The 65638-nt window shown below is 36.7% G+C and overlaps 4 protein-coding genes and 1 non-coding gene across 5 annotated transcripts in view; 4 read left to right on the top strand and 1 right to left on the bottom strand.

Annotated features, from left to right (window-relative positions):
* The window catches only part of LOC149087609 (nose resistant to fluoxetine protein 6-like), a 14048-nt gene extending 8389 nt beyond the window's left edge, over nt 1-5659 (top strand). Inside the window, exons 7-13 of the mRNA XM_089231537.1 lie at nt 1-92; nt 213-296; nt 397-562; nt 692-771; nt 3543-3976; nt 4723-4865; nt 5175-5659. The exon at nt 1-92 is cut by the window's left edge and continues 2 nt beyond it. Coding sequence (XP_089087663.1) covers nt 1-92; nt 213-296; nt 397-562; nt 692-771; nt 3543-3976; nt 4723-4865; nt 5175-5411 — 1236 coding nt within the window. The 3' untranslated portion in view covers nt 5412-5659. The remainder of the gene's footprint in view (nt 93-212; nt 297-396; nt 563-691; nt 772-3542; nt 3977-4722; nt 4866-5174) is intronic.
* Nucleotides 5660-12094: 6435 nt separating this feature from the next.
* LOC149087607 (nose resistant to fluoxetine protein 6-like) lies at nt 12095-34806 on the top strand. Its single transcript, XM_089231535.1, has 13 exons — nt 12095-12570; nt 17100-17314; nt 19690-19807; nt 19920-20022; nt 20138-20238; nt 23394-23564; nt 25593-25686; nt 27295-27378; nt 27467-27632; nt 29335-29414; nt 30539-30972; nt 33163-33305; nt 34257-34806. Exons 1-13 carry the CDS (start codon nt 12099-12101, stop codon nt 34491-34493), a joined length of 2418 nt encoding a protein of 805 aa, XP_089087661.1. The 5' UTR covers nt 12095-12098; the 3' UTR covers nt 34494-34806.
* Nucleotides 32458-32560, top strand: LOC149087608 (U6 spliceosomal RNA). Its single transcript, XR_016192616.1, has one exon. It is a non-coding gene; the product is annotated as a U6 spliceosomal RNA (small nuclear RNA).
* Nucleotides 34807-36996: 2190 nt separating the features above from the next.
* LOC149087606 (uncharacterized) lies at nt 36997-37839 on the bottom strand. The gene has a single exon (XM_089231922.1). The coding sequence runs from the start codon at nt 37837-37839 to the stop codon at nt 36997-36999; it is 843 nt and encodes a 280-aa protein (XP_089088048.1).
* Nucleotides 37840-45003: 7164 nt separating this feature from the next.
* Nucleotides 45004-62796, top strand: LOC149087605 (nose resistant to fluoxetine protein 6-like). Its single transcript, XM_089231534.1, has 13 exons — nt 45004-45415; nt 48492-48706; nt 49544-49661; nt 50089-50185; nt 51561-51661; nt 52588-52758; nt 54494-54587; nt 55079-55162; nt 56105-56270; nt 56982-57061; nt 59023-59459; nt 60330-60472; nt 62550-62796. The coding sequence occupies exons 1-13, from the start codon at nt 45109-45111 to the stop codon at nt 62760-62762; spliced, it is 2226 nt and encodes a 741-aa protein (XP_089087660.1). The 5' UTR covers nt 45004-45108; the 3' UTR covers nt 62763-62796.
* Nucleotides 62797-65638: the final 2842 nt, after the last annotated feature.

Here is a 65638-nt window from a genome sequence, read left to right as displayed (position 1 = left end):
AGTTCAATAATTTTTCGTGACATTGGTACTTCTTTCGCCATTCAACCAGTCCTCAATGGTTATCCCGGAGTCGACACATTCTTTTTCATTGCGTAAGCTGAATTTCGATATTAAGTTGAGAAATATTGAGAAAGAAAAATTATTCACAATTGAAAAACTAATATTTCCTGGAAAAGGAAATGCATATTTAATAAAATTACGTTGATTTACAGAGGAACTCTTCTCATGTACTCTTGGCTGAAAAGTAAACAAGAGAAGATTCCGATTTTCTTGTACATATTTAGAAGATATTGGAGGTAAGTAACCTGGTTCACGCATTTTCCGTCTGATTTTTTTTCTTATGCATCATTAATGACACGTTTTAAAAAATTCCAAATTTCATTTTGTTATAATTAGGCTGGCACCACCGATTATGTTCATCATAGTGTTCCAGTTATTGGTTTATAGATTCGGTTCTGGTCCGGTATGGGAAATGAACTTCGAATTGATGGTAACCAACTGTAGAAAGAGATGGTGGTCGAACATGCTGTTTTTTAATAATTTCTACGGATACGACGAAGCGGTAACATATATTTTCATTCATAAAATTGTTCTTTATCCACAATTATTTAGGACAATTTCCCCTGGTTTTTCAAAAATTTGCATCGGTATGTACCACATGACATAGAAATCGTTTGCTTTTTCTTTCCAGTGTTTAGGATGGGCATGGTACGTGGCCGCAGACATGCAACTTTACCTTATGTCCTTGTTAGTCTTGCTAACAATAAAGAAGTGAGTATTTCCTCTTCATTCTGATGTCTTTATGTATAGGGCGATAAAAAATTCTGTTACATTTGAAAGTTCAATAATCTAAGGTATAATGTGCGTAGTGCGTAGTGGGATAAAAATTGAAAAAAACATGCTGTAAAAGACATGGCGGTTGCATTGAAACTAAAAAACTTAATTACGAAAACGATCAACATATGGTGCTGGAAAGATTTTCAATCTACTTTTTATTAATACAATAATTAATCTTTGCTAACAGATGCACATTATAATACTAATTCTCACTTTTGGAACCAGATAAAGAGTGATATGTTGGCCATTTTTATAATTATTTTTGAGGTTTCAATAAAACCAGATGATGGTTGGAAACCTTCGTATTGTGAATCTATGCTAATTTTACCGGAAATTCAGATTCTAAGCTTCAAATTCATTTTCAAATGCATGAGAAAATCTAATAGAGCGAAAATTCAATAGAAAAGTAGCAATTTTAACGGAATTAAACGGATTTTCAATTTTTAGTTTTGTTAAAAAAAAAGAGAAAATATCGTAAAGGTATTAATAGTGAATACAATATATATGGTTCACTTCTGCTCAATATTAGTCGAAATGTAACGCGTGTCTTAATGTCCATGACTTAGATTCAAACCCACAGGTGCACAAGACCAGTGTCCTTCGACCGCGGGTCCGCAGCCCCGGTGCCACCGATCCATGAGAATTTTCTGCTGATCCGCAAAAATTTCCGCTCAATCTATCTGACACTACTTAATCCCAGATTTAAAAAATAAGATGATATTTCTAACCTACTATTTACTATATTATAAATTTGTTACTATATCTGTTTTTGCAGTCATACGGTCTGCAAATTGTTCCTCATATTTCTTTATTTTTTTACCGATCCGCAAATTATTTTCCATACTTATTTTTCAACAGTCCATAAATTGTTCCTCTCTTTTATTTGTCTTTTGCTTGTCAACTATTTTTGCATATTTATTTAGCGCCGGTCCGCAATGCATGTCTCTTATTCATTTATCTTTTGACGGCCCTTAAATTATTTTTTCATATTTAATTTTATTCATTTATTTTTAGTAGTTCTGCTAATTAATTTTCCTAATAATATATTTTTTCTGGGGTCCGCAAATTATTTCTTTCATTTTCGCTGGCCTGGGAAACTGTTTAATTATTTTCACTGGTCTGCAAGTGTAAAAAAGGTGGAAGAAAACTACACTAGACAACGGATGTTTGATTACAATATGTCAGACATCTTCAACCCGTTACTCGCGAGCACGACGGTGTTCCCGGAAGCATCCAGAGTGTTCGATACTCGTGTCCAATTTCGTGCTCGCGAGTACTATAATTGAACGTGTTGTAGAAATTGTATTCGAGGATTGAAATCACTCTGATTTCATGCATCCGTATGTAAACTGTAAGGGAGATCTTCTTTTGATAATGGGTGCAGGCAGTGCTCGCGATTAGAAAAACGTCGAAGACCTCTGCACTATGTCATCCTAACTGTTGCGTTGAGAAGCTGCGGAAATGTGAAAGAATGATTTCTTTAAGGAGAACTCGAATATTTAATCGCTTTCCTGACAACGGCGAGTTAATTTACCCTCGTCAGTTCAGAAACGTAGTATACAACTTTCCGTTCTTCAACAACCACACAATCAGAGTTTTCAAAACAATTCAGCTTAAATCACCTCTTCTTCCTTATTGGCAAGAATTGACGAACTCGTAAGAGACAATAAATAAAATAGGGACGCGACAGAAAAAGCATTATGCATTACAAATCGAATTCATTCAACTCGTTTCTTCCTTCCGTACGTGTAAGCAAAAATGTCTACTTGGTAGAGGATTCGACAGGACCTAAACCATATAACGTTGGAATTCAAAAATATAGAAATTAAAAGAGTAATGCTTCTGAAATAACTCTTTTCTCCCCATAACGTCCGGGAAAAAAAAAACCTCATCTATTTATCACTAAAACATGTAGTTTTACATACAGGGTGGTCATAAAATAACTTACGTACAAAGCTTACTCGCCGATATACGAGCCCCAAGTGACTGCAAAAATCCACAAATGTCAATAAAATTCGAGATATAGGTGTTTCAGAGTATGCACTCGAGAATGAGAAGAGAAACAAAAACATTCCTTTCGTGGTTACAGTTACAGCAATAAAATTTCGAAAAAAATTCAAATGACAACACACTTTTTATACCGTTGGAACGGTACCTGTAGTACCATAAACGCCAAAGCAGGACGCGGACAAAGAAATATCTCACAAAGATGTAGGTGCACTAACCCTTCCATGAGGGACTTTGGCATTAATATGATTTCCGTTGGTTCGTTTCCACATTATCTCTTTGTCTGCGTCTAGCGCCGGTGTTTAACAACCTGCTGGTGCCGTTCTAACGCCATTCATGTTTTTTTACTAAGCCGGTCACGTTGCAATGCATAAGTTACGTGGGTGTTGCTGTTTGAAGTTTTCGAAATTCTGTTGTTGTAACCGTAACCGCGAGAGCTAGGTATTGTTCTTCTCTTTCCCAGCGCATATACACCTACATCTCAAATTTCATTCGCATTTGTTGAGTTTTGCGGCCGCTGGAGGGGATTGTACATCGGCAAAGTTATTTCATGACCACCATTTACATTCGTCATTTTCACACATTTCGGTGAAATGGTTCCCCTCTTTCGATCAGCCTTGATCTGTGTCGATGTATCACGAAGTAGAATATATGTAGATTGAATCACTTATGATTTTCTTATTTATATTTCCCAATAGGCACCCGAAATTTTCCTTGAGCACTCTAGCCGTGATGTCAATTGCAAGCATCGCTGCGATCATTATCAATCAGTTCATTTATGGAGCTCCTGTGCTAAACTTCGCGAATGCACCCACCGTCAGCGAAATGTACATGTTCTTCAAATATAACTACATTCGTCCACATATGCATGCCATAGTATACTTCACAGGATTAGCTGTAGGATACGCCTTGCATCACAAGTCAAGATTCAACATCTCAAGAATGATTAACCTAATCGGATGGTCGGCAAGTTTCACAGCGGGAACGTCAGTGGTATACATGTCATATATGTGGTACAATGTTGCTTACGACCCTCCCACCATTGTATCAGCTTTATTTATAATTTCCTCCAGAGTCTTTTGGTCACTAGCGTTGAGCTGGGTCACCTTATCCTGCTGCACCGGCAATGGAGGTAATTCTCGTAAATTTACTTGAAATTATGCAGTATTCTCCTATAATATTTAAATATTTTTAACGTATCCGTATGCAAAATAAATAGCATACTTTAAATTTACGCGTCATTCAAATACTTTCTTCGTAATTGAAAATACAGTTAAAGTTCGTTATAAAGAGTACGGCTCACAACCAGAATCTCGCTGCAACGAATAATCAGCAATAACAGGTCCTCAAGGGGCTCATTAACGATCACGTGCATAATGGCTAGGAGATGGACCCACGAAAATACAAGGTGCCCCATAAATTCGAAAACAGTTTAAAAATTTAAATACAATTCATTGCCGATTCAATACGGTAGTCTTTTTTATATTATTCACCCAGTGGCTGGTGCGCTAACCCCTCGATGCGGGACTCCCTGCGATAGCAATCTTTTTCTGTGGTCATGTCGTCGTTTCTGTTGTAACCCTGTGTCAGGAAAGCTTCTGACAAGAATGAACCGGGTATCGAACTCGCGACACCTCTAAACATCCTTTGGCGAGTATCTTATCGACCTGGCTACCGCGCCCTCTTGTCTCGAACCGCAGAAAACCAACTTAACGGGCTACCACTGTGGCGCCGGTGGGATTCGAACCCGGGTTCTCACGATGCGAGTCCGTCACGATGACCACTCGGCCGCCACAACGGCATTGCATAGTAACAGGTGATTATACATAATAACCTGATTTTTACATTTTCCCCCCTAACTTATAAATTTGTTTCCAGGATTCATAACCAGGCTTTTGAGCTGGTCGGCATTCTCACCGTTGGCGAAGCTGACTTACTTGACCTACCTGGTGCATCCGATAATCCAGTCAGCATATTACGCCAGTTCAAGAACTCCGTTGCAAAGCGATCATCGAACAATCGTGAGTATTTGAGAGAAGATGAATATTAAGATAAAAAATACATTCGAAACTGAAGTTATCGGTTATTTGTCATATTTCAGTTTATCTTTGGACAAATCGTAAAATAAATAAAGAAACAAATAAAACTAATTTACTTTCTCAAGAAATATGCATATAGTTCCTCTGATAACTTTAAATTAATTGCAATTATCAGAGAATCTTCGTAAATTGCATAATTTAATCTCAAATATTTTGTGAATTGATATCGTGTTATTTATTTTTCTTTTTAATGGATAAAAATAAATAATTACCAATTCAATTCAATTATAGGTTTTCCTGTACTTTTCGTTCATCATGGCTTCGTTCATGGCTGCCTATTTTCTGAGCATGATGTCCGAAGCGCCATTCATGCAACTGGAGAAAATCATGTTTGCTGGAAGAATCGCACCGTCAAAGACCTCAATAGAGCCAGTAAATCATTCGCAAGTCGATTGTGAGAGAAATGATTTGTCCATCGATGATAAGAATTTCAACAACTTTTCCCCGAATCATAAAATAGTCGAATGAACAAACAGATTCCAAACCATGCAACATCATTCTCATTGAACAATCATAACGGTTTTTTTTTTTTTTCTCATACGATTGAGGTGAAATCATTCGTTTTCGACTGTTAGTTCCATATTACGACAAATTTCAGAAAAGAACCCGATCATCAGAATGCTGCTAAGTTTGGGACTTATTTAAATCACTCTGTATAAAGGTCACCATGTATAGTTCTGTATATTGCGAATAAAAGAAACGTATTCATTCATTTGAAAAATCTCTGTCACGTGATGAGAGTAAAATTAAAATACAGTGGAGCCTCCACGTTTACGGACACCTCCCGTTAAAAGAAATTTTTCTGATCCCCGGTGTCAGGGCCGTAACTAGGCAGGTGCAACTAGTGCACCCACATAGGGCCCACATGGAAAGGGGCCCCCAGAAAGGGGCTTAAATTCAAATTATTGCACAGGACGCAGGAATGGCTAGCTACGGCCCTGCCGGTGCCGTTTAATAGGGCTTTAATGTATTAAAATCCTCGATAGCGGGCAATAAAATCAGGCAAACTCTATTTGTTTCCTCAAACTCCAATTTATTAGTTTTTGTTCATAAATCGACAATTTATCACATTTAATGATAATTATGTATAACCCCAAACTCGTATTGGTAAATACGACAATCCGTCAATAATTACTTGATTAACTGAACATAACTATATGATCCAGGATGATGAATTCGAATTGGATGATCCGTTTTGTTTGGACATGTTGATACGTGCGAAGGAAGCCAACGTTACAAGACTGAAAATGTTGTGTTATGAATGTTTTTATCTTCTTCATACTTATTTTGATTTAATGCAATTTTTATTGCAAAATACATGTAGTGCACGTATCATAAAATAACTAATTAGCTTATTGAAGGAAAGACAGTTTACAATTTTTCCGTATTTATCAAACTTTCCATTTGAAAATTATGCATAATCGCATGTGAGAATGATAAATATAGTGAAATTTACTCAAACTTTATTTATTGAGACAATTAGTAATTATGCATATAAATTATGTTGCACTGGTGTTCACTTTTATATACACACAGTAACATATATATATTTTAATATCAAAATTTATTTTCCAAATGAAACCGAAGCCAAACGTCGCGACACGTCGTGTGAATGTGAAAGTCGTATTAACTGAGGTACCCATGGTACATCATAACTCCCCGTTAGCGAACATTCTCCGTTATCGGACAAAATTTTTGGTCCCATGGATGTCCGTTATCGAGAGGTTCTACTGTACGTGTCTGCATATTATTCACTGCGTATTATTCACACTATACAGGGAGTCCTGTAAGTCCTAATTCAGCCTTCATCTCATCAAACGTACGTCGTAGAGGTAATTTGTGTACCAGTTATGTTATTTGTATCTTGATAATACTTTAAATTTAATATAGAAACATTGCTAAGGCTGAAATGAACGTGCTTAAAACTGCGACAAGAAACGCTATGGCAGTGTAATTCTGATGGATTTACCCGCATTTAATGCTGTTTTTTTCCCAGCTTTCCTCCTTTTTCAAATTCGAATATCCCAATGAATATTGCACTTACAAACGTGGAATTATTTTAGTAGGCAAAAGGGGAGGCAGGGCAAAGATTTTCTGATTAGGTTTTTCGGCACATAGGTACGGTACAACAAATTATATTTTATTTCAATAATTATACGAATTCGTATAATTATTAAAATAAAAACTCGTACAACCCCTTGCAACATCAATGACATATCTGAGTACTAAACGCTGTTTGGATACTTTTTCTAATTGGAAGTATGCCTCTAGAACCAACGGTTCGCCAGTAAAATGCTACATGCCTTGTGACCTATGCACCCTGTATATTCTCAAAGTGAGAACAAATTTCTGAGACCATCGGGCTTTACAAGGAAAAGAAGTATAGTGTTGATCAGATGACTCTAAAGCATCGTTTCCCAAATTGTTTTGTTCCATCGCCCCCTCCTTCAGGAATTCTTTTCTCTCACCCCCCCCCCAACTCAAGTGAACCAATAGGATCCTACATTACACCCGTAGCTTCTATCGCCCCCCCCCCCTCCGGACCATTCCACCACCCACCATATCACGCGCATATCATTCATTTGCCAGTGTGCGTTTTCCACAACGTGGCCTCAAGAAATTATTGCTAGATTTGTAGGGGAAGAAAATATACCTGGGAAAGAGAGTTAATTTCTTTCTAGTTGCAATTAGCGAAGAATCTCAGAGACCCTTATTTGTTCAGGAATCAGAATTTCGCTAACAACGAGAGCTACTGTACAGGAAAAAAGACAACGATTTTTGAGGTCAGGCTGATAGGCAATAACAATCGATAAATTTTCAATGCTCCAAATGTATTTCGGAAAAGTGTAGAAAGCGTGATGTGCGAATACAACTGCAATTATAATGTTCAAAATGTAAATATTTTTTTTTTATCAGTTGCCCAACGAAGGAATTTTGTGCAGGTTTTATTCTCTTCAAACCTGAGCCAAAACTTAAAATTAAAAATGTTTTCTTCAAATTTTTTTTTTTGTGTTTATTGTGTTTCAAAATAACTTTAAGAATAAAAAAAGAGAAATAAAACCCATTTGATTAACTTAATTGACTAATTAATTAGTTGCCCATATATATGTATGCATACCTCAAGTCTTAACTTCAAAAAGTAATAAATAATAACCATTATAACCACTTAAAAAAGAGGTACCCATATGTGTGACTCTTGAGCGAAGAGGTTAAAAGAGGTTATTTAAATAAAATTAATAAAATTAATTAATTAATAAATATGGAAGAAGTTATTTAGAAAACTCGAGTTTTAACAATCTGTTGCTCACCTACACTCATATCTGCATTTAAATGTGGGAAAAAAAACCTTACAAGAATCTAAATTTTGTAGTGAAAATCAATTTCCGGTTATTTTGACTGGTATTGGTCCTTCTAGGTAGAACGAAATGTCAGGGCTTCGAGTGTTGTTAAACTTCTCTGAGGAGCCGTGGGTAAGCGTTGATTAGGGTAAGAGGCGCCAAAAAGTTTGAGATTCCCGTGGGTTAAACCATTGGTTCTCAACCTGCGGTCATATGGGCCTATGGGTGCAATCCTGCAATATAGTGTACGATAAGTGTGTCACGGCTGAAAATAAAATTGCTGGGTAGTGAAGGCAATTGGTTAAAGTTAGATAGGTGGCAAAGAAGGCTGTGAAAAAGAAGAGAAAAGAATCGAAGAAATAAAGCTTTAAAGTGAATTATTGTGAGGAAAATGGACGATTTCAGAGAATTGCAGCAATTTAAATAAAAACCAGGATCATTTCAACATGTAGATCCATCAGGGAGTAGTTCGGGGTGTCCTACATGATCTCAGAGCCGCTACTATAGTTTTTCACAGTAAATATGCGAACTATCACTTCCAGCTAAGCACGGAGCCATAGCATATCACTTTACCTTTGAAGATCTTTGATGTTGAAACGGCTTCGCATAGAACAACCTAGTCGTACTCGTAGGTTTAAGCAATGATTATAATGTTTTATATTCAAACGCATGATATTCAATGCAATTAACTTTAATTAACTATGTCTAAAAATACAGCACGATAGCTTCCAAAATTTTGCCTGTATTCAACGATACTCCATTAACACAGTACTGTGACGAGATGCGGAAACATAGTGTGGATTCGAATTGTTTCCTTAATTCACATCATTTCATGGAAAAACTAAAGGAATTCACGTCTCTCTCTCTCTCTAACAATATCAGGATTGATATAACTTGAGTATGCAGTTGTGCGATTGAAAACACATGGCACGTGCCTGGCCAGCACGCCTCGTTTCACAATGACTCAGGAGTATAAGGTGTATAAGTATAAGGGCATGGGGAGACAACCTTGAACATAAATAGCGCCCACACGGGGCCAATTTTCAGACTTATCACCATTTCGATCTGATGAACGTGATGCCTATGTGAGGAAAATCTAGCTCTTTCCAACTCGATCATTTCACGCTTCGTACCTGATAACATCAGTTTCCTATTGATTCGTTAAGATATGGATTTCACACAATTAAGATATGGAAATGTAAGATATACGCAACCGGCAAAAATCCCAACGAGGTGGCCGAAAAGAGATGCCCATAAAAATATGAACGTAAAACATAACTAAAATACAGCAACCCAAAATAAGAGCAATTATCAAGAGAACGCAAATACGCACAAAAATAAAACTAATACTAACAAATCATTATGACAACATAAAATACACTGCCCGCAAAAAATATTATGGTTGTCTTATTCTAAGTATGTATAGCTTCTTGATTTATCCCAATATATATATCATACTTCTTTTTAAAGGTGCAATTGCGTTAGAATGCATGACCTCTGGAGGCAAGCTATTTATTTTAAAATTTATTAACAAACCTATTAGACAAAAACTCCCTCCGACACCACCAGCTAAAATTGTCCCTTAATAAACAATACTGGTGTCACCCTTGTCGAAGCAGTTGATTGTATTTGCAACTCATATTTCATCATATCCATCCCGTTAACAATTCAAACACTTCGATCATATCCTCCCGACACCCATGTTATTCCAATGTAAAGATATTCAAGAAATCAAGTCCCTCTTCTAGGTTCAAGCCCAGTGTACCAACAACAGCATGCGTGGCTCCTCTCTGCACACTCTCAACCAAGTCTATCCTCTTCGCTCCAGAGGTACACATATGTGTACTATCATTTTTAACGGTTTTGATGGTTTCAAAGGGTTATTGATGGTTTTAAAGGGCTTTAATGATTCTTTTTTTCAAGTTAACACTTGAGGTATACGTAAGGATACCCAACTCAAATGGTAATAGTATTAGTAAAGATATCCACCGAAAGCAATTAATTAAATTAATTAAGCAATTAATCTTTTTAAAGGGCATTGTGACGTACAATAAACGCAAATCAATCGGATGAAAATTATTAAGGGTTAGTTTTGGCTTAGGTTTTAAGAGGTTAAGTTTCTCTTTAAGTAGTCTCCAAAACCTTACACCATCCTCCAGTAAGGATGAACTAAGCCCCGAAAAAAAGCGGAAGAATGACTTTAGGGGAACGCGAAAAGACCTTTTTTATAATAAAACTGAGTATTCTGTTAGCTTTTCTTCACCACCGAGCAATAATATCTTTATATAATAATAATAATAATAACTAAAATTTAGTTAACTGAATGAATACTTTAGTTAAACTAAAATTTATAAAATATAAATTGTATGTAAGCGAAAGAAGCATGGTTAAGAAGTGTAAGAGTTGAGTATTGAAAGGTGAACTAGGAAAATTTCAAGTTTTATGCTGTTCCAAGGAACGCGATCTTCTCTGCTTCAAAGTACACGATATAAATACAAATACAAATACAACGCCACAACAGGCAAAATGCCCAGCGAGGTGGCTGAGAAAAAGATGCCCATAAAATATGGATGTCATATGGAGACTGACTCAATTTTTTGAGATAAAGCGAAAATTAAAGCAGCATACAAATCACATTATTGAGGATATGCATTATCTCGAAACTAAGCCGATACCAATTTTGAAATCAACAGCCTCAATAAAGCCTAAAGCCACTAAAACTTCCTTACGAATAAGAAAAAGAAAATTTTGTTAAGCAGTGTAATAATTATCAATAAACATTCAAACTTCTATATTTTGCATGGTAAGTTATTTTTTTTCACAAGCCGTGTCTGAAATAGCTGGATAATCGAACACGACTTTATGCATGTACAAATCTATAGTCATGCCCTCATTTATACAGTGTCCCACAATCGACTGACTGTTTAACACGAGATGGCAAGAAAACGGTGACAGATATTAATCATTCTTTCAGAATATGATTTAATTCACTTTTTGAATTTCTAATAACAATAGACGATATTGATGTACATTTTTAAATATAGAAGCGAATTACCTTATTATCAATACGCGTGTAGTTGCCACGTATAAATTTTTTTTTGCATCAAATACTACTGTTATGCGAACATTTATTTCAATATAATTATTATAAAAAGTATATCCAAAACCATTTTATTATTTAGCTGTATTTATTTTTTAATATAAATATGTAATATAATTCACCAAATTTGAAATGTGGAGAAGAGACACGACAAAAACTTGAACACAGTTTTCCAACTGAAATGTGTCTCCTTTGCAAGACTTCTCTTAACGTCACAGACAAAGAACTGAAACAATATTTAGTTGGGTTATATACATTTTACAAGGTTATATACATTTCTATAGTCTATTGCACTTCAAAAAACATCAGCTACAGGATGCAATACTGTCAAAACGATTTCAAGTATTTTAAGGTTTGCTATGCTCAAAACGTACAACAGTTCCGCCCTACACTTTTTTTTTTCAGTCGAACAATCAGCCCACGACGTGATAATTTTTTCAAACATCAATCGCTTTATTGAAAGCGAAATTTGGCGGTAATTTTCTTATTCGAAGATACACAAATCTTCTATGCTACGTAAGAGGAAAGTAAAGCACATCATATAAGAACTTAACGGGAAAATGTGACGAGAAGATTCCAATCTCTGCATAAGGTACCATAATTCAACATCGGGCTTTCGTTTTCCAGCTTTTTTATACTTATATGTTGAGCTATATTTGTCCCATCTAACGTCTTAGATAAAAGATACGTTGATGTTTCGCATGCATTTCGGATTTTATGTTAGCACGTGTTTCGCTTACATTTCCTTCTAAAACAAGAAATTGCACAATAAGAGGAGGTTATTTAAAATTGAGCAAAATGTCTTCAAGAATTAGTTGCACTAAAATTTTTCCACAACAGGGGGTATCGCTGCCATTTGGTGCTATGATTGTTCGGCTGTGCATTTTCGCGTTAGTATCAGCGTCATGCTTTATTGCGGCATTCGGTGAAAATTCACGAAATGTCTCAGATCCCGTGTCCGAATCAACTGTAAACTCCAGTTGCGTGAATTGTGTCCCTCGAGTTCTTACGAAAGGACAGAAATGGGTAGCTACAGAGAAGAATTTGAAAAAAATCATTTCTCACTTGAGCGTAAAAATGATACGATATTTGGATCTTGAGGTTATGTCAGAAATATCACCGCAGTGTTTTTCCAGTATAATGAAAATCCAAAATGGCCTAAAAGAGATGAAACTATGGGCTTTCCGATGTGAGTACACAAAATATATTTTCATATTTCTTTTAATTCCTGTCGCATAAATACAGTGCATGTTACTTAATGTGATCACATCGGGACTGCGGTTTCTGAGAGCAATGACTGATTCATAACTATATCCGAAAGAAACACTCGATATTACGACCATACGTCCCGTTTGGTTAAACATAACATAAAAACAGGACAAAATGTTGAATTCTATTGCAAAATGCCCGATTGTGCCGTTTTTTTCCACTTATTTTACAATTTTTTTTTTGTTTGTGTTAAAACGAGATTTTTCTCCCTTTAATCTGGAATCTTGCATTTTATTATTCAACCAAGACTTATACAATGTAACTGCCTAATGTTTCGCGAGTTACGATACTTGGAACGTTTCACAATTCCCTTCGAACAGTCTTTCAGCTGCATACTTTGAATCCGGAAAACTGAGAATTGGATGTTGCTTTTATACGTGAATACATCTTCTAAGTCATCTGACCGTACTGGGTGCATCGGAAAAAGTTTGCGTGTCGCAAATATTTAAACGCTCATACCTCAGGAAATATACAGAATATATCGATGTTTCTTATGTCTATGGGTAGATCTTGTTATCGCAAATCCAAAGACAACCATCTAGTTTTTGCAATTCTAACGGTCCGGACACTTTCGCAGCCCCATTTAGCAACGAAACTGGTTTACGATATGTCCCGGGAGATTTGCCAAGCAATTAGAAGACAATGGTGTCGTCTAATTCTAATAGATATTCTTAAGACAAATCCCATTATCCCGTTCTGGTTTTAATACTTCATCCGGTCTTTGCACCGGACCCGCGGTCCACATTCGTAACGAAATTGTGTTACGCTGTATCTCAAGAAGTTTGCAACGTAAATAGACAATATTGGTGTAGCATGTTTGCTGTTATAAATTGATTTCCATGATACAGCCCTCATTATGTTAGTACCTACCACGCAAAGGTAGGGACAAAAAACGCATTCATATCAAAACTTGCAGCAGAGTCTATGTGACACAGCCTACCCTTATTTTTTTCATCTCACATTTACCTTATTTCATTTTTTTATTATGTTTACATTTGAAGAATGCAGGTGTCAGGGGACATGATCGAAGTGTTCAAAATTTTCGACGGGATAGATAGGATGCGCTATGAATTGCTAATACGCCGTCAATAGACTGCTTTGATAAGGGGACACCAGTATTAATTTGTAATTATAGGTTGTGGTGTCGCAGGGAATTTTTCTGTTATTGGGGTGTTAATAAATTAAATAGTTTACCCCTGAGGGAAGTGAATTGTAAGGCAGTTGACACATTCAAAAAGACATACGATAAATATAATGAGGTAAATCGAGAAGGTACTACTTCTAAACCACATATGCACCTCGTCCACATTGTTCTGCCGTATTTCTAACGAATTAGTACATGTTGAAATTTGCGTGTACGTGTTGTGAACCTAAAGTGAAGTTTGTTACTTTGTAAGGCTTGTTACATATAGTGCAGCCATCTGCCATCAGTTTCTCCAACTATGAGTAAAATGCGATGATTGAATAACTGTACAAATGTAGGCCTTTTGCTCTCTTTCGCGAAACATTTTAAAGGGGAGATAGGCTCGCATTCGCGCATTAAATTTTGGAGACTACAGAAAACCAACTTCACCGGACCACAACTATGCAACGGTAGGGTTCGAACTCGGGTCCTCGCGAGTCCGTCATTATGACCACTTGACCACCACAGCGGCGAAATCAAGACGCTATCTACACTTGGATAAGGCAACCATAAATATTTTGTTTTATGGGAATTGTTTTATATTTAATCATGAATATATAGTTTTTATAATTACATTTTTAATTGAGTTGTTGTATTTTATAGAAATATATGACACCCCATATCTGTTATGGGCATTTTTTTCCTCAACCGCGCCTTGTTGGGCATTTTGCCTGTGAAATGAGTACAGAAAAGTTTGTCACCACAAGGGTGGGTATATTTTCTTATATTCTACTTAGTGTTGTTGCCTGATAAGGATAACTTACAGGAAATCAAACAATCCTGGTTCAACCGTATCTTCTCGCAAGATGAAAAAGAAGGAAAAAGATAACCTGTACCACACACACACACCCTAATGACTGAAAATAATTTTTTCTCATGTCAAGATATCCGCCCATGTCGTACTTAGTGATAACATATCCGCATGATTACATTGTACGTGATTCCAATAAGAGGCGTCTACTGTAGTTATGCTTGTTTCTTAAAATGCGTACTAGTTGAACGTTTCGTCTAGACTAGGGGGTCTTCAACGTTCAACGGGCAACTCATTAACAATGAAGAGGGGAGGGGGGCTATCCCCTTCCCTCCCCTCCAAAGACGATCACGAACTGAATATACTACAAAATATTTAAAAAAATTAAACATTCAATTTAATTTTAACAAATATTAATTTTGAATGATTTAAAAAAAAACACACACACACATTTCAAATTATAGTGTCAAAAAATACCTTTTTTGCTATATCAATACATTTCTGTTAATTGAAAATGCTTTTGAAAGTCGGTAACTCTAAATTTATCTTGGAGATTCCTTGTGCCTCCAACCAATCCCTGTGTGACCCACCCCCCTGCGAAAGGTTGATCCTACGTACGCTCAGATACTACAAATTAAAATCCGACGCGTAGTATATATTTTATGATTCCATTATGTATGGAATATTTTATGATTCCATTATGTATGGCCACAGCGGCCACCAGGCCGCTGTGGTGGTCGAGTGGTTATAGTGCCGGACTCGTGATGCGAGGATCCATGTTCGAACCCCACAGTGGTGGTCGGCTGAAGTTGGTTTTCTGTGGTTCCCAACTTCAAGGCGCAAATGCGAGCCGATCTCCCCGTTAAAAAGTCTCGCCACAGAGAGCAACAGTCCTACAACGGTAAATCATTCAACCATAACACTTCACTCATAGTTAGTAAAACTGGGGGCAGATGACAGCACTACACATAACAAGCATTACACAAGAAACAAAAAAACTTTACATCAGGTTGCACTACACGTACACGCACATTCCCGCATGTACCGATTCATTGGGGGGTTCCGTGGGGGGGGGGTGCATGTGTGGGTGTAGCAGTAGTAGGTAGGGGCTCGGGGATCCATGATGTCTTAAGTCAGCCACCTCGTTGGGCAATTTGCCTGTTGTGGCGTTGTAATTGTATTTGTATTGTATTTATATGTAGCATTTTCGTTTTAAAAAATTGAGCTGATTTTGGGTAAGGACAATATAATTTTAGGTATTTTTTACATTGTATAAAGGAGAATGAAAATGTACGATTTCTTTCATACGTGTAGAACTAATTACGATCGAAATAAAAAAAAAAAAAAAAACACTTGGAATGCTTAATTTCTAAATTAATGAGGAAACTGGACATTATTTTTGCTTCACTAAAGCTTCATTTTTAAGTAAAATTTGTGTTGTTGCTATATTCATAAAGTATCCTCCAAATGCCGATCAGTCAGACGTGTTTTATTCTTGATTTTGTATTCTTCATTCGATCAAACAACTGCTCACATATGAATAATGCATGTTTGCGTATTTCTGGACACTTTTCTTCGGACACATACTTAGAATAAAAAGCAATTAATGAGGGAATTTGAAAAAAAGAACCTATCATTTAACTGCAGAGTCGCATTGCAAATCTGAAAATTCTAATTGTAGCTCTGGTAGAACACTTTCGATATCGACCGAGAGTGGTGAGGAAAACATTTTCATAGGAATTTCGTTCTCGCGAAGTCGGAAAATCTACTTCTGAATCCCATTCTTAGGTTTGAAATGCACTGTACATAATCGTCCGTTTGTAGGTGTAGATCTATTCACCAACTCCAATAATTTATGAAAATGTATGCAGTTTTTGTTTTGCAATTGACGTTCCCAAAGGACTAATTTAGTTTCGAACGCTTCCACGTAGTCATAAAGGTTATGGACAAGTAGATCTTTTCCCGGTAAGCGGTAGTTTAGATTATTCAGATGACCAGTGATATCGACAAGAAATGCAAAATCTCTCACCAACTTTTTTATCTTGAAACTCTCCAATAAGTTCTCCTTTGGATTTCATGAATTCATCAACACACTTCCTCCTTCGAGAAAAACAGGCGCTGAAGCATCTTTACCCTGCTCAACCTTGCTAACCCTGCTAACCTTGTTATAAGTGTATGTATATGATGCTGGGTGACTTTTTTTATTTTTTTGCCGAAATTTTCGTTTTACCCTATTTTTGAATGATATTGCGTCAATCTATCGAGATGTTTTAGCGGGCCACCAAAATACCGACGGCGGGCCATGGGTTGAAGATCCCTAGTCTAGACCACGAGCATCTGTGTGCGGATTAAAAAAATTTGGTCTTAATATTGGTAAAATTGAAAACTATTGAATTGAGAATTATGACATTATTTTGATTTTATGTTCCGGTAATTTTTGGTTTGAAATATTTTTCTTTCAAATGTCAGTGGAATTGACTGAAACATTTGAAATATATTTGACATTCATTTCAAGTTTTGGACACTACGGGAAAAATACCAGACGGCATGCTGAATGGAGGTTTCACAGCATTTGGAGATTTCGACGGCTGCCTGGACATTAACTCCACCGAGAATTTTCAAGGACAGAGCTGCGTGATAGAAGTCCAACCGCCGTGGCCCAATGTCACACCTTTGACTGGTGCTGTCGAAGATGTTCCCGAGTTGAGAACACAATTCGCTCCTGATACGGTATGAGCAGCTGTCATATTTGTTTTTAGAATTGAACTTCAAGTGAAATAATCAATACGGTAATTTATTTGAATAATCAATGTGATGCCAATTTAGCAATGAAACTGGGCTGAAATATTTAAATTAAAACACACACACAACCATAATCAAAAATCAGGTACCGATGTTAACTTTTTTATATGGATTCCGATTAGGAAATCAAGAGGAAACACGAAATTAAAAGGTGTTCTCAAAGCATTGTGAATTCAGTTTCTGTTTGGATAACAATTCAAAAGTGATATTGAAGATAATTTAAGATAAGTGCAGCCGAACCCCGTTGTAACGCCACCATCAATCCCGCAGAAATTTGGCGCTATAACGAGTTTAGAGTTACTGCATATCGGATTATGGTTAGTATAGCGTTTCAGACAAGCCCCGATTGCGTAAATGCACACGATTTTTATTAAATACTGTATCCCAGTGTCTTAATTAGTGTTACTCTATGAAAAAAAAATTACGAATTCAATTTCAAGATGAGAAAATTCGTAAAATTTCAAATACTGTGCAATTAGTCAAATATTTCCTGATTCAGAGGGTCCCACAACTGACCGACAGTTTTCGAAATGGAATAGCAAGAAAACGGCGACAGATATTGAAGTCATTCTTGCGGAATATAAATGTGTGAAGGCAGTAATTTCAGATACGTTATTCATGGTGAGATGTATAGTTATTGAAATTAAAAAAGTAATTCTTTATGCGGACAGCCTGCGCCCAAAACCCTTCTAGAAAGTTGTTGCCCTGTCTCGCCTGAGGGCAAGAAAAACAAATCCCGCGTTTCTAAGCGCGATATTCGCAGCGATATTTGAATTCACAAAACAGAAGAAAGTTCGGAAAGAGCACAACAAAACACTAACGGGAACGCTTCTTTCCCAACAAACTGACGATTTTTGAAGTGAAATATTGACACAATTTCTTCAAGGACTCGAAAACGATCCAACCAATCGTTTGAAGCTTTGAAGTTGATGAGTTCTTATGTAGTTCATCGAGCTTTTTCCTGTACAATCGGATCGGAAACAAGTGAATTCTATAGTTTCTTACCGAAACAAACTAATCCCGTACACACGCTGCCTCTACGGCAGGCCCCGTCCTTGGAAATTTATTTTTTCTAGCTTAATTTCCGAACATTGAATTCATTTGCAACAGTACGAACTCCCATTTTACGTTTCTCCCACTATTAAATGAAATCAATTTTTATCTCTTCAGAAAGAATTTTTGTTCTTCGGAATTACTGTTAGTGATAGAGAGCGAGGGATAGAGTCGTGCTGGGCATTTCCAACTGCGTGAAATCAAGCAAAATTATACGAGCACAACAAGAAAACTGACGTCAGAGTTTCTAACCACATTAACAAACATCAAGCTAAAGTTTTTCAAAGAAAAGTAGCCAAGAAAAATAAACGATTAGAACTTCTGCCGCCATCTTGTGAGCAACTATTGTTGTCCGCACATGAGTTTTAATGTAATAGAACCAATGATGAAACGAAACGATGAACCTTTCCGATAATTATACGAAGCACAATGACTGGATGGAAATCGAAGTTAAGTATGAAAGTGGCATTCATATGTGAGGGGGGAAATCGAACCAGCAACCTTGCACTTCCTGGACGCATGCTCTACCATTAAGCTACAGTTAACAGGCGTTTCCTCACCTTAGATCACTATGTTCTGCAGGGCTGAACGGGACTGTGCAGTAAACAGCCTAACTCAGCAACAGCTCGTAACGAAATTAGCCCCCAGATGGCGACGTGTAATGGGACGACGAACCTGTCCGCTAATTACAATCTACTTAATGGTAGAGCACGCACCCGGAAAGTGCAAGGTTGCTGGCTCGATTTCCTACATAGGAATACGACTTTTCTTTCCTAGTTATCTTCGCTTAATATCAAGTCATTGTTCTCCGTGATCAAAATTGTGCCCGTGACCGTTAAGAATTGGTTCGAAATACATAATTTAAATGAGATATATTCATTTGGCCGTAAAACAGGAGTGACCGCATCTAAGGGGTAACCGTTGAAAGGGGCGTTTACTGGTCATGTTTCATTGAGAGACTTTCTTCAACTTCAAATCAACAAGGTTCAACTGCACAAATGCATGGTGAACATCAATGTACCTTGATGGCAATTATGCCAGATTTTGTTAATTTCATTCAGATCTATTATTGAAACACTAGAAATGAATTGAAAGTCTTTTCGCACTCTTGTGTGAATCATTTACTTAAAAGCGTTGAAGGAAGTAATAAAAGAGTATAGTTAAAGAAAATTAATCAAGCATATGTTGTTTTACCGACATTGAAATACCAATAGATAATCTTTGTTGCATACGTTTCCTTTCTTTTTCAGCTTATAGGTAGCATAGATTCAGAGTTCAAACCACATTACGATAGATTTACACTGCGCATAATGATATGTTCTCCGTCCACTTGCACACGTGATGACATTAAACTCATGGCCGAAAGAGGTAGATATAATTTTCAGAATAAAACCTGTATATCATCAAAATACTCATTTTCGCTTGCCTTCAAAAACATCAAATGCGTATCTGATTTTACTCATTACTATGTGTTTTCTAGTTCTGAAAACCACAGAAGTAGTAGTAGGTTGGGACGTTCGAGTTCCCATGTGCCATGTTAAAGAAAAAGTCAAAATTGAAGAATGGGATGATTATACAGCAATGTGAGTGGTAATTTAAAACTTTTTCACATATTTTACTGCTCTTTTTTCTTTTTCTTTTCGTATGTGCAGAGCACGTAAGTAACCATTTTTGACGTCATTACTGATCTCTTTGTAGAATAATTGCAGTGCTACTGATTATGATGGTTATCAGTGGAACAGTGTTAGACATAACGATGGTCAGGCTGGGAGATTCGAAGAAAGGAAAAAAAGATTTGGGTAAGATTGTCCTTTTTTTTTTGGAATTAGCAAAAACAGTAGCCTCCTGCTACAATGCGTTTTGAGTTGATCATTTTTGTCGCACCACGGTCATTTTCTGCACACGAGGGCTAATTAGACCGGGACCTGCAATTTATTGCCGATTCCGAACGGCAGGCTTGTTTTTTGTAATCATCGAGAGGTTGGTGCGCTAACCCCTCGATGGGGGACTCCCTGCGGCAGCAATGTTTTCTGTGGTCATGTCGCCGTTTCTGTTGTACTCCTGTGTCAGGAAAGTTTTCTGACAAGGACGAACCGGGTATCGAACTCGCGACACCTCTGCACATCCTGTGGTACTTTAGGCGAGTATCTTATCGACCTGGGCTACCGCGCCCGTTTTGAGTTGACTACTGACCTTATTTCATATTTATAGCTTCAGCGATTTCCTATATCACATTATTATCTATTAACATAACATATTATCTCCCTATATATAACACTCGAACCCTCCTTATTATGTGCCCGTTAGGGGCCGAAGTATGAAAAACACCTTCTTAGTGAGTCATGAAATGAAACTATTGAACAACAAGATGAATAACCAATATACAAATACAAGGGCCACAACAGGCAAAATGCCTAGCGAGGTGGCTGAAAAAAAGATGCATGCAAAAAGTATTATATTTAGTCTTTATAAGGCTTCAGCGATTTCGGTTCGATGATGATGATGAATCTCAATCAGTCAGTCAGGACATGTTATTTTACATATATCGATTGGTGACTAGAATACTAGTCCGCGGCCGGTTGATCGTAAACTTCCAGTGCTATTCTTCTCACACTCTATTATCACGAATCTGAAATATTTCTTCATATTTATAGTGTATTATTTTCATATATAGAGTCCATCCCGCTTATGGGGGTGCTCTTACCCAAAGCAAGAATCGCGGACAATTTTTGAAATGATCGGCCATTTCGCGAATTGACTGATAGTTTTTACTAACATCCGATTTGCAAAAATAATTTAGGCTTCGACCGATCAATTCGAGAACTGGCTTCAGATTCCTGATCAGATCAGTGATGTTCGATGTGCTGATCTAAGACGGATTGGTACGCGCCAAATACTTTTTTTTTTCGTTGCCAAGAAATGTATAAAAATAGATTTTTCTGTTAAATTTTGTTAGAAAAAGTCATTACCACTTCGATATCGCCATATGATGAGTTGTCATAGCTGTCGTGGATAATCGTAACGAAAAAATCTCCGATAACGATAATCTCCAGCCACTTTGCGAACTGGCTGGCCAAAACCGAAATTCTAATATTATCCGGGTCACTTTAGAATGTAATTGGCCGATTCACGAACCAATTCAGCCTTTGGCAGTAACATAACTAATAAACGGTTAAATATTAAGCCCCTTAATAATCACGGACGAGACATCTCGACCAAACCCAACTGTAAGAAATTCTCATTTCAAGCGCTCCCTGCTCTCTAACTCTTTTTTCTTCCACGCGAAGCTTTATTGTAGCCTTGAGAACGGAAGGTTTTTTTTCTTCCCCTCCCTATTCTTTCTATATTTCTGTATAGTGATTTTTTCCAACACATATAATTTATCTTCCTTTCTTATATTTATAAAAGAGAGGAAAAGGACAAACAGGGAAGAGTACGAAAGAGAAGGTGACGGCGGAGAAGAGAAATCTACAGCACTAATATTTCCCTTCTCTTCTATTTCTAACATGCGAACAAGGAGAGCGGTTTTTTGAGATTTATCGGCAATACTTCAAATGCAGATGATCCAAATTTGTCTGCCAAATACTTGAGCGTCAAGGAATCAATAAATGCCTTATCTGACGCCATCTGTCTTTCTACTCTGCAGTATTTGCAAACATTTTTTTGATCGCGTCAAGTTAAACAACTAAATATTGAGTCATTTTTCGTCGATCTCTTCGGTTATGAAGTGTCTTTAGTACGGTGTTAGTGTTTTTAGCTTCCCCGTGTGATTGCGATGGAGAACGGGAGATTCAGGTCATTCAGTCTTCAGTCTTCGAGGCTCTTGGTCTGCATAATACTCGAGATCGATTTGAGTATCGTGTCTGTCAAACTTACTGTCTCTGTCAAACTCAAGCATATGTAAAAGAACATTCTTTGTTATTGACAGATTCTTTCCCAGTCCAAGGTATCATGGAAACATGTTTTCTAGATATAATGCTGAGGTGAACTCGAAAAATAAAGTCATTTTGTCTCCACCTAGGCACGAATTCAGGCCCTCTTCCATACCAGGCAATTATGCTAACATCTACACCAATAGAGACACGACAAAGAGTAGTATTAGTAGCCACTCTTAACCTCAGGGAACGGCCCCTAGGTGGGACGGGAGAGAGGGCGAGAGAGAAGATGAGAGGGAGAAAGATAGATAGATAGAGAGAGAGAGAGTTTTTCTCAACCTAATATATTAACTTAAGGAAACAGATATTGTCTGGATATTATGCTGAGGTGAACTTGGAAAGAAAAGTCATCTTATCCCGGGAGAGACAAGATGTCTTTTCTTTCCAAGTTCACCTCAGCATAATATCCAGAAAATATCTGTTTTTCATTGTTTGTTATTTTCACATAAACTAATAAATTTCCGGATGCACCCATCCTTCAAAAAGCTTCGATATCTGAGATTTGAAGCGGGGTGTCCGGTCCTTCAATGTTCAATGTCAAAGGCTCAAGTCTAAAATATTAATAGTACATATCCGCATAAAATCTAATACAACAACGGCAACATTTTAGCGATTTTACCATCAATTAAATTTCAGTCGAATCCCGTTTTAATGAATGCCGTTATAGCAAAAATTCTCGTTTTAACGGAAACTTTTCTAATCCCTAGATAAGGACCTTACTATTTACATAGTAACAATGCAGAAACCTGGAATTCCTTTATAACGAAATTTCATTAAAACGAAGTGATTGCTCTGGTCTCGTGGAGTTCGTCAAAATGGAATTTGACTGTCTTTTTATAAAGGCTATCATGTAAATTCTAAACAGGGATTTTTTCCTCGAATATACAGAATTTGTTTCAGTTCTGTGAAGTTCTGTGCATTCAAACAAATAAAAACAAAAACACGCAGAATTGGAAATTTGCGGTTCTTTGTTCCAGATTCTAAATAATATATTTTTTCCGATTTATTTGTTTTTTTAGGAATTTTCATTCGCATTCTGACATGTTTCTCCATTTACCGTAATACGGAGAATCTTTTGAAAGAGAATAAGTCACCAGATGCCATTACGATATTCAATGGAATGAAAGTCGTGAGCATTTTATGGATTTTGCTCAGCCACACGTATGGTTACATACCACAATATGCTCTTCGTAAGTACTTTTATTATGTTTCACACACAAAGGAACAATTCCATTCATGTGGGATATTTGTTAGAGAATATCCCCATGGAAATATTTGTTAGAGTAGCTCCCAAAAAGTGGGTCGCAATCCCTGGGGGGCACATGCTGATGAATCAGTGGGGCCACGAGAGATTCTCAAAAATAAAAATGATTTCATTTTTCGCAACGTAAGTAAAAATATGTCAAAACCAAAAAAACATTTCTTTATTCAGCTTAGCTACATACACATGATGAAATTCATGAAATTCTACACGTACAATTACTTATCAAATATTATATCACATTAATATTTATACAGGACGACTCAGAAAGAATCATCTGATTTAAAAATGATGCACTCTTTAACATATACACATAATGGATAAGTAATATGCACATACAAAGTGAAAACATCTGTGTTTTATGAACTTATATTATAATAATTATAGGCTCTTTGTGTGATAAAGAATCGAAATCACATTTAACTAGCATAACGCTCTACATTCTTTCGTTTTCATGATGTCAGACGGTGATCAAGGTTCAGAGTGCTTCTGAGCTTGCTATTCAGCGTCTGTTGAGGAAACAAATGTGCTACAAGCCTAATGATCTAAAACGAATGAAATTCCGATTTCACATACAAAGTGGCTAGACTACGTGAGCGTTTTGAAAATTCGTAAAGCCAGGGCCAAACTCGAGTCGAGCCTGGCCCAATACGTTTCAAGATTGTCCATGGGTGAGTAGTGTGACCGCTACACCATTGTCAACGATCGTCAAATTGGAGTTCAAACCCCACCGTCGCCACAGTGATTCTAGTAGAGATTATGGAGCCGTTCTTCCATTTAAAAAAAACTTCCCCAGATATCCAGCAGAACTGCAACACGACACTAAGACATGAAAATTGAAGCATTTAACATCTTTACTTCAAAATATGAAAGCCACCAGCAAGAACACAAGAAAAGTACAATTTTGGCAACGTAAGTACGTCGGGGCCACACATACAAGAACTGGTAGTAGTAGTGGTCTCCGCAACAACGTAAGCTGCGGTACAAGAATCTGAACCGACTATGTAACCCCGAGTGGAATGCCTTCATCCTAGGTTGCCGTTTAGCGCAAGACGTTCACTGAGCCTGAAGGACGCTCCCAGCGTCAAGAGACGATCAACGAATGTTTTCTAGATTAATCATTGTTATTCAGCCATATTGCCCTAAATGTATATTTATATTTCGAAATCATGATATTAATCGTTAAAGCGACTAATATATTTACTTTTATTGCCACTTTCGGAAGCGAATCTATGTTACTTGTTACTTATGAATGATTATGAATTATAAGAGTGTGCTTCACTGAAAAAACGGTACATTTTTATAATGAAATGAAAGTCGGTATGTGTGGGTGAAATTACTTGAATATCCTGTATACCCAATAAGTCGTAGCATCAAACATGTAATACTTCTTTCTCAGCGTTAGATATCAACATAAAAAACAGACAAACATTTCCTTAAAGTAGTAAGTTATAAATTTCGAGTTTCTTAAGAAAACCCCATAAAAAACGGAAGCAAATTATTAATATGTTAGCTAATGATTCGAAACTATTAATACGATTCAAACATTGAAACACTTCGTTTAACACTTCGATCATATTCATCCGACACCTGCGTTCTTCCAATGTAAACTTGTTCAAGAAATCAAGTCTTTCTTCATAGGCCATGTCTTGTATACCAACAAGAGCACGCGTAGCTCTTCTCTGCAGCCCCTCTGTAGATATGGTCTCCAAAACTTTACGGCATACTCCAGTCCAGGACGAACTTAAGTCCCTGAAAAGGCAAAGGATTATTTAGGGATCACTTTTTCTCTATATTCATTTCCTTTTTATATGGTGTTGAGAAAATAAAATCACTCGTGATTGACTATGAGTTTATTTAATTAATGTTTTCGTAATATTAATGTAATTCGACTCAAAAACAAATTGATATTTTTAACTTGAATGATTTTAACATTCTTTTTTTTTTCCTCCCGCAGACACTGCAATAATGTTTCGTGACATTGGCAGTACTTTAGCCATTCAACCAGTTCTGAATGGTTATCCCGGCGTTGACACATTCTTTTTCATTTCGTAAGCTGAATTTTGATATTATTTACAAAAAAAAAAAAAAAAATTATTCGAAAATGCAAATCAGTGCAGGGTGTTCAGACTAAATCAATCCAAAAGTAATAGTTCATAGGGAGAAAACCGCACATGGGTAGTTATAAATTCTAGTTGCATTTAAGAGGGCAATTACCCAAGTTTGTTTCCAAGTTAATCGTTAAATGCGATCACCATTAGTAGATCTGCTGATGTCCAAAAGGAAAACACTGTCTCTTTCCAAACGTTTAGTAGTATTCGAGGTTTCATAAAATCCACTGCTACAGAGAGTTATGTTATTTCAAATCATGCGGTAGCTTACAAGTTTCGCCCAATCTGTAAACTACGTTTTACGTGTTTCACCGATTTAAATTCAACTTGCCCAAGTACGCACTCAATTTTATGTTGCCTAGTCCAGATGCAACAACTGCGTTCGAATAGTGCTGTGGTAAAGTTCTCGTCTACCGCCATGAAGCTTCCCATCACCATCGACGGTTCGATCCTGAGGAAAGGACGTAGATAACGAGTTCTTTCCCCGAAAAACCTGAGTAAACCATCGATAGATAACGTCCTCGTTTCTAACGCTACTCTGCCGGTAGTAAATTGCTGTATGGTGACATGACCGGTGTTGGTGAGCGGAAAATCAGTAACTTTGTAGATGCTGCTACTAAACCACACCTGCACATCGTAACCATTTACTTGAGGAACTTTTAACGATTTAGTGTATGCCGGAAAGTGTACCTACCCGAAGATGTTACTCTTCGCTATTCATACCAAGGTTTCGACACTTGGCTGATGTGAACGTGAATTCAGGAAAAAAAATTCAACTGCCTCAGCGGGAAATCGAAACCACGTCCTCCAAATTGCCGGGTGAGTGCGCTCGATCACTACGCTATAAAGGCAACGAACCTCTCCTCTTTCCTAATAGCTCGCGTGCGTTGAACGAGACCGTAAATGGACAGGCAGACCTAACTCAAACCAAAGGCGACATTGTCACCACGTGGCGACTTATCCGAAAACGTTGTGACTTACCGCTTTTCTTACGAAGGTTTCGACAGCTGGCTGATACGAAGATGTATTTGAAAAGGAAATTCAGTCCATTCCATTAGGAGTGGGAAAAAAATTTATGTTTCAAATTTTTTTCTCAGGAATGTCAGTTTCGTGTTGAAGGAAAGCGGCCATCTGTCTTCCGGATTTGGAAGCAAGCAATCGGCGGTTTATTTTTTGCGTGTTCTTATTATGGGTGAATTTTTTAAACCACTGTTGGCCTGATTACTTATTGGTGGCAGCACTAATTCAAGCTCAACACCATATACGCACTCAAACTGTTAGGTACACACACTCACAATTCCGGCACAGCTTTATCGGTAATCAATTGTCAATGGCGATAGACTGGAGATGTCTGCAGCTGACAGGTGTGCACATGGGTGACATTGAGGGGAAAACTCGGATTAAAAAAAAAACAACATATTGGAACAATCTTCGGTCGATGACTAATTGTCTGTGGTTAGCTCGGTATAAGCTACTACTTTTGGATAACATTAGACCGGAAACCCGAAACTTCCTGGAAATTTATAATTTTAAAATGTTCATTCATAGGGGAACCCTTCTTATGTACACTTGGATGAAGATGGACTTACAGAAGATTCCAATATTCTTATTCATATTCAGAAGATATTGGAGGCAAGTACATTAATTTTACATAAAGCTAGCGAAAATTGAATCAATGGCATGTATACAATTAACGCAATTATATTTTATTTTTAATTAGGCTGGTACCACCGGTTATGTTCATCATTGTTTTGGAGCTACTGGTTTATAGATTTGGTTCTGGCCCATTATGGTACATGAGCTTTGCATTTGGGGTCGCGAACTGTAGAAAACGATGGTGGACGAATATGCTGTTAATTAATAATTTCTACGGATACGATGAAATGGTAACACATACTTTTTTGGAAATTTATTCATAAAGCAGAATAAAATATTTTCCTTCATAGCAGTGTTAGACGAACCTAAAAAAAAAATTGCATGCCCAGGCAGACATGTAATTTGAAATACATATATACTCAACAATACCTTTTCTCAACCTACCCTATTGAAGCATGCGAGAAAGAACTATTTGCCAATTGGAGTTAAGCTGAATAAATTCGGGAAGTGTACACGTAGCACTCCCCTTGCCGCAAAAGTACTGGCGAACCGTTGACCCTAGAGGCATACTTCCAATCAGAAAAATTATTCAAATCACGTGTTCCTCTCAGATACGTCATTCATATTGCAAGGGGTTGTAAATTATCAAAATAAAATAAAGAAACAAACTATTTATTTGGTCATCCTGTCATTCCAATTAGAGAAAGTTGTTGCCCTATTTCTCCTGAGGCCAACAACTTAAAAATTCCACGTTTGCAAGAGCAATGTTGGCTGAGATATTTGACTTACTGAGATAAATCGACGAAAAGTTGGGAAAGACTAGCATAAAGAGAAAGAAACGTTGTCCGTTAGTAATGCACTTGGAAAAACAAGTTTTCCCCCCATCTAACGGTAATTTGGGGACAAACCAATAAATGAAGAAAGAGAAACACACAAAAAAAATAATGCAACTTTTATCGTCCCCTGGACCATTCCATCGCTCACCAAGGGGCGATATTGCCCACTTTGGGAAACACTGCCTTAGATGAACATTTCTCCCATTTTTGTTGAATAAATTTTGTTGGGAAATGAACCATGGCATTCATATTTCTTTCGATCGGTTATGGTGAAACTGCCTGCATAAATAATAAATACATGAAATGGTATGGCAAATGTGATAAATCGGTTAATATGCATGATAACCGGATTCAACGTACTAACCGGATTTATAATATTTACCTTAATATATAACAAATATATATATAGCAAACATATATATATATATATATATATATATATATACAGGGTGCATAGCAAACGGTCGTTACTAGAGGTATACTTCAAATTAGAAAAAGTTTCCATATAACTTGTAGTTCTCAGATATGTCATTTATGTTTCAAGAGGTTTTGTATAGTTATTAAAATGAAGAAAAAAAAACTTTTTATACTGACATCCTGTGCCCCAAAACCCCATTAGAAAGTTATTGCCCTGGCTCTCCTGGTGCCAAAAAAAATTCCATGTTTTCAAGTGCAATATTTAATGAGATATTCGAATTAAAGAAAACGGAGAAAATTCTTGAAAAACAGCGTTAAATGCTGGTAAAAGTCGTTTTTCCGCATTTAACGCCGTTTTTCCCCCAATTTTACTCCATTTTTCGAATTCGAACAGCTCATTGAAATTTGTTTTTGTTGGCATCAGAAGAAACAGGCCAACAACTTTCTAATTGGATTTTGGGGTGACCGTATAAGAGGTTAATTTTTTTTATGTGAATAACTATGACCTCTTGAAACATGAATGACATATCTGAGTACTACAAGTATATGAAAAGTCTTTTTTCCAATTAGAAGTTTACCTCAAGGTTCAATGGCTCGGTAGCAAAATACCATACCCCAGTTTTCTCTGCATCCTGCGTAACAAAAGTATGTAAATGTAAGAAAAAAAAAACATAATTTCAACAGCTGTCAAATATTTGCATCGATATGTATCAAATGACATAGAAATCCTATTTTCTAGTGTTTAGGATGGTCATGGTACGTGGCTGCAGACATGCAACTCTACATAACATCCTTGGTTGTCTTACTTACGATAAAAAAGTGAGTCCTTTTCTCTTTTCACATCTTTATGTGTATTACATACATTATGACGCTAACTCGATAAGAAATTCTAATTGGAAACTTCGAATTTGTTTTAAAAATTTTTTTAACTTCCACTGGAAAGTAGAAAAAAAAAATTGAACTTAATTTTTGTATAAAAAATATATAATAAACTATTGATATAGTGCATAACAAATCGATATCCATCGCAGCGGTTATCAGGCGTGGAGGAAGTAATTTAGGTAATTGGATCGGGCCAAAAAAAACAACAACAACTCATATAACGGCGGTTGCCATGAGCCGCTGTTGTGGTTGTGGTCATAGTGACGGACTGGCATCGCGACGATCCGCGTTCAAACCTAGTCGTCACCACAGTAGTTGGCGGCTGAATTTGGTTTCCTGTGGTTCTCGACTTCTAGGTGCGAATGGTAGCCGATCTCCAGGTTAAAAAGTCTCGCCGCAGATCGCAATAGGCCTACACAATGCTACAATTTTCAGTCATTACACTTCACTCTTAGTTCGAAATATACAGTGCAGATGGCAGCACTATAACAATCTTTACACAGAAACAAGCGTACGTTATAGAGATTCACAACACATGATGTAATCATAGCTTCCAGCATAGCACAGGTCTTTTCAACAGGTCTGCTAAAATCTCTTCATTGAAACCGAGCGGCTGGCCATGATCTTCATGGGAGGAAGAAGAGCTATCGATATGGAGATTATTTTTTGGCGTTTTTGTTCTTTTCGTATGCTACTGAAGAAGGGACTTCATATAGTTCTCGCACGTCTAGTTGTTGTTTTTACAACATTTTGGGTGTATCTTCGTTTCTGTTTTTATGTTTATTTTATTACCCAACTGTAATATATTTTTTGTCACAGCACAGTACACATGCTTAGTAGAAAACTTGTACACAAAAAAACTCACGTAACTATGCATTTATGGTTCTCACAGTTTTAGCCATTAGTTTAGGATTCCTTTAGCCAAGATACTCTACATAAAATTGTATAATATTCTCGAATCCCCCCGATTATCAAGCCTTGATCGAGATCGATATGCCACAAAGTGGAATAATTATTGAATAACAAGTAATTATGATTTTTTAATTTTCATTTTCTAATAGGTACCCGAAAGTTTCCTTGAGTACTCTTGCCTTGCTGTCAGTTGGAAGCATCGCTGCGATCATTATCAATCAATTCATTTACCGCGCCCCTGTGCTACACTTAGCAAATGCACCGACCATCGCTGAACTGTTTTATTTCTTCAAATATAATTACATTCGTCCACACATGCATGCCGTAGTATACTTCATAGGGTTAGCTGTAGGATACGCCTTACATCACAAGTCAAGATTCAACATCTCAAGAAGGATAAACCTAATCGGATGGTCAGCAAGTTTTACAGCCGGAACGTCAGTCGTATACAGCGCATACCTCTGGTACAACGTCATTCACGATCCTCCCGTCATTGTGTCAGCTTTGTATATTGTTTCAGTAAGAGTTTTTTGGGCACTAGCGTTGAGTTGGGTCACCTTGTCCTGCTGTACCGGCAATGCAGGTAATTCTCAAAAACTTGCAGTTTATGCATTATTCAACTATAATCGATATACAGGGTGCATAGGTAGCATGCCATTTCAATGGTTCGCCATTGATCTCAGGAGGCATACTTCCAATTAGAAAAAGTATCAAAATTACGTGTGGTATTCAGAAATGTCAATCATGTTGGAAGGGATTTTATATTTAATGAAATAAGAAAAACGTTTATACAATGCCCGTGTGCCCCAAAACCCAATTAGAAAGTTTTTGTCCTGTCTCACTTTAGGCCAACTTGGAATAGTCGCAGAGATATTCGAATTCGAAAAACAGGGGGAACATTTCGAGGTAAAAAAAGCATTAACCGCTTCGCTTACAAGCGATTGGCAAGAAATTCTGATGATCTCTGTTTGACGAATCGGGGATAAATATGGTAACCTTGTCTTAACCTAACTGTTAGAAAAAAGAAGAAAAGAAAAGTAGAAAAGTAGGAAAAAAATGAAAGGGAAAACAGTATAATACATAAACATAAAAGAGGGAGAGAGAGAGAGATACTTGCCTATTGTACTCTTATTTCCTCCTCTTATCAGTAATTCTCACAGACAGTAGAGTAGGTACGAAGTAGATTTCTCTTTACACCTTCACCTACCTGTTCGCTGTAAGATGTGAATAGTAGAAGAGAAAGAGAGAGGATAGATCACACATGTAAAAAGAATTACTTCTTTCCGTAATGTTGCAAAAAAAGCTTCCTGGTGATGTGAATAGAGGAAAGAAAGAAAACAGAGAGAACTTTTTTGAATTTATTCCACTGGCGTTTGGACGCAATATTACATCCTTGATCGCAAAGTGGTTAAATGCGGGGAAAATATATCTCTGCTAATATTACACTTAGAAAGGTGACATTTTTTTGGCCTCAGGAGAGACAAGTCAACAACTTTCAAATTAGGTTTTGGGGCACACGGGAACTGTAGAAAAAGTTTTCTTTTATTATTGACAACTATACAGTCCCTTGCAACATAAATAACAGATCTACATAACTGAGTACTACGCGTTATTTGGATACTTTTTCCTAATTAGAAGTATAACTTTAGGGGTTCAACGGTTCTCCAGCAAAATCTCACACGCCCTTTTACCTCTGCATCCTGTATATAAAATAACATGTCCTGAATGATTCATCTTCACCGAGCCGAAACCGCTGAAGCTATAAATATAAAATTTGGTCAATAGTTTTATTTTATAATGCAGAGACTCACTAAGAAGGGATTTTGCACAATTCAGCATCATGTTGGACGGCAGCACACCCCTCCTGTGTTTAATAGACACGAGTTCCCTGACTGCTAGGAGGTACAGAGAGGAGATCTTAGAGCCCTATGTTCGACTTTTCAGGGGCGCAGTTGACCCTCGGTTCCTGTTCATGGACGACAACGCTTGTCCACATTGGACTCACCTAGTTAATGATTATCTGTAAAGTAAGAATATTCGGGGTATATACTGGCCAGTCAGATCTCCTGTACTACACTTCGGCTAGTACATATACTAAAAACGATACACAGGAGATTAGCATGGCCCTGCGCAAGGATGACACGCAAAATCGTGAACCGTTCCACATTTTTTTTTTCTACTCGCTTCGGCAGTACGTATACTAAAATTGCAACGATACAGAGCCAGATCTCCTGACCTAAACCCTATAGAACATGTCTGGGACGCTGTTGGGAGGGCAAATTGCATCTCGCCATTCCCCCCCCCCTCCCGCCCCCCACTTCCGAGAACCATCACGTATCTGAAAAATTCGTTGCTGCAGGAGTGGGACCGATTGCCTCAGGGGCTCCTCAACTGCCTCGTTTCCAGTATGTCGTCGCGCTGTGGGGACCGCCTGACGCTGAGGATCGAACCATACCCCCCCCCCCGTATATCAGACTTATTTTCGGTCCGATCTCGTGCATTTTGGAGATTCCTGCAATGATGAGCTTTACTGGCATTCATGCGTGCGTACTATGACTTTTGTATCTCTTTCTTTGTTATAACGGTGTATTCGTACTAAATTTTACTAAAATCTGTCCATTAGTTTTTCAGAAATTCGATACAATGCGCTAATTCTCTCAATTTTGCACAAGAGTGTAAATGGCATATTTGAAACCTATGAATCAGACTCTTTAATACCACCCTGAATATATATATAATACGGTAAATAATATGTATCTTGATACGTTCTCAGGATTCATAACTAGACTTCTGAGCTGGGCAGCTTTCCCACCGTTGGCGAAGTTGACTTATTTGACCTATTTGGTACATCCGATAATCATTTCGGCATACTACGGAAGTGCAAGAACTCCGGTACAGACTGATCATCGAACCGCAGTGAGTATTTGGGTAGATGAACATAAAAAAATGCATTCAAAACTGAAAAGATTTCGGTTATTTCTTATATTTTAATATGCGTGACCTTTGAGTGTGTTGAATCGTATATTTAAAACTAATTTACTTTCGACTGCCCTATGAGTGACCGAGTGACTGGATGAATGACCTTATGAGTGTCCACATAAGTGGGTGGGTGACCGTATGAGTGATAGTATAAGTGGCGACATGAATTGGTGGCATGAATGACCGAGTGAGTGTGTGATTGACAGTATGAGTGAGTGAGTGGCCGTATTATGATTAGCGATCACGCCCACTTGTTCCCACATACGGTCACATACTGTCACCCACCCGTTTATTTGTTCACTCATAAGGTCAATCAACTACTCAATCGGTCACTCATATGGTTAATCAGCTATTCAATTGATCACTCATATGGTCAATCAGCTATTCAATTGATCACTCATATGCTCAATCAGCTATTCAATTGATCACTCATATGCTCAATCAGCTATTCAATTGATCACTCATATGCTCAATCAGCTATTCAATTTTCACTTATATGGTCACTCAAACATTCACTTGGTTACTCAATTGGTCACTCGCTCATTCATACAGCCATGCACTTGGTCACACAATTGGTCACTTGCTCATTCATACAGCCATTCATTCACATGGTCACTCATATGACCATTCATTCACACGGTCACTCATATGACCATTCATTCACACGGCCACTCACCAACTCACTTGGTCACTCCTATAACCATTCATTCACACGGCCACTCACCCACCCACTTCGTCACTGACACGATCAGGGCACGTGAAATAGCGAAATGTCGGGGACACAATTTCCGTAAATCGTAAAGCGTGTCTCAAATATTTTTGCACATGTGATTTATTTATATTCTCACTGAATGAAAACTAACAAGTTTGAATTTAATTCAATTGTAGGTTTTCATGTACTTTTCGTTCGCCGTCGCTTCGTTCATGGCTGCATATTTTTTGAGCATGTTATTCGAAGCACCATTCATGCAACTCGAGAAAATCATGTTTGCTGGAAGAATCGCGCCATCAAAGACCTCAACAGAGCCAGTAAATCGTTCGCAGGTCGATTGTGAGAGAAATGATTTGGCCATCGATCATAATAAAGTCAACAACTTATCCCTAAATCATAAAACAGTCGAATGAACCATGTTATATTCCAAATCATGCAACGTAATCTGTCGTGTTCTTTTCTTCAACATTCTTCTTTTTCTTCCTATACCATTGAAATGTAACAAATATTTTCACATCGAATTATTTTCATTCTCTATGATTTTGTCTCCCTAAATAACACACTTTAGAAAAATCTGATCATCTTGGCACTCTCAGAGAGCGCAAGTAGTGGACTTATCTCATAATCACCCTGTATAAAGTGTTTTATCTCTGTATGTTACGAATAAAGTATTCGTTTATTTGAAATAAATCTTTATTAAAGAATCATCTATGTTACGTGTGGAAATCGAAAATTTTGAGAATTTCATACAAAATTTTATACACCATATACTGTCTGTGCTCAACTCATTGGCCTTCGGGCAAAATATGGCGTTCCGAGTCATCTGATGTGACCAGCGACCTCAAATCTGCATTTGTAAAAATGAAGTAAGTGGTAACATACCAAATCACTTAAGTGACAAGCAATGCAGTTCCGCATCACTTCAGTAGAACGTAACATCTTTTCAGATCATTTATATCGCTCGTGGCACATTCACAGATCATCCAAGTGATCCATGGCACAGTTCCCGAACAACTTGAGTGGCCCGTAGCATATTTTCGGATCTTCTAAGTGGTCCACGGCCACTTAGAAATATCTTGAATGACCCACAGCACATTCAGAAATCACTGCTGTGTGACCTCTGACACCGTCCGGATCACTTAATTGGCCTCCGGCACATTCCACTTCAAATAAGTGACCTTCAGCAAATTTAAAGAACATTCAAGTGACCAAGGGCACATTCATAGACACCTAAGTGCCCCTCGGTGCAGCTTCATATCACTTAAATATTCCGCAGCATATTCTCAGACCATTCAAGTGGCCAGCAGCTCATTCTCAGATCACTTAAGTGATCCACAACATATGTCCAGATCACTCAAGTGGCCTGAGGAACATTTTCACTCCAATATAGTGAACATGTTCAGCAAAATGCAGAATATAGAATGAACCAAGCACGTCCAGGCTCTATCGCTATTGCAATTTAAGCACAGTGATCATAAGACCGGGGACGCACCGGGAAAACCTACTGCTGTTTCAGCCAAGCGGAGCCACCCCAAGAAAATCCAACCCCCCAGGGAGCCAACTCTCTCGTCACCCTGCCTCCCTCACATTCCCAACCCACAAATAGCCCTGCATCTCCGCCCAGCACCACCAGGACGTTTGCGCCCCTAACCCCAACTAAACATCCTCAGCCCCAACAGCCGCCACCCGACAACCCAAAAACCCACATCACTCCCCACGACCGAATTCTCCCGCCCCCAGAACCATCCCGCCCCTTCCGGGGCTTTATTGTAAGTCAAAACAATAAATAGTTACACACAAAACATATTTGCAGACATCTGGATGCTTCACAACACTGGCATTTACGGCGCATCCGTTTCGTTATAGTGTCAGTTCTCAACAGTCAGCAAAATGCACCACCCAGTGCCGTCTTAAGGCATGGGCCCACCCGGGCACGGCCCGGGGGCCTCAAGAGAAAAAGGGGGCCTCACAAAAATTGGATCTGGTTAAGATTTTCGAAAATTTGCCTCGTAGGGCCTCAGAAAAATCATTTGGCCCGGGGGCCCACGATGCTCTTAAGACGGCCCTGGCACCACCACCACCAAACCAGAACATGGCTCCCACTCTGTCCCAAGATAGGGATATAAGCGGTTAACGGAGCCGCGCTGAAGAAAAAGAAAAGGGGGGGGGGATCTAAAAATACTAATAATGATAAAAAAAAAGAATAAAAAAAACATAACAAAAAATAAAATAAAACAAACAAAACTGCACCAATTCTTGCAGACAAACACGCAAAGACACCCGCCACACCAGCGAGGAACCAAGTAAAAAAAAAACAACAAAAAACACACACACAGCAATGGGAATACAGCATTATAAGGACCCACATGGATCAACACAGAATTAAACATACATAGCAGAAATCAGTGGAAATCACGATGAACATCACTGTCCAATAGAGAAAAGACACTGCAACGGATACACAACATTATAAGGATCCATATGGAGATCACCACAGAATTAAACATATATGTAATAGAAATCAGTGGAAATCACAAGCATCACTGTCCAATAGAGAAAAGATAATGCAATGGATATACAACATTATAAGTATCCGCATGGATCGCAACAAAATCAAACATATATATATATACAGTCAAACCTCGTTAGTACGTCACCCGGTTAACACATCACTCCGCTTACCGGATCACTTTTTGGATGTCCCAATTGTCCTCAGGCAGGAATTGGCAAGCTATGGCTTACTCCGTTTAACGAGTCACTTCACTTACTAAGTCATATTTTTGCTCTCCCAAGAGTGACTCATTAACGAGGTTTGACTTTATATATATATATATCACAGAAATCAGTGGAAATCAAGATGAACATCACTGTTCAGTAGAAAAGGCATTGCAACGAATATATACATTATAAGGGTCCTTATGGTTCATAGTCAGAATCGGTGCACGAGTCACTTTCGTTATGCACTTCTTGTTGAGCTCTTGGCACTATTATTTTGTCCTGATTGTCATTGATGAATTTCATCAGGGTACATAGCTTGTCTCCGATTGCTTTGTTATTGAGGATAGATTTTTTCCAAGCTATGATATCTTCTGTTGGGCTATGCAGGTGAACTCGTTCAGTTACTGGGCACTCTATGACGAGGTGTAACACGTTGCCAACTTCCCCACATTGACATTTCTCAGACCTTCGGTGGAATCTACGTAGATATGTGGGGAACGGACCATGTTCAGAGAACAACTGCACCTCCTCTTTGGTCCATTTAAGATTTTTAAATTTCACTATGGGGATCACTTCGAAGATCTTTCTTCCAGTCTTTGTGCGGTAGATCCATCTATTCTGCCACTGATTCAGAAGTTCCTTCTCCAATTCTTTCATTGCCCATGATTTAGGAAGGAATATCGAGAAGTCACTATCGATTCTTTTAGTGGCTAGGCAATCAGCCAACTCATTGCCTACGTTCCCGGTATGTGCCTGAACCCAACGTAAGTGGACATGAGAATTATTGCACAAAATGTTCCTTATTTGTCTTGCCATTGCATGTTCAGATAAAGGGTTCTTTATTGCCATAATTGATGACATCGAATCAGAATAGATGAATGTGGTAGTAGTGTTGTATTCCAGAGCCTTATTGCTAGCCATCAGCAAGGCAAAGAGCTCCGCCTGGAACACCGAATTATTTTCATTCAACTTGCAAGACCATCTGTAGAGGACTTTGTTGTGTTGAACGACGACGAATGCTGCTGCTACTCCAACTTCCATCTTTGAACCATCTGTGAAAATTTGAAAATCTTGTCATTTAGTGTGACAGGAAGTATTTCTAATTGCAATTTGGCGATCAAGTGGCCAAATCGCCAGATGCAGTGACCAACCCGTGATCTTTTGTTGGATTTGCTGTGGGAATAAGGTAACATTATCATTTAATTTCACCGGCGATTTATTTCGCAGCAGCAAACTGGCCTTGGCTTCAAATTCTACAACTATAAAAAAAAAGTTTGTTTCAGGTTAACTTTGCAGTGGAGAGAAAGGTAGAGAGTGTATTCCTTCGCCGCAAAATATAGTTCCCATACATCGGAGGTTTCTGATGACCATTTATATAGAATATTTCAAATTTTTTTATGATTTTGAAAAAGATACTGAAAAAATACCGTTTTGAACCAATGTATATTCGTTTAAAATTTTTAAATTAGAAAAATATTGGTTACCATTATCAAATATCCATGGCGAGCTCATGAACATTTTGGCGCGATTTCCAAGAAATTTTCCCCGCTAATCTTACTATCGTGCTTTTTTTTTTTTTTTTTATTGCTCAGAGAGAGAGAGAGTTATATATATATATTATATCGTCATTTTGTTGAATTTTTTCCGATACAGTTTTTCATTCAGTTTTGCATGTAGTTATAGGCCTACACACCCAGACGAATATTCAATCAGGTTTTTTTTTCTCGCGAAAATAACCTCCAACGAATTCAGATATTCACTCACAGATTACAGGAAGTGTCCCTCTTTCACGACAGCGCCGATACCGTTGTGAGAGGCTCTCTTTATGGGGGTAGGTTACGGTTCCAGACCCCCCTCCCTTTTTTTATATCTATTTCTTGCCGTGTTCATAGGATAGGGGTGGTTTCTGAATTCCAATAGCCGATAGCGGAGGATGTTGACATAAGTAATGTCTCTTTTGCACGCACACCAACTTCCTCCCCCACAGCAGAGGCTGCTCCTATATATTCTAGGAACCTTGGTTCCTCCAGATGACCCTTCAGTGTCTCTCCAGATAAATATAAATAAGCAAGAGAGAGAGAGAGACCCACAATGGTTTAGGCCAATTGCAGTGTATTTTTTCCTTCTGTGACAGTTGTATCTTGCTTTTCACCAGAGATAGACAAGCTAAAACGTTCTCCGTTCTTTTTGGCAATAATGCATAAAGCACGTTATTGAAAAAGAAGAGGAATTTTGAATTACAGGTGGCCTGATGGAACACATGTTGGAGCAACAACAATTAATAAGTAATAGAGAATCAGATAGTTCTACAACGTCCAGTGAGGATTCCATAGAATGGGAATCCGCGAAAAATGACTAAAACTGTAGTGATAATAAGTGGCATCGACGTATATGCGTTCGGGTGGATGAGCGATGGAAATTTCGGCAAGAAAAGTGAGTAAAAGAATTCAAAATTTTGCCTTATCATTTTTATTCAAACGTGAAAACCGAGTTAATAGGAGTTACTAAGATACTTTTCAATAAAAAAAAAATGATTTCAAAAACCGCAACTTTGATTTCTGAAAGTATCGACAATAATTTTTTTTTTTCATTAGCTAATTTTTTGTTACTAACTGACTGCAATTTTTTCTACAAGCATTACGTTATACGAAAAAAAATATTTTTTTTCTGCGAGGTTGGCGAGAATCAGCCATACCTTACCGAGGCCGCGCATCGATACATAGGTTAAGAGGCTTTCGTTGTCATAGCAACGAGTGATGCGGTTCCCTCGTAGCTTCCTCTTCACTGCAAATTTAACCTGAAACGGACTATAGGCTCAATGGAGGAAGACCTGTTATGACCTGAAGTGCTGATGTCGGTGTGGTCTACTATGCTCTAGAAATGTAGAGCAGGTAACCTCGTTGCAGAGAGTCCAGGCGTCTGAGGATTTTTTCTTATGCAGCTGTTATATGGGGCACTAAGATCTGCCCCATATAACAGCTGCATAGCAAACGATCCTTTGAGCCACCGTTATGTAAAGTGTTCTTCTCATTGGGGAACTGATTCCCCAATTCTTACCGTCTGATGTCCAGAAGGCTGGAAGAAGTTGATTAGTCCTCTTGGTCATTTCCCCAATGTGAGCGTGCCAGTTTAATTTATCATCGAAGAATAAGCCAAGTATCTTGATTACTTCTAATCTCTTAATGAAAGACTCTCCTATCTTTATAGATGGAGGACGTTTTGGTGAAATCCAGGGAAAGTTTGTTTTTTCCGATGCTATTTTCAAGCCATTCTGCAATGAAATTCAGGATTCTCGTCGCCAGTTTTCCAACACCCTCAACTGTAGGGCCCGAAACAATAACGGTTATATCATCAGCATATGCCTGGACCCTCACATTCTTGGGCCATTCTAGGCGCAGGAGACCATTGATGACGATGTTCCACATAAGTGGTCCAGAACATGATCCCTGGGGGCAGTCCCTGATCAGGGTTTTAGAGACCAGGCCCTCAGGTGAATCAATAGAGACTGTTCTGTTAACCAGAAGATGGCTAGTGATATTGCTTAGTTGACTAGGTATGGGAAGGCCATGCAGCTTCTTCATCAATAGGTCATGTCTGATGGCATCAAATACGCCCTGAATATCGATGGTGATGATTGCTATGTAGTGTTTTTTAGCTTTTTGCCTACCTATTTCATTTCTGATCTCGATTAATGCATTTTCCGTGGAGTGACCATGTCTGAATCCATATTGTAGTGGACTGAAATAGTTCTTTCGATCCAAATAGAAGATTATTCGCTGACAGATTATTCAGCAAAATGCAGCAAATTTAAAAGAAAACTCGAGTAACTTTGGGCGCTGTTGCGAATCACTTAAGTGTTCACATTTCCAGATCAATTAAATGACCAACGACACGTTTTCCAACCAATGAAGTGGCCCGCAACTCTCCAAAAGAATCTCCACCCTGGCCGTGGAAAGTGTTCTAAAACTGAATATGCAGCTTTAACGACTCATTCGTGAGGCTCCGCAGGTGCGAATGGAGAAGAGAACTTCGGTTTTATTAAAGGGTTCGCATACCATTTAACACGGGGGAAAAAACTATGCTCTAGTTAAAATATCATTAAAAATACTATTCAACCATTCATTTATTAGAATTTTTCACATACTTCTGATTAAATATGCTATCCTATGCCAATATAAAATTTTGCATGTCTCTGACATTTATTTTATCATGTGTATATATTGTTTATAATTTTTTTGATTGCGTTTTTAATTGGGTTGCTGTATTTTTGAAATATATGATATCCATATTTGTTATGGGCATATTTTTCTCAGCCACCTCGTTGGGCATTTTGCCTGTTGTGGCGTTGTATTTGTATTTGTATATAATTTTTGTGAAAAGTTCATAAAAAATAAAAAAAAATCATTAAAAACATCTTTCGTGCATGACAAAATTACGACATTAATGCAACCACACGATATTGAAATTAAATTGAAGAAAATGGTTCATTTCATAAAATGAAATAAGAGATTGAAATTTCATTGACTCATTCTTATTTAAAATTTCAAAAATTCAAAAAATATTTTTTTTATAAATCAAATATTTATGTATGGATCAGAAATATTTTAGTTCATTTTAATCATTGTATCAATGTAAATGCCGAACATTATATATCAAAAAATCAAATCAATAATGTTAATATTATACCAAAAAATCGAAGTCTTTTTATCAGCCTATATATATATATATACGTATATATATATATATAGGCTGATAAAAAAGACTTCGATTTTTTGATGCTTTAAGGCAGAGGTCTTCAACCTCTTTCCAGTCACGAGCACTGCCTGCACCCACAATCAAAAGAAGAGCACCCTTACGGCAAGTTTGACATGCGAATGTTTGAAATGACGATGATTTCAATCCTTGAGAACGCAATTCTTCCAAGTTGCTTAATTGGAACGTTGATCTAGTGCACGGGAGCACGAAATCGGGCATGAGAATTCTGGGTATTTATCTCATGAATAGAATAGATAGCTAGATTGATTGACAGAATCGCTCACAACCCCGGACTCATGCAAAACAACTTACTTCCGTTACCTCAAAAGAGGCAGGGTTCTGTCAGAAAAATTAGCAAATATTAATAGTATTGGTATAGTAGTAATTTCGATGCTATTTGAAGGGTAGGAACTCAGAATTTCTGTTTTAGAAATTCATTGTAAACCACCCTTTAAGCCATAGCCGCAGACCAAATGTGGCCCTCAAGGTTATCTGATGTGGCTCGCCCCCCCTCAAACCTAATTTTGTAAAAATGAACTAAGCGGCACATTTAAAAATCGCTTAAATGACCCGTGGCACAATTCCAGAGCATTTAAGTGGCCCATTGCACATTTTCAGACGACTGAAGTTGGACTCAAAGATAACTTTCACATTCAAAGATGACTTAAGTAACCCACGGCATAGTTCCGGAACACTCAAACGAAGTATATAATTTCTATGGCAGAGCCCTGTTTGATTCGAAGAGCCCTTTTTTGTACATAATTTTTATGGCAGAACTTTGTAGGCCTCTATTTTTTACTTATCTATCAACCCGTTGAGAACCGCTGCCTTACAACGTGAATGACATATCTGAGTGCTACACTCGCCCGTTATACATAGCGCCGAGCTCAAAAGAGCCCTATCCTCCTTCGTCTTCGAATAAAAATGATAGAAATTAGAAAATTATATTCCAAAACCAATGTTGATATATTATATACTGAACATCAGAAAAATGATTCGTTTGTCAGTAGCGCCATCTATCAGTGAATTGTCGCAATATACGCATGTAAATGCATTTTTCTAAAATTATTTCCCTTATACATGAAACGTTAATTATAATCAATTATACGAAATATTTTACATAAATCAATTTTCTTTTTCATTTTATTGCGCTCCGTGTCCGAATTCTAGAGTTCCTTTTGTATATTTGCATTTGCCCAGAAATATTAACATGTCTGGTATTCATGTCCATGTGTACATTGTTTGAGTGAGTTTTCTCTTGTTCTGGTACTCGAATTCTTTTTTACAATCATGCAAAATACATGCTTTTGCCATAAATATTTCTGTTTTTCTTTTCCTTATAGCCAGGATTCTGTTGGAAATATATGCCTGAAAGCATTTAGGATATTCGATTTTCATGCTCAAGTTGCGTCAAGTTACGAAGTAATAATTCACATAAGGTTGAAGACAAGGTAATTTCAACAAACAGTCAGAACAAGGTTATAAGGGCACCTTGGTTGTAACGTCAATAATTGGCTGTTCCAGCTTATCCCTACAAAGGAGTGGTTCCCAAAGTCAGGGTCGCGACCCCGTCAATGAACTAGTGGGTTCTAGAGAGATCCTCCAAAATAAAACATCCAAATTAAAAAGTTATTTTTATTTTAAAAATATGACAAAAACTAAAGAGTGCCTTTACTCAGTTGAGTTAATTACCACGCATCATACAATGTCATTATTTCCAGATTATACTTCTCCAATAATCAATATATCAAGTTGATACTTTTACAGGGTGACTCGTAGAGAATCATCGATTTCAAAATTCTATATTTCTTAGACATTAAAAATACAGAATATATGTGATAAGTAGGGCCCGGAAGTTCAGGCAAATGCCATTTTTTGCCTGTTTTCAAACATTTTTATTTTCAATTTTCCTGCAGTAAATTCCTATTCCGATACTGTTATACGTCTATTCGTAGATTGTAGAGTCCATATTCCCGAAGAACTTGAATGTTTACAGCATTGAGAACTCCAGAATTTTTTTTTAAATTCTTCAACCCTTAGGTATTAACACTTAACGCACAGGTCGAATCTACTTTGCCTTTCTCGGTTTCCGGACATTTTTTAGGAGAATTTAATAAACATGTAGGTATGGTTTTAAAGCGTTGTAGTTTTATTAAATCAACACCATTTCTTATAATATTTTACAAAGTTATTTATTAACATGTGTAGTATTTGTGACATTTTGTAAAACATTCGCCCTTGTAAAGTGGAACCTGATAGAATGACCTATTTTCGCGATCGCAACTTTCCCTACTACTCACTGAAATTTCCCGTTTACAACGTTTTTCCATGTTTTTTCTTTGAAAACATTCAAACCTGGATCGACTGTATTGACTCGAGGTTATCTTCTGCCTCGTGGTTATGAACTAATTCTGAAATGTAAATTTCTTGTACCATTTTCATCGGTATGGACTTCCTATTTGCGTGTATTATTTATACAGCGTGATTCAGAAAAGCTGGGGAAAACTTCAAGAGATGGTAGTATACACAAAAACAAACACTTTTCATCAAAGAATGCATGTGTCTTAAATGAAATGCAAACGTGCAACAGGGCGGATTTGTGGCATACCAAGCACCTATATACCAAATTTTTCAATATGAAGGATCAAGGTCAAACACAATTGTGACATTCAAAAAACATGGGTTTCGTATATTTTTTGGCTAAGAAATAGTAGAGACAGAGCAGAGTGCGGACGTTGTATTGCATTGAATGATCTCTGCAGGTAGTTATACTGAGGGAAAAATTACAGGCGGGTGAATAGGAAAAAATTAGTCATTATCGTACCGGTCGTTATACTGTAAGAGTCACAATCACGCGTGGTCGTTATAACGAGCGTTGTCCGTATTATAAAATGAAGTTCAATAATGAACACTAGCAAAAGTCACTGATCAGTGAAGTCCATTAAACCTAATTGAAAATGAAGATAAATACATTTCCTGTCATAAGAGACTTTTTTTTTTTTAATTTCTACAAAGTGCAAGCATTATTACTAATTTGGTATTTCCTTCCTTGTAAATGAGGGGATTCATGTTGGCAACGTCATGCGTACATCGCTTTTGTATCTGTGATTATTATATATCTAAAAGGAAAATGAGTAGTGTGAAGACAGGGACATTGCGGTTTATTATAATGATATGAGGTTCCCCTGTACATAAGTTAGGGGAAACCAGTTTTGTATAAGACAAAAATCGTATTATTATCTAATATCTTCGTATTCATATAAATAGAAAAATTTCTTCCCTTTTAACTGTATAGTAATATGATCAATCACATGTAAAAACGTAATGGACACGGAAAATATTGTAAAATAAACTCTAACCACTATCTAAGTTTCATAACAATTTATGGGAAAAAATATAATTTATTTTGTCTTTCATAGTCATTTTATCACTCATTTTCCTTTAGTGTCATTTCAATGTTGCCATTGGGGAAAAAAACCATTGTTCGTATAGCAACGGTGAGCAACACACTTTTGATATACTCAGTTGATTTCTTGTGATGTTACAATAGAAAGCATGCGCATATTTATTATATTTTTCTTAATCCCGATATTAAACGTGAGTTCGATATTTTCCGAAAAATTGAACGGCACAGATGATGGATCGATCACTAATTGTACGGATCGCAGTTTTCGGCCACGGACCAAAGGCGAGAAATGGATTGCGGCGGAGAAGAACTTGAAAAATGTGATTTCATACGCTACGAGGAGGGTGATCCGCATTATGAATCCTGATGATATCAATAAGCTTTCACCAAAATGTTTCTCAAGCATGTTGAAAATTGCTGTTGGACTCAGGCAATTGAAGATGTGGGCTTTCCGTTGTAAGTATGCCTTCCTTACAGAATAGTTTATAAACTATAACAGGGTTCATCAACACAAATGGCCCGAAAGCAAAACACAAAAAAGATTGTATAGTTATAGAATTAATAGAAATGCTGAAAAAAGTAAAACATCGGTGAAGAAATGTATTCCAGAATTGGTGAAAGAAGTGATTTTAATACTACGTTCTTTAAGAAGACGGTTCAGAGATAATGAGGGAAATAATTTTAGAATCAGTGAAAACATAATAATTTCGTAATTCGTAGATATTCATGATATACAAGCATGGAAATATATTTCCAGACTTATTGAAAGAAATCATTAATTAATGAAAAATTAAGGAAGGAAAATTCAGAATGAACGAAAAATATTTTCAGAATGTATAGAAGTATTGTCATAATTAATGAAATTTTTCCCAAAATTAATGAAAGAACTTCATTATTCTTCAAAATTCTTCAAAATTAATGAAGAACTTACCAAGTTATGATAATTTATTTTTCAGTAGACGCCCCCATTAGAATCTATGGCAATGTTATCATTCGGGTATTTTCATCACTTTCGCCAAGTACGAAACGGACAAATGTACACTGCTCAAAACAATTAGGGGAGCGCATGGTTTTAACAAAATTACGCAAAGATTGTATCCATAATTTAAAGCCTTGCAGGAAACGGAAGAAGAAAACTTCATATGCAAATCAAAGTTCATGACGTCAAAAACCAGAAAAAGGAGATAAGGCCAGAAATCGGGATGTTGCAGAAACGTGTGTTTTACTGCCGTAACTGTCAAATTCGATTGCGCAGTATTTTTTTTTGAGACAAGGTGACTTGAGGATGTCTAAACAACGTGATTTACCGGAATCCATGGCATGGCGTGTTATAGGCAGACTGGAATCCGGGCAAACACAATGAAGTGTCGCGGACGCTGTTGGAGTCGCCAGAAGTGTTGTTGCAAGGCTGTGGAATCGATTCTAAGAAACAGGAAATGTTAGACGTCGACCAGGGCAAGGTCGGCCACGCGCCACTACAGCCAGCAACTGATGACCGGTATATACGGTTAACAGCCGGTCGAAACAGAACAGAGAATGCTACGCAGCTGCAAAGACGGTTGCTCTTGGCAACAGGACGAAGGGTGTCCAGCCAAACAGTACGTAATCGGCTTCATGAGGGAGGGCTCTATGCACGTAGGCCAATGGTCTGCATTCCGTTGACCCCACGCCACCGTGCGGCCCGAAGAAGATGGGCTGCTGAACATCGAGATTGGGAGCAACATGATTGGAGCCAAGTGCTGTTTACAGACGAGTCCCGATTCAGTCTGGAGTGTGACACCCGACGTGTTCTGATATGGAGGGACAGGGGGCACTCGAAATAACCCCGCATTAGTTCGTGAAAGGTCACAATACAGACGAGCTGGTTGGATGGTATGGGGTGGAATCAGCATAGGTGGACGTACGGACCTGCATATCATTCGGAATGGCACTTTGACGGCCCGAAGGTATGCAGACGAGATACTGCGACCTCGTGTCATCCCTTACGCTGGAGCCATTGGAGATTCCTTTGTTTTCCAGGATGATAATGCCCGACCGCATAGAGCTCGTCTGGTGGAGAACATGCTTGAAGCTGAAACAATACAGCGTATGGAATGACCAGCGTGCTCTCCTGACCTGAATTGACGCATTGCCGCCTGTTACTGTCCGAGACTTGCAGATTGCACTTCTTGAGGAGTGGAACAGTATTCCCCAAAGTCTGATCGATAACCTCATCGCATCCATGGCAAACAGGTGTGCAGCAGTCTTAGCTGTTCGAGGAGACCACACGCCCTATTAAAACTCATGCATCATGTCTAAACAGTACTTTTTTTTATCGTTTACATGTAACCAAATTGTTGCCCTAAATCATCTTTTCATGTTTTTTCCGTATTTTCTAAGAATTAAAGCTTAATTCCAAATTTTTTTACGTCTTTTTTCTGTATTGCGCATTGATACGCGTGTACTATCCATTGTATGCCAATACGTGGCTGTCTCGCACGGTTTTCTTCACTTTTTTGCTTGCTCCCCTAATTGTTTTAAGCAGTGTAAAATAGAAAAAGTTCAATTTTCGAAATTTCGTTTCATATTATCATTTTTTTTGTTCAGAAAATTTTTTTTTGTGCAATTTAAAGTAAGGATCCCATTTTATAATAGCATTACATTTCCCCCCCCCCCCTTCAGTTTATAGTTATCAACCTTCGACAATGTCGTCTAAGAAGATGTATGACAACAATTGAATAAATTTGTATAGTAATTAGCTATTATATCTGTGACTGAGATTTAGGAATTGGCCATTTGACAACCATAAGAGCCGACATACTGAAAATGAAAATAAAAATTGCAATTAGGGCTAATTCATACAGGGTGTCCTGCAAGTGCTAATGTGGCCTTCACCTCATCAACCATTTATCGTATGGGTATGGTTTTAATTTCAAAAATAAATGCTCCAAATGTGTGCAAAAACTACCCGGTACCAGTTATAAGAGTGAAAATACAGCGTGTCACTAAATAAAAAAATATATATTTTTACACTGTCCCCTTGTCCTCTAACTTCCAATCAGAATGTTGTTGCCCTGTCTTTTCTTGAGTCCAACAAACTAAATCCTATGTTTCTAACTGCAATTTTCGCAGAGATATTAAAATTCGAAAGTCGGAGAAAAGCTGGGAAAGGACAGCATAAATAAGAGAAAAGAGTTGTCCATTAGTTTCAGCTGTTATTTCCCAACTTTTCGCCGATATTTGAATCAAAATATCTCAGTGAATATTGCAGTTAAAAAAATTAGATTTTTTGGGGGCTCAGGAAAGACAGAGAAACAACTTTATAATTGGAAATTTGAGAAATTTAGATTTTTTTATGTTGTGACAAACTGTATTTTCACTGTCAAAGCTAGTACAGGGTAACTTTTGAAAGCCTTTGGAGCATTTTGTAAAGCAAAATCATACCTCTACGACAGACGGTTGATGATATAAAAGACAGTAGCACTTACAAGACACCCTGTATATTTTAATGTATATTTTATTGAACATGACAGTTAATCTTTGTTTTTTGAAGTCTTTGATAGCATGGGCAAGATACCCGATGGCATAGGGAATGGCGGTATGATAGCAATGGGCGATTTCGATGGTTGTCTCGATATAAATGTCACTGGAAGCTTCCATGGAAAAAGCTGCATTGTTGAGCTAATACCACCGCTGCCAGAAGTTAAGCCTAGAGTTGGAATTATTGATGACGTTCCCGAGTTGAGAACTGCATTTGCTCCCGATACGGTAACACTATGTTCTCTTTCTGTATAATACAAAAATGAACTATTTTATCAAAGTGTGTAAGGTTATAAATTTCGAAATGTTTTCACCGAATTAAAAAAAGAAAGAAATTTGTAGCAGTATGAGCTTTATTAAACTAATTAGTAAATTATTTTGAACTTTTCAAAGAAAATCTCACTAACAATCACTGTTGCCATCTATAGTCCAAGGAAGCAAACTGGAAAAAAAAATATATATATATACATTTTTTTTGGCGATCATATATACAGTCAAACCTCGTTAGTGCGTCACCCGGTTAACACGTCACTCCGCTTACCGGGTCACTTTTTGGAAGTCCCAATTGTCCTCAGGCAGGAATTGGCACAGCTATGTGTCACTCCGTTTAACGAGTCACTCCGCTTCCTAAGTCATATTTTTGCTCTCCCAAGAGTGACTCATTAACGAGGTTTGACTGTATTCATATATATTCCGCATCTGATAACATCCACTGCTCAAAAAAATTGGAATATCTATCATTTATTAAAACTTGATACAATTTAGTTGATGATTGACTTTTGCGGCACATCTTTTTGTGAGTACCTGAATATATTCTTTGTCAAAATTTTACCAATTAAAATGCTTAAAATTCAAAATCAAATTAAACTAAATTTCCCCTTAGTTTTTTTTTTTTTAGTTTTTTAGCAGTGTATGGCTGCTTGAAATAAAATATATATATATTTGCAATACCGTAATTTGCTCATTTTCCAAAATGTTCATTCCGCAAGAATAGATGATGCGTGTGCAATTATTGATACTTCAACAACTTTTGAAAAAATATTGATTTTATTATTTCTTCCTAAGCTGATTGGGGGTATTGACGCGATGCTGAATCCATATTACGACTATTTTAAGCTCAGAATTGCAGCATGTGTACCATCTACTTGCTCTAAAAATGACGTGAAGTTTATGGCAGAAAAAGGTGAGATTTGTTTTATTATTGCCTGATGAACAATTTTCATGGCAGAAAATATTTTCACGCGCGCGTGCGCGTATGCAACGGAAATACCAAAAATTGTTCGTAAAACGCTAAAAAAATTAAAAGAAGAGAACATGATAGATTATGTTAACAGAAAACCAAATGCTGTATAACAGCAACATTATATCCATCAGTAAATAATATCTATCATTACATTTTGTTGTATCATATCAACATTTCTGGAAAGCATCATAAATTTGATAAATATCCTGGACTCGTGAATTCATCAATACACATTCAACCAGAACTCGATATCTTAAGATAAATGGAAAATTTCATGTTTTGGAAATATATATCTATTTGTTCGATTTTAACGCTTGTGAGTCAAAATTAATGAAATGTAAAATTACCTTCTTTTTTTTTAATTTAGTTTTAGAAGTATTAAGTATGGAATGGGATGTGAGGATTCCTGTCTGTGAAGTGAAAAAAGAAATTGAAATTGAAAAATGGGATGATTACACATCTATGTAAGTATAATAAAAACATTATTACTCTGTTATGATGTTATTCAAGAGAAGGTCTTATGAAAACGAAACCAGGTAATAAAAACTTGAAAGGTGAAAAAGAAATTTCTTGGATTTATTTCAAGATATACTGTTCAATCTGTATCGACTAAAAATATTTTTGGTTTAACGCAAAGGTGATCTGATCAAAATTAATTCTACCGATATAATTGAGTTCGTGAAATATACAAGGTGTTTATTATCGACGGCCCGAAAATTACGCACGTGGTTTTCTCTGATAAACTAATGAAGAGAAAGGGAAAGTGTTTTCAGGTTTTTTTTGATTTGACAAATAGTTATTCAGTTAAAACGTTTAAAAAAATCTATTACGTCACATCATAATCCTGTTAAACACTGAACGTGCACCAAATGTATATCTCGGCGATTTTGAACGCTGATAATAATTCTATTAGCTCTAGAGAAATCGGGAAGCAAGCCAGTCTTTTTTTCCTTGTGTGTGAGTGCGTGAGCACTTTTCAAATTTTGACGCTATCGTTATTCCAAAAAATAGAAATGTCATTGTTTTAATCAAAACTTGTCTCAACGTCTACGTCCATACGATTTGTCTTGTTTAATTCAAATAAAGTATCACTTACATATGATTGAAACGCTTTTGATTGTAATTCTGCAATACAATTAAGTTACTTAACACAATAAGCATGTTGAATGAAATCGATCGCAGTTACAAATTGTCATGAGGGAAAAATAAGAAACGGAACATAAGATTATCGAACCTCAATATATAAAACATTTCTGTTAACAGTGAAGGAGGCAAACTGCCACATTTTGGCAAAAAAAAAGTGTTAATTTTGGATTAAGTTTGATTTGGCTAACACTTTAAAAATCTGGGGATATATTTGCCAATATAATGAACGGAGGTACCACGCAATAACAAGATTATAACATCACACTTCGGGGAGAGAAAAAGCGCCAATCGTGAGAGAAGGCCGAACTTTGCTTCTAACAAGATTTGTTATTTCAGTTCATTTTCAAATAGCTGCAACCCGCTTGCAGGGGCAGAAATTTACTTTTGTTGGGTGTTTAGCGCGTGATTGACCTTTACAAACTTACATATCACAAAAATTCAAAAGGTTATGATTCCATAATTATTGGTCACAAATCAAAGAACTGAAAACACTTTCCTGTCTTAGTTTTCACAAAGAATCACATTGGGCGGTCGATAATACCCACCCTGTATATATATTTTTTTACTTTAAACAAATTTTTAAAAAAATTCATGAAATTTTCAGCATTTATGTTAATTCATTTTTGTCGTATCACTCAATATCGAAGACTATCCTATATGCATATTGATATACTTTTTTCATTTATGCTACAGCTGCGTTATAGGCTTAGTGGTCACTTTAGTTCTCATTGGCACTTTACTGGATATCATTATGAGGAGAAAGCCAAAAACGAATCACTCTTCAAGAAACTCAGGTTAATTACTCTCAAACATTTTTTTTTTGGATAAATATTAGAATTTTTTGTTCTAGTTCTTTTCACAGAAATACTTATACTATATTCCTATATGACTGAATACAATATTACAATATTAGCAGTTTTATATGTTTTCATTAAAAAAAAGAAAAACGATTTGGTTGTTTTTAAAAAAGCAGCAAATGGTCTTTAGGCACCTCAATAAAACAAACTGAATTTTTTTCTTCTCGTTAAAACGGATGAAAACTGCTGCTGAAAGCGTGCTTTTAAATGAATGAATACATCAACACAGCAATTTAATTAATTAGAAAACATTTTTATTAATCTAAAATGGTTACTTAAGCGAAAATATACAGTTTGCCTTGATTTTAATGTTATATGTTACCCAAGTAAAATTTTGCTTTGCGAAGATTTGTAGTTTTTACGTTGAATTTTCAATCCCTGTACTCCACTATTGTACTTTAGTAAATTTTACTTTACTTTACTTTTACTTTTGACTTTACTTATTAAAAGCGTATGCTATGTTACGTTTATCTACAAAAAAATCTTGTTACTATTCAAAAAAAAAAACTGAAATGAAACAACATTTTTTATATGTATAAATTATATTGGTTTTTAAATAACATAACTTCTTATTCCTAATTAATGTTATAAAAACCTATGCTTTAAAAAACCTAAAACGAAAGAAATAACTAATGATAACTTGATTGTGTGAATAATTCGGGAATATCTTTCGTTTTCAGTAAAGCACATTCTTTTGTTTGTAAAGAAACAAATGGAGATGATTTAATGGGCAATTAATTAATTTTTTCAGAGACTTTCAATTTCCGAGTGAATAAAGTACTTTGAAAAGCTTGAATATCATGTAATTTCTATATTCTCAATTTTTTTTTTTATTTATTAATATTATTTTTTTATTATTATAGGACTGCCGCTGAGAATTCTGATATGCTTCTCCATACACAATAATACAAAAAAGCTCTTGAATATAAGCAGCACGAATGATTCAATAGAAGTATTTAACGGGATGAAAGTGATCAGCATGTTATGGGTGATTCTTAGCCACACGTATGCGTTTGCCCCGTCGGAAATAATGAGTGAGTAATGAAACATGTTCGGCTTTTTTGGCAATCGTTTAAAGTTTAAACTATGAAATGAAGATTTCGGGCTTTAAGAACACGAAATCCGTATTTCATAATGAATGAGTTGTTTTTAATTTTTGTACTTGTAGATTTAATTTAATTTGAACGTTTCATTTAATTACATAAATTAGATTTATAGATTAAATTTGTATACGTTATGATATAACAGTCGAACTTTATTAATTCGAGGTCGAAAGTCACTGGAAAAAAATCGAATTATCCAAAATTCGAGGTATCCAATTAATCTACCCTTGATCTCCAAAATGACTGCAAATTACGACGTAATCCTCAACATTCACATAGGATAATAATTACCAATTATTATAATTTTATCAACAATTGCGAAACTGTTTTCCAAATTTCAATAATTTATGACCATAGTAATTCATCTTATACCAACATTATTCCACTATTCTGGAATCAGCGTCACTGCAGAATTACTTGACGACTTTAAAAGCCTGATTTACGGACACAATTCATGATGATCTATTATGAACTGTTTCTCGAATTTTGCTTACCATTCTGATGCTATCAAGGAAATATGCTTTCATTAACGCATTGCAATCTGAACATTTCGATACACTTTTCCATACTCTTAATGACGACAAAAAGATTCAGGTTTAGAATGTTACACCTTGATATATGGGTTGAAAATCATAATCGGTGTTAAGTGCTACACAGTCTCGATGCGTACCAGATGAACAATGGGTATTGAATTATCAAAACAAAGAAGAGTGGAATGAAAAAACAGAATTTTCGAACTTTTATTAGTGTTTAAAGATTTGTTGTTTAACAAACTGACGAAACAAGCAAAGTCTGGATTATTGTAGGAACTTTTTAAATTAAATTTGCTCATAGAAAACCATAACTTTTTTCAAAACTCAAACTTCGAATTGCCCAAAAAAAGATAAAAAAAGAATTAACAAGAATTTTTAATATTAAATTTAAAAAAAAGAACTCAAGAGGAGCTCGTGGAAGTTCGCTTTCTCTGAAATTCGAATTAATCAAGTTCTACTGTAGATTTTTTGGGAAAAAATATCTTGGTGTCTATAACAAAAGGAAAAAGTAATTTCTATTTTAAAGCTAATAATTTTAAATGATTTTAAAGCTTCTTAATATAGACAGACAACTGCATAAAATGATACTGTATTTTTGTGCGTAGGTTTTTCCCTACTTCTGAAAAAATGTGAATAAATGAAAAAAAAACACTTTCACGCAATCATAATTTTAGATCATCATATGAGTTATTCCACTTTGTTCATTGATAAATAATATAATAATACTTTCTTTTATGTGAAGCCGAGGCGCATAGAAAAAACTATTTTCCCAATGTCTCAGCTGCAATTTTATTTGAAAACCTAATAAGTGAAGCGATATTTTATATGCAGTATAATAAATGGAAAAGTAATGGAAGCATATATTGTGACGCATTATATAGTTCAAAATAAGATTAATAAATTTTCAGATAATATGGCTTAAAATACACAGCATTTCGAAGTCATTAAAAATGCTTTCTAGTTTGAATGGGTAACTTCTAGTTTAAATTCCTGTTCAGAGTATGGAAAGATTCGGAATCGACTTTTAACTTTGTGTCCCAGTCTAATATGCATATGCTAACAGTAACTGACTGTTACAGAACACACCAAACCCAAACAAACATTTACACATAATATTTTGTATTTTTTCTCAGGCGCATCAATGTTCGGCCGTGAAGTTAGCAGAAACATCTTTTTTCAAACAATATCAAATGGATACTTTGCTGTTGATACATTTTTTTTCATTGGGTAAGTCTCCACAAAAAAATATTCAATGGTAGATTACTTTTTGAAAAAATATTTTATTTATCACGGTTTTACACTTGTTTTGTTATTAAATGCGACCGGATTCATTTATAGTTACACTCGTGCCGATTAAAACTCATCATAGTCGGTTCAGTCAGAAGTCGCAAATGCTCCCAGTGAAGACTAGATAGCAATTTATACAAGTATTTTCCATGCAATGCAGCAGGGTTAGCATAATCTCAGATACGTGGAGTATCAACATAATTAGCCAAGACATTTAATCGATTTGAATAGAAATTCATTCATTACATTCAAAATATGATGACGTATGGCTAAAGCTCGAGCTTTTTATAAAAACTTCAAGTATTTCGAGGCAGATGATGTAGATAATCAGAGCATTTGAAAACTGTACACGTGACCCTGCTGCATCATATATGCGATGTATGAATTTCGTGTTTACCTTTATTCATATGACTTTTTATTCCCTTCATTAGGGGTTGTGTTCTCATGCACAGTTGGCTGAGGAACAAACAAGAACAAATTCCAATATTCTTGTACATATTTCGAAGATTTTGGAGGTTAGTATCTTTAAAAACGCGCCATATGTGTGTGTATTCATTTTCATTAAAAAAAGGATATTTTTCTCGATCTTCATCCATAGAAATCTAGTCCTAGAATGAAATATAAATATCAGACGAATATATGTATTTTTTTACGAGTTTAGCAGAACTTTATTAGTGTATGTAAGAACAATACTCTGCTTAGGCTGGAAGTATCCTAAAGTGACGGCTGTTAGAAGGAGAAACATGTGTGATTAGTTATATATCTTTTTTAATTTCATTATATAGGGCAACTCCACAAGTTCATATTTTCTGGTTATTAAAATTCAATGTAAGCACTTTTGGTTACTCTCCAGATCTTCGAACGAAATTCGATCCTTCGACAACTGTTTAGAAGCATTTGAGGGTGTTAATAAATCAATTGCTCTGTAGACGCTGTTTCTCAAAGGAAATGGGAGGCTTCAAATTTTACTCAGTTCGTGCACTGGTCCACTACTAACCTGCATATTAGGGTGGATCGAAAAATCAAAATGTGGATAAAAGAATCGGCGTGGGATGTAAAAGTTGTCTTTTAAGCATACTAGCATGAATATACACAGAATTCTTTCAACTTCAATTAATTTTTTCCTGTGCTCCAAGGCACTTAACCACACCACAGATTCGTTTTAAATAATCAGATGGCAGGAAAAACAAGAACACGAAACAATCACAATATAAATACGTTAGGGCCATCCATATACATACAAACATACCTTCCCACTAGAATCGATTCATTAGAAATTCACGTGAAAGGTTCATGAGCGGTTAAGTAAATTTAAATTACTCATTTTGTAAAAATTTCCAGAATTTTTCAATTGTATTTTTATATTTTTAGTTGCTTGATAAATCTGTTTTCTCCAAATGTTTTCATTATTTTGTTAACATTCTCATTGTTGTTGTTCTTCGAACAACGGTTCAAAGGTTGACTCCACCGATAATGTTCATAGTGGCTGTAGAACTACTGTTGTACAAAGCCGGGTCAGGACCATTGTGGCAAATTCTTTTTGGTCCCTTCGTTGATTCATGTCGAGAGAGATGGTGGGCGAATCTTATTTACATCAATAACTTCTACGGATCTGATGAAGCGGTGAGTGAATTTGCCATAACCTATGTGTATATTTGCAATTTATTTAGCATGCTGTTGTAGAGGAAATGTACAGTACGAATCGCCCCTCCCCCACCCACCCCTTAATCGGATACCAACGATTCGAGCATGCAATATCCGATTACGCGAGGAGCAACTCAATTCCCCTTTTACAACATTAGTATATATTGCATATTGAAAACTGATGAAGAATCAGAATTAATAGAGCTTATTTAATGAATCAGACATCAAAAATGAAATTAAAATTTGGTTTAATTACAATAATCACAATACCTGAGATTTTTACTTTTCATTAGGAAAACCAGCGCTTTCTGTTGGCTCAACAGAGAACAAAAATAAAATAATTAAATGCACATATTGAAGACAATTTAGATACTTGGAAGCCAGTACCTACACTCAAATGTATTTATCTCAACTCACTAGCATATTTTCTATCAATTCCAAATGTTTCATGCGATAAAAACTGTACGTGTATAATGGTTGATGTGTAATTAACACTTGACGTTTGAATCGTAATACAGTATTCGATAAAGTGGAAAAAAATCGTTGATACTATCATAAGCGAGAAATTTTACCATTGTCTCTATTTGTTGCCGGAAAACTGTTTTTCTATACATTATGTATTGCTATGAATACATTTTGTCCATACGTATGTGAACTTGATTAATGAAGTGTCTTTCTTTTCTTTCTCAGTGTTTACCATGGACTTGGTATGTTGCGTCTGATATGCAGCTTTACATCATATCACTGGTCTCCCTGTTTACAGTCAAAAAGTAAGAATTATTTATCTTTGTATATTAAAAATAAATTTTCAAGGAACGATTTTGATGAATGCAGTAATGCCCATCCTCGCGTCTGAATAAGTCTCTCTGCAGAGAGCAGGCTGACCTTCGACACGATATTCAAGCATTCATTATCTTCACCTCAAAATGTGTAAACCTGATGACAACACTACCAAGAGCACAAACTCCGACAATATAAATGCGGTAGGACCACTCATACACTCAGAACAGAAATTTTTGCAGCTGTCAATGCGTTAGAAATGCCACAGAGGAATATTTACGAAGTGCATGTATGGGTCGAAGTTTAAGTTATTCCTATTTACGCTTATCTCGTAAGATTGTCTTAAGATACATTCACACTGATAGACAATATCGTGCGATTGCCTGTAGACAAATCACAGATTCTGTCTATAAATAGTCGCGAACAAGTTGCTACGTCAACAACATTTTTAACAGCTTGTCACAAATTATCCCTCCGAAATTGTAGACCATAGATCTGGAATTTCAGTCTGCTACTCAATTGGCATTAACTCAATTGACTGTCTATAGACCAGTGGTTCCCAAACTTTCTAAAGCACAACTGCCTTTTTTGCCAAAAATTTTATCGGCAACCCCCTTACATAAATGACAATATGTCCTAGTTTTTCGAGGGGAAGTTCAATTTATTTTTGTTAGTTAATGCTTAAAATAAAATTTTATTTTAATAAATAAATTAAGTATTAAATATTTTTATTAACATTATTTAGATAATAATCATTTTATTTTATCAAAATAAATTTGCTTTAATTTCTGTAATCAATGCTGAATGAAATCAAATTACTTTTCAATGTTTAGTTGGTAGAGCTGTTTTATTGCGAAATCCAAACGACACTTTTAATTTTTCTTATTCTGAAATTTATTTTTCACATATTATGCATCATTCTGTGTTTCTTAACTCTCAAAAATGTATAAAAATATTCTAAAATCGGATGATTCTGTCTAAACCTCCCTTTAAAAAATACGAAGTAAAAAAAAAACGACGAACCTCTCCGCTAAATATAGATTAATGATTGGATACCAAGCGAAGATGATTGGGAAGAATAGTCACATTCTCCACAGAGGACTGTGACTTTTATTTCCCTCTGTATTCGTATAACTAGCGGAGCGGTTAATCGTTTTGTTCTATATCACCATTTCGTTACGAGCTGTCGCTTAGTTAGGAGGCTGTCTATTGCTTAGTCTCATTCAGCGCAAAAGAGCACCGTATTCTTTTGTTAGGAAAGATAATGTCAGTCCTCTGTAGCTTAATGGTAGAGCAAGCACCTGGAAAGTGCGAGGTTGGTGGTTCGTTCCCCCACAGAGAAAAATCAAACTTTTCTTTACAATTATTTTCGTTTGGTATCGAGTCATCTGTGTTTCTTATAGATCTGTATTGATCATTGTACAGGAATATGACAAACATTATAAGATAGCTATTCAACAGACTTGAGACATTTTCCAGTTCTGTGTCATATTTTCACTTACGTTACGAAAAATAAATGTAAATTTTTTATTCGAACGTTTTTATTATTCGAACGTGTTAGCGGAGACTCACGCTTTGGGAATCACTGCTATATGACAATCGCAGAACATTGTCTACAGACACTCGTTGCACGATTTTGTGTTCTACGAGAGTAGACGCGCCCCCAAATAGGGTTCCTTGGAAACTCCAAGCTGACTTATCAGCCATTACAACGTCGGAACTCTCGCTACATCTAATCACTGTGTGTTTCGTACTCTACGTTCCTTTTACCAATTACACCACTTAGAACAAAAACTGGTTTTTCCTACTCCAAGATGGAGGACAATGAGTCCGCTTATCCCTTTGGGGGCCTTACCCTTACTAAAGTTTATCATGGACATTTGATTTTTTAATTTTTATTAATTTCTGTAATCAGTGAATTGATTTCGTATTTGTTTTGATTATTTTACAGATACCCGAAGATATCACTCTTAACACTTGCCGCATTGTCGATGGCGAGTATTCTTGCTGTAGTTTGGAACCAGTTCCACTATGAAGTACCTCCCGTAATCACCGCATTAAGCACTAGAAGTTTTAGCGAATTCTACTACTATATTAAGTACGGTTACTACCGTCCCCATATGCACGCTATGGTATATTTTATGGGAATGGTTTTTGGATATTGCGTCTATCATAAGTCAAATATTAAAATCTCGCCCAGCATGAACTTGATTTGCTGGTTTTTGAGTTTGACAATGGGATCAGTTGTGGTGTACGTCGGATACATATGGTACAATGTCATCGATGATCCATCTCTCGTGATGAGTGCTATGTACAATGTGACGGGAAAGGTCACGTGGTCTCTCGCCTTAGGATGGGTTGTTATATCTTGTTGCACTGGCAATGGAGGTGAGTTGAATTCAATCTATATATGTTTAGTTGATTTTCTGTCTGTGCGTGTGTGCCTGTGTGTGCGTGTGTTCTCTAAACAAATCTAGAATTTCAGACCAATCACCGCCAAATATTTGCTTATGTTATGCGGTAAATGTGGTAAATCCGATTGTTACTCATGATAGCGCGTTATTATGCATAATTGCCGAGCATCAAAGTAGATCTGATAAATTTCCCTAAATTAATTACTTTATCGGCGATTATGCATAATCCCCAAGTATCGCGCCGTTGGTAAACATGATAAATTGTACTATATGATACGTACGTGATAAGCCATACGTGTATTGTATCATTATATCGGGGGATTGTATGATTATATCGTAAAATTTTTACCGTTTATGTCGGGGTCCGACTATATTGATCACACACACACTAGACTCATATGGAATTTTTTTTCTCATAATCATCAAATTCATTTATTACACTAAGGTATTGTGCATAATCACAGATACAGACTGTGAATTTCAAGTATTTATTAAATTCACGCTTGGCTATTATGCATATTTTCCGGTAACAGTGATAAAAATTTATCATACTTAAACTTATCAAGACGATACGCCCGAAACGGGCAAGAAAACCGATCGGGCAACAAGGGTTTTTCAGCCTCAACAATGACTTTTGTTTACTTCAGTTACCTTGGTTCCCGAATAATGCGTTTCAGAATTGTTCACCCCTTTATAGTACGTTTCACTTTGGTCCGAGCATATAGAGACAACTCGTACAGCACCGGGAATTATATCTAGTTTTTATAATAAACTTAAAATACTCGTTATATGAGCTATTGTTTGTTGTTCTGGTTGTATATTGTATATTGTTTTGTTTCTCTAGGATTTGCAACCAAAATCCTCAGCTGGCCAGTTTTTCAACCATTGGCGAAATTGACTTACGTTACTTATCTCGCACATCCAGTGATATTATTGGCATTTTATTCAAGCAGCAAAGTTCCAATACAGTCTGACCACCGGACGTTTGTAAGTGAATCTTTTATACAGTCATCGAGGTACTAATTTTATAAGTTGTGGAAGCACTGTTAAAAATAAAATTAATAATAATAAGAGCAACACCATTTGGAAAAAATTTGAAAGAGATTGGTTTTGTTAATTCCGGTCTAGTTTCCGGCGAGTACCAAAAAGAAATGTTATTTTTCGTGCGTCAAAATTTGGACTTTAGGTCATGCGTTAAGTCTATTAAACCCGAATGTTAATTTCAGTGGTGATATTAAAGGAAAAGATGCTCATTATTAATATTTTTTTTTTCAAATTCAAAAGAGTATCCAAAATCAAAATATAGAAGTTTTTTTTTCAATTTAATATTTTTCATACATTTTAACGTGGTGCTCTAATAGAAATATAGTATTAAAAATACTATTTGACAATTGATATATTTCAACTTTTTTGCACAAGTTCTTGATTACATGCGCTATCTTATGATGGTTTAAAGTTTTACATGTCTTAGATACTTAATTTTGTGTAAATGTTTTAAAAAATGCGTTAATTAAAAACAGCTTGCGCGCATGATAAAATGTCATTACATCGATGTAACTGAATAAAAATTCATTCGAAATATAAAGGTAACTCTTAAGTTCATAAGGTGAAGCTAAAAGAGATTTTTCATTGACTTAATATTATTTAAAATTTAAATTTTTTATTTCAAAAACTTTTTAATTTAGAATTTAGTTTTAAATAAGATTGAGTCGATGAAATCTCCTCCTGTAACTCCACCTCATGAACTGAACAGTTTCTTTTAAATTTGGAATGCGTTTTTTATTCAATTACATTGATGTCATGGTATTTTATCATGCGTGCAAGCTGTTTTTTATTGATGCATTTCTTTTTAAACATTTACGCAAAATTAAGTATCCAAGACATGCAAAACTTCTTACCAGCATAGGGTAGCGCATGTAATCAAGAAAAGTTGAAATAAATCAATTGTCAAATAGTATTTTAACGATATTTCTATTAGAGCATGGTTTTTTCCACCATGCTAAAAGATTTGAAACCCCTTAAATAGTGTCCTGCATTCTCTTCCGCTACACGGTCAAATTATAAATCACGAATCATGACATAGTCGATTTACTTCATCATCACTTACTTTGCCATTGCCTACGAGAATTTCTTTTCCATCATTTCTTTTCGGCCAATAATCAGCCATTTGAGGGTGTAGGGTATTGTAATTGTGGTGGGCCCTCTCATGGTGCAACTTGGGTAAAGCAAATTCTACCACAAGTCATTGTACCGCTTGATCGTTGTTTGGCACAGCATAACCTTGATGGTCCTTGCACCAATAAAAAACTCCAATCCAATCCGAAGGTGCATATGCACCCTCGAATGGTTTATAGTATATATAGAATAAACGAATGAGACGTTTCTTGATGGAGAGACAGCATCGTTAATATGAGAGATTTAATTAAGTGATTGAATTATATGATACATCAGAGACCCATCGGGAGCGCATTTTCTTGCATGCGTCCGGTCTCACACTTCAACATCGAATGATACTAAATGATAGTACCGCTACAAGGCAGGTGTCTTTCTGATACGCACCTACATCTAAAGAGCAGGTGGTATTCGTTAACATACATATCGCAGCAAATCCGTCGGAAAAATATGATATTTGCTTTTGGTGAAGTGCTGTTGTGCACTCTCTAAAAACATCCTCTACCGTTTTTGCTATTGCTATTGGACCGCATATTCTATGATCAAACATAGCCTCATATCACCCTTACAGTTTGTCCCGTGAATTTAGAATCACGCTATAGTACAGTCTTTACATGAAAACATTTGGGACTTATTCTTCCGGTCGTTGTAGTGGGAAGGTCGCTATAAAGTATCTCCATTATAGCGAGCGTCGACTCACTATAATGGAGCTCGCTATAATATAAAAAATTTTCAGTTTTTATTGTGATTTCACATGTACATTGGCTGAACGTGACATCTTTCCTTTCGAGCAGAAAATTGTTTATTCTTGAAGAATTAAGTTTTATATAATTCTTATGGAATTTAAACTTTTCTACAATAATTTCTTTCCCCATCTATTTGAATATTCTAGGTTTTCCTGTACCTCTCTTTTGTTATGGCTTCTTTTATGGCAGCATATTTCCTGAGCATGCTTTTCGAAGCACCTTTCATGGCTTTAGAGAAAATCATGCTACAGAGACGATCGCCGATTACTCAAGAGACAGATAAAGCAACGAACGCATCAGATTCAAAACATGTTCCTGAGACAAATGACTCTATTAAAGAATATATTGTCAGATTATAAAAAAAAAATGGATGCCTCCGTAATATTTTTATCAAGTAGTAAATTTCTGTTTTTTCCAAAGAAAGTGATTGTCGTAGAAAACTGGAGAAAACGTGGCGTAACGAAAATACTTCAAACTAAGGGTGTTCGACGTTTAGGAGAATGAGGGCCACTTCACTAATTTGAAAATGTGCCGCGAGCTACCTAATTAGGTGACGAAGATAACTTAAGTGTTCTGTAAATGTGCCGCGGGTCGCTTAAATACTCTGGAACTGTGTTGCAGTGAAAATTTGATCATCATTTACGAAACTGTTTACCAAATTATAATACAAGACTTCGTACTATATCCGATCTAATATGGTAGAAAGGCGGGCCGGGTAACAGAAAAGCCAGATATAGGCCGGAGTTCTATACAAATACACTCCTTTCTATAACTCCACCCTCCATTACCATCAAAAACATATTTCTTATATACCAAAACCAGCTCTTATTCTTATTTTCTGACCTCGAAGTGCAGGCGAGTACTTAATTAATGCTTGTATTTGTACTTCTTTATTAACTGTTCGGTTTTAAAAATTTACTACAGAAGTCCTAGAATAAAAATATTACACATATTTCATGATGAACTTCAGGCGCGGTAGCCCCCTAGGATGCTCGCCTAAAGTACCAAAGGATGTTTAGAGGTGTCGCGAGTTCGATACTCGGTTCATCCTTGGCAGAAAAATTTCCTGACACAGGGGTACAACAGAAACGGCGTCATGACCGCAGGAAAAAATTGCTACTGCAGGGAGTCCCCCATTGACGGGTTAGCGCACCAGCCCCTCGATGAGTATAAAAAACAAGCCTGCCGTTTGGAATCGGAAATAAATTGTGGGTCCCGGTCTAATTTGCCCTCGTGTGCAGGAAATGACCCCGTGGTGCGACAAAAAAAAAGATAAAATAATCATGATAAACTTTATAACGTTTAACTTAGTAATTGTGCGGGAAACAAACAAATTGTATACACTGTACAGCAGCGTTCATCAACAATTTACCATCTTTACTTCAAAATATGGAACACAGATGGCAGCACTAGCAACAACGCAAAACAAGAAAGTGCCAAACAACATACTTATGTTAGCGCCATTCATATACCTGCATTCACATAACACGTTGCGACAAGCACCGATTCGTTAGAAAGTACGCGTAGGAATATGTACGAGGTGCACGTACAGTTTAGTAAACAAGAAAAAAGAAATTAACATTATATTACATATGAAACTTGAGAAGGAAGTTTGAAAAATCAAAAATTTCACTGTTTACTACCATAACCTTTTTTTGACCTGAACATTCATTTTTTGGAATTTCCAAAATATTTTTTGTATTTTTGATACTAAAAAAAATGCATTAAGATCAACATAAATGTCAGAAAATATGCATTTTTTTCCAATATATTTTTGTGAAGAAATAATTCACTTCGTTCAAATTTTTTTCAGCTGAGATGATGCAGGGTATATTCTTATTCACATGCACAATTTTATCCAGAATTTTATGGTAAATTTTATGTAGTAAATCACACTTTTAGTCGAGCCACTTCCTCCTAAAAGACATTGTGGAGAGATTCGATTTGTATTTTATCTCACAGATGGCGGCACTTGTAAAGCCGACGCCATTGGATTGTCACGCGGGAAATTGCGAGAGAAGCGATCGAACCATGAAGAGCTTAACATGTCGCTCCGTAGATTTTTTATTTCGTCTTATGTTTCGTGTTGTAAATAAATAATTATTTTAAGAAATTAATCAATTATCCTGAATCCATCATTTTATTCAAATCACGCAACCTCATAACCCAAAGTATGGTGACCGCGGACTTCAAACAAGTTCCAGTTTCTTCACTGCAGCACGAGGCAATCTACTGGCGTTTCCCGTGAGTGAACTTTCGCTTTCCGGAACTTGACATCACTTTTCCTGGATTTTCATCATGGAAGTAAGTGCCGTTCAGGTACCACTTTTTAACCACCATGATCCAGCGCTGTGGTTTATCATGTGTGAAAGCACTTTCGCTCTCGCTGTTCCGAAACCGATAACCGAATCTGTCACAAAGTACTACTATGTTGTCGCGAATCTGCCTCCGGAAAGTGCGGCTCTTGTCCGGGACATTCTCGTTAATCCGCCGGCCACGGATCCGTATGAAAGGCTGAAATCGGAACTTATTAAACGGTCGAGCGAGTCGTCGTCCACTCAACTTCGAAAGCTCTTAACATGCGGGTCATTGGGAGATCGGAAACCATCCGACATTCTCCGCGAATTGCGACGACGAGCGGAATCGCATTCTGTCTCCGACGAATTGCTGATGGAGCTTTTTCTCCAACACCTACCGGCATCAACTCAGTCCATTCTCGCTGCTGTCACTCCACTCGTTCTCGAGAAAGCTGCTCAACTCGCCGAAAAAATTCACGAAGTCAACCCTCAGCATGTTGACGCAGTTGAGAAACCGCAACAGCCGGATTCCGTCGCGCAACTTCGGGACGAAGTGGCTCAGTTACGCCGCGAGTTGAAAAACGTCCTGTGTTCGCATAGCAACTCTCGCCAACGTACCTCACGTCCGCGCAGTCCGCATCCACGATCGGAAAACTGCTGGTATCACAACAAATTCGGCAACAACGCCAAAAAGTGCGTGTCGCCGTGCAAATTTCAAAAAAACGGGGCGGGCGAGGAGTAATCGCGACATGCTCCTTGCCACAGGCATCTCGTCGCCTTTTTGCCATGGACAGAAATTCCAAAATTCGATTCCTGATTGACACTGGATCCGATGTTTCCATCCTTCCAGCATCACCATCACAACGACGCCGTGACGCCACTATGAAGCTCTCTGCTGCTAATGCTTCATCCATTAGTGTTTATGGTCAAAAGAGGGT

This window comes from Pholcus phalangioides, unplaced genomic scaffold (assembly GCF_987345545.1).
Source record: "Pholcus phalangioides strain wild (caught in Gottingen) unplaced genomic scaffold, Ppha-v1.0 ptg000004l_1, whole genome shotgun sequence".
In the NCBI taxonomy this organism is placed as follows: Eukaryota; Metazoa; Arthropoda; class Arachnida; order Araneae; family Pholcidae; genus Pholcus; species Pholcus phalangioides.
This window is presented reverse-complemented; position numbering and strand designations above follow the sequence as displayed.

Bases quoted from the DNA above. Each gene is read 5' to 3' on its own strand.
- LOC149087606 (XM_089231922.1), bottom strand. From the start codon at position 37,839: ATGGAAGTTGGAGTAGCAGCAGCATTCGTCGTCGTTCAACACAACAAA.
- LOC149087605 (XM_089231534.1), top strand. From the start codon at position 45,109: ATGCGCATATTTATTATATTTTTCTTAATCCCGATATTAAACGTGAGT. The intron at 54,588-55,078 runs GTAAGTCTCCAC...TCCCTTCATTAG, and splicing joins GATACATTTTTTTTCATTGG to GGGTTGTGTTCTCATGCACA. The intron at 60,473-62,549 runs GTAAGTGAATCT...TGAATATTCTAG, and splicing joins AGTCTGACCACCGGACGTTT to GTTTTCCTGTACCTCTCTTT.
- LOC149087607 (XM_089231535.1), top strand. From the start codon at position 12,099: ATGTTAGCACGTGTTTCGCTTACATTTCCTTCTAAAACAAGAAATTGC. The intron at 20,239-23,393 runs GTAAGATTGTCC...TTGTTTTTTTAG, and splicing joins GAAAGGAAAAAAAGATTTGG to GAATTTTCATTCGCATTCTG. The intron at 25,687-27,294 runs GTAAGCTGAATT...GTTCATTCATAG, and splicing joins GACACATTCTTTTTCATTTC to GGGAACCCTTCTTATGTACA.